Raw genomic sequence first — 51,251 nt, 5'->3', positions numbered from 1 at the left:
GGATTAAATAAATTTTTAATATTCTGAAAAATAATATTTAAGAATTAATAAAAATGATTAAAATGTTTTTGTTTAAATTTTTTTAATTAAATTATAAAATAAAATTTGAATTTAAATTTAAAAATTAAAACATAATCATAATAATTACCGTAATATAATAATCCTAAAATAACCTTTATCATATACATCAATATATAATAGAAAGTAATTTACCTTCTAATTTTTTTGTGGATATCGGAGTAGTGGCCATAAAATTATTATTATAAATCATTTAGGATCACAAAATTATTTTACCAATATTGGTCAGCTATTAAAATCTGTAAAATAAAAAACATGAGACTATGACCAAAGAAAAATACGGACGCTAAAAAGTAAAAAATTCTAATAAATGGTGAATAATATAGAAGTAAAAATTAATTTTTTTTTAATACAAAAAGACAGAACCAATAGCTTCGTCAGGAAGATAAATAAAATTTAAACATATACATAGTCACATAGATGAAGTAAAAGATAAGAGAAATTTATAGAGGCTAGTAATTTTTAGTACTTTTTATTATTATGTGACTAACATAAATATTAAATTTTTTTAATAAATAAATTTTATTAATTTATGTGTATATATTCTAAAAAATGTGGATGCAAAATATATTAATTCACATATAAAATTTCGATAAATGTAAATTCATATAAAACTCTGGTAAATATAAGTGTAAATTATATGTATTTTGTGTACAAAATATTTATAAATATGGGTGCAAATTTTTGTTAGTCAAGTGCTGACAAAAAAATATAGGTTTAATTATTCTTTTGGTCCCTATAGTTTTGCGATATTTTTAATTAGGTTTCTATACTTTTTTCCTTTAGTTCGAGTCCTTGCATCAATTTTTTTAATTGGATTTTCTATACTTTTTTTCTTTTTATTTGGGTCCTTGCACAAATTTTTTTAGTTGGGTCTCTATACAATTAAAAAAATAGAAAAATACAAATACATATCTCTTTTTACGTGTACTTGATTTGCTGCTCTTGCTTTTTAGAATTATATTATTTTGATTTCACCTCAAAAATTCTTTTTTCGTTTGTCCAAGAACGCAGCGCAGGGGAAGGACTCTTTTAAGGTAAAGTTGAGAAATTAACATACTGCTTGTCTTATTCCTTCCCTTTTTAGCACAATGCCACCCTTTTTATTATTATTAGGAAATCCTTTTAGAAAGTGTTTATTTATTAAAATAAAACAACTAGAGATTTTGCAATTGAAAAAAAAAAAACTAGCTAAAAAATATGATTTTTATGGGAAATTTTGTAATCCAATTGATCGACCACTAACACTAATATATAAATATTATTAAAAAAATTCTAAATAAAACAAATTCGGAATCATAGAAAGAAAATTAGTCTATCCATAATAGAAGAGGAGATGAGATCATATGAAAAATGTAACCGATTCTTTCCTTTGTTTGAGTTACTGGCCATCCGCCGGAAGTTTCGGGTTTAATACCGATATTTTAGCAACAAATCCAATAAATCTAAGTGTAGTGCTCGGTGTATTGGTTTTTTTTGGAAAGGGAGTGTGTGTGAGTTGTTTATTTCAAGAATAGGTTGGATCGAACCAACTGCACTTTTTTTCTTTATATATATAAATAGGAAAAAGTGCATGATCCCACGAATTACTTCTGAAAAAAATTCTAGTTTTAATAAATTAAGAAAAAAATTTTAAGAATCATAGCATTTCGTGATTCATTGTTAAATCCACTTTGATTCTCTATGAACTAACAATTTTGGACCATTACCATGGTTAAAGCAAAGCTAGGCATAGGCAGTTTTAAATCTAGACGCAGTATAGTATTCTTTCTACCACCATGTTAATATAAAAAAATGGTTTGAAAAAAAAAGATAGTTGGAATCTTTTTCGATTTAAAACACTCATGTCGATAAAATAGCTTGAATTACCTTTACGGCGAAAAATTTGAAAAAATGGGCAAAAAGTGAATCTTTTTCTCACCCCCCTCTTTTTTTTATACAATTTATACAATGCGAAATCGATGACCTACGTATAAAATAATAAGAATTATTGGGATTTGAAGAAAAAAAACAACTTTGCTGACAAATATTTGTTTGATTGGAAGAGTCAGACCTAATTGAAAAAAAATTATGCAGAAACCAAATTAAAAGGAAAAAAAGTATAAGGACCCAATTAAAAATTTTACAAAATTATAGAAACTAACAGAATAATTAAATAAAAAATATAATATTTACTGACTATGTAACATTGTTAAAAAATAAATGTGTGTAACAAATACGACGGAAAAAAGTGTTTAATTAAAAAAAAGATAAATTCATGATAGATCAAAAAGTATTTAATAAAATTAAATATAATTTAATAATTTTATTAATATACTCACTAACGTTTATTTAAGTATGTCGATCGATAAATTAAGAAATTTTTGTAAATACCATATGAAGTTGAGTAAGTCAAATATTAAATAAAAATCAACCTCAAAAAATAAGTTGAGTAATCTAACTATTTCGAAGTTGAGTAGTTATTTCAGAAACAAATTTACACAACTCTGATTACATTAGAAGTCGACTAAACGAGATTATAAATTTTTAGAATACTAAACTACTTTTTCACCTTAATTTATGATAACAGTAAAGAAGTTTTATGATTCATAAATTCAATTTAACAGAATACATAAATTTAGTTATAATTTTTGTTTTTATTATTTTAACTTATCTTATTTTTATCTTATATTTATTTATTTTTATCTTATTTTATTTTTATTTGTTTTTATTTTTTATAGGCCAATGCTCTATATATATTTAATTTTACTTTCATAATTTACAATATAATTACATTCAATTCAATCAATCAATAAATACAAAGTACAATATTCTTTATCTTTTCTTATCTCATTTTTTCATAATTTTATTATGGTATCAGAGTTACTGTCCACAAACAATTTAATTCCACATTTGAAGATGAAGAAGTTCTTCACCAAATTAAAATCGTGCTACTGTTCACGTCTAACTACTAATAAGAAGAAGCGATCGAAGTCTCTGCCATCCAGTGGCCGCATCACGAAGGATTGTCGGGACAGCAGCGTCGACCACAACGAGGTTGTTGTTATCCAACCACAAAAGAAACCCAATGTGGTCTTACCCTTCGAGGATCACAAGAACAACAGGGAGTGGTGAAAGTCAATGCCGATCGTGGCTTTAGGGTTCGCTTTTTCCATGTCTTGAGCTCTAAATTCGTATAATGTTTAAGTGTTGTGATGTGTTTGGATCTGTGTTGATAACTAATAGTTAAATTTTTATGCTACTGGAATTGCAATTGTACATAATGGAACAATTAGTTCGACTTTTATGTTTATACCATTCTATTTCGGGTGGATTTTTTCTTTTAAAAAAATACAATATTTTTCAAAAAAATTAAAATTATAACTAAATTTATGTATTATGTCGGGTTAAATTTATGGGCCACGAGACTTCTGACTTATTTATTGTTGTCAAACGCATCTTCTTCAACAATTTCATCAAAACTTATCCAAGTTGTGGATTACATCTTCATTCACATCTTCCATTCACGGGCGTATTAAACCACTCTTTTACCTTAACCCATGATAACAATAAAATAAATTCAGCCTAACAGAATACGTAAATTTAGTTATAATTTTAGTTTTTATTATTTTATCTTATCTTTATCTTATATTTATTTGTTCTTGTCTTATCTTTATTTGTTTTTATCTTTCATAGCCCAATGCTCTATATATATTTAATTTAATAAAAATTAAAAGTATAACTGAATTTATATATTCTGTCGAGTTAAATTTATGGGTCACGAGACTTATCTATTGTTGTTTTGAACTAAAATGGAAGAGTAGTTTAATATAGAAAGTTCATTGTTCCACTTTTATTTGTGAAACAATTGAAATCGAAAAATTATTAACTCCAAAAAATTTGTGTTTGATTCTAATTTTTAAATTTAAAGCGTACCAAATAAGCAATGTCTTATTGAGACAAGTGAAAAAGCTAAGAAGAGTGCATTTGAGACTCCGAAAGAGATTGCCTTGTATTGGAAGAGGCTTGTGGATGGCAAAAGAGTTGAAGCATGTTAGCCAATAGGCATCTTATAACATTATGTATGTGTGTGCATGTTGCTACGAGGTTGTATGATATCCTTCAGTATGTATATATAATAGCGCTGTAGAGCAATAAGCAATGTCAGTGCACGATGGATCCTAATAACTATTGTTTTCGCCATAATGAATTGATGGAGAGAATATTTGCTTATCAAATATTTGTGAAGCCTTTGTGGCCGAGACTTGTGTACTAGTAGCAAAGTTACTTCCCTTTTAAATAGCTACACCAGGTTTAAACCTCAATAATAGTTGGATTGTGGCTGAAGAGTTTTTCAATGTGTGTGAATGGGTGAATGTGTGTCTATGCCAAAAAAATAAAAATAAAAATTTGTGAAGACTTCAAGGTTAAAACGAGTTAATTTGTAAAAGTGTTTTGACTGTTTCATGGAAGGGGTCTACTCTAGTACAATGAAACTATAAGATAAAGAATATGTGGTTGATTGAAGAATTTTGAAATGTGGATTATATAATTTAAATAACTTTTCTAAACATTCTGAAAAATAATATTTTAGGATTAATAAAAATGATTAAAATATTTTATGTTTAAATTTGTTTAACTATATTATAAATTAAAATTTGAATTTAGTTTTAAAAGGATTAAAATATTTACATAATTTATTTAAAAAACTAAAATATTTTTAGTATTAATATTAAAAAGACTAAAATATTCTTTAAGTAATAATTTTAAAATTATTAAAATATTCTTATAAGATTAATTAAGATTGTTTGCTTGTATTAGCAATTAGAATTTTTAATTTGACGTTAAAAAAACTAAAATATCTATAGTGAATTTTTAAAATATCAAAATATTTTTTTAAGATTAATCTTAAAAAGACTACAATAACCTTTTGGGATAAATGTTGATTAATTATATTAGAAATTGTAAATTTGATCTTTAAAACAACTAAAATACTTTTATAATTAATTTTTAAAAGAATAAAATCTTTTTAGGATGAATATATCTATAGAATTTGTTTGTAGATTGTGTGGATGTGGAATTGTGGATAAAGAAAAAGTTAGACAAAATTTAAGCACCAAATCATAGACACCATAGAATTGGTCTTAATTTAATGGGCTTCAATTATAATTATGAAAAATAGCTGGGCGAAATTGTCTGTACACAACTGCTATGTACGAATAACAGCAGAACCATCAATTTAACATATTCTCCTTGACAAAAAAAAAACATATTCTCCGAAGGTCCTTATAGGACCAAATTTTCTCACTATAGAGGCATAGACAATTCCTCAAAACAGACGCTACTTCATTTTTCTTTAGGCCAATTCTATGGTGCCTATGATTTGGTGTTTAAATTTTGTCTAACATTCTTTTTGTAGTAAGTTTTGAATTTTTAAAAATTATTTATTTTTTATATCTTTTAAATTAAATATTGATTTTTAACTCTTTTTAGTAAATAGGTACCATAACATTTACCTTAGATTAAATAAAACAGTGATGATTTGGCTCTTGTTAGTTGCAAACCGTTGGGATAATAGTATCTTTGTTGGGCTTCCATAAAAATATTGGACTGGGCTGACGGCTAATTTCACAAGTCTTTTTAGTTATTTTTACTTAATTTTCATGTATTTTTTGTACAATAAGTAAGTGATTAGAGTGAAATTTTATATTTATCTTGATTCAATTAAACATTGTTAATTTTATATAAAATCATGAGATTTGTGCAAGAATTAAGTGATTATTATGAAAGATGCAAAACCTTATGATTTTGGTTAGGCTTTGATTGCATGTTTGATTGATGACAAGTGAAAAGATGAGAGGAAGAAACAAAGAAGGAAGAAGTGCAGGAGAACGCTACGTTCATTTAATGAACGCTACGTTCACAAGCGATGCGCACGCGTACAAGATGCTTACGCGTGGGGAAGCATTTTGGGAGATCCACACGTACACATGCATCGCGCGCACGCGTGGAAGGAGGATCAGCGTTCATCAGCAATGAACGCTACGTTCACTTCGAATGAGCGCCTGCGATGCTTTTGAAAATTTGATTTGAAATTTAGCCATCGACGCGTACGCGTGCATGACGCGTACGCGATGATGTGATTTTTGGGAACAAGCACGCACACGCATGGGTTGAGCAACAGCGTGGATTTGACATTTTGCAATTCACGTGTACGCGTGGGTGACGCGTACGCGTGGAAGGAGTGTTCATTTCGCGAACGCTACGCTCTCAAAGCGAATGCTGAAAGGGACGTGTACGCGTCGATGAGCCAAAACACCAGGGACGCGCAAGCGTATAGCACGCATACGCGTGGGTGCCCGAACGCTCCGTTCTCTAAGGCTGCGTTTGGTTTATGTGTAGTTTGAGACATAGACATAAATACATAGACATTGAAGACATAGACACAGTGATACACGTATTTTTTTAATTTGTTTGATAAGTAAGCACAAGACACAACAATAAATTAACTCTTTATAAAATGTCAATATTGACCTTACCACAAAATATCACTACCACCATCACCATTTTTTCTCTGCTACTGTCTAAACAACCACTTCCATTTTTTACTACCATTAACAACTCTTGAACTAATAAAAGAAATTAATCAAATAAAATAACTTAAGATATTTAACAAATGGTCCTAACCAGCCTCCAATAAAATATAATTTATTTTTAAAAAAGCAAAGAACACTCCATTAACAAACAATCTTAACCATTTGCCTCCAACAACACCAAGGTCTATCTTCCATCTTCAGTTTAAAGATCTACCAGCAAAGTCAGTAGCCATTGTTGTAACCTTGATTTCAAAAATGATGAAAATGATGAAACTCTTGAATAAGAGAGAGAAAGGCAGAAACAAATTGAGAAAAGGAGAAGAAGAATGGCAGATCTGGAAGTTAACAACATTAAAGATGATTATAGACGCGATATAGAACAGTAACAATGGTGGATTTAGGCATAAACAAAGGTAAATACAACAAGAAGTAGAAGAGACAGAGGAATAAGTGAAGAAGAAGAATAATAATAAAAAGAGATTAGGGGAATAGACAAAAATGAAAAGGAGGAAGAGAAAAATATGTAGCTATCTTGGAAGAGAAATAGACTATGATGAAGAAAAAAGAGAAAGATGGAAGTGAGGAGATGGAGGAGTTCAGGTTCACTGAAAAAGATGAAGTGGGAGGAGATGAAGTAGGAAGGAGGGTAGTGTTAAGAATTTTATAAAATTAGTAAGGGTGAAATTGTCCAAAAAAATGATATAATTTGTGTCCACCCTTAAAAATTCGTGTCTCACCATTTGGAAGAGACACAAAATACACGTATTCCATGTACTCTTGTGTGTAACCGTGTCTCTCACTTTTTTGTGTCTCATACAACTAACACTGGACGTGTGTCGCCGTGTCCATGTCTCTGATGGACATGGACATCAACCAAACGGGCCGTAAATGAACGCTACGCTCACCTGGAAGTGTATTTCTGCTCAAATTAGCTTCATTCCAAGCCCATTTGAACTACAAGCAAGCAAGCCCACTCTGATCACTCAATGAAGACCACAAGGATTATCTAGAATAGGAATTTTATTTAATTGTAATTTGTTTTGAATTTCATTTCAATTTGTAGTTTAGGAAAGCCTATATACAGGCATCAGTCTCAGTAGGTCCCGGGAGCTCTGACAGACAGTAGGAGTAGTAGTAGTAGGAGTAGGAGTAGGAGTAGAATAGAAGACTCTTGTAAACACTTTTACCTTTCTGCACTTTTACATTTCAGTATTGAATTCAATTTAGCTTATGTACTTTCAATCTCTGCAATTTCCCTTTCTGAAATTTTACTTTCATGCAATTTAATTTTCCTGCAATTGTTCTGAGAGATATGATCCATTGAACCCCAATCATTAGGGGGAGGAGCTTTGTTATGATTCACATGATTTAGTGAATTTCTTCTTCTTCTCAATTCAATTGAATAGCTACTGAATATCCTCTGTTTTGATTGATGATTCATTCACTTCGGAAGGGGATTGAATCTGTGAAAGCTTGTGTGAGCCTCGGAAGGAGAATCATGAGTATTAGAACTGATGATCTATCCTTCACCACTCTCTTGATCAATACCATTCGGGAGGAATTCAGATCCTGAGAGTTAGTGTGGCTTATGTATGAGAGACATGCACTTAACCTCTTCTCATGACAATTAGATCAATGAATTGGCAAGATTGATTGTGATTAGAGAGATTGGATTGCCAAGGAATTGGGATCCAATCAATTTCAATCCACCATATATCTACTCATATGATTGAGAAAGGAGTTGGGACCCATTTGATTCATTGTGGATTATGATATCTCCAATCCCTGATGAGTCTTCTTTTCTGTTAATTGTACTTTGATTCACTGCTTCCTTTAATTTTCCAGCACCCAATCCCTTTACATTTGATGCGATTTACATTCTGCACTTTACATTTCTTGCAATTTACATTCTGGTAGTTCAATCTCACTCAATTCACCACTGTTAGTTTAACTAAATTTATCACCTAACTAAAGTTGCTTGATCCATCAATCCTCATGAGATCGACCTCACTCACGTGAGTTTTACTAATTGATGCGACCCGGTACACTTACCGGTGAGTTTGTGTGGAATTATTTTTCCATCATCACCATGTAGCAGCCCCATGAGGTCGGTAGAATGAGGTTGCCCATCTTTCCCGGGTCGATAAACCTTAGAAGAGATTTTCTTTGTTCCCTGGGTATTCGAGGGGCCTTCTCCATGCAGTTTTCCGCTTCTTGTAGGGATATTATCGCTTGGTCATTATTGACCACGTCCTGATGCTCTTGTTCGGACTCAGATGAAGTGTCTCCATCTTCATACTGGTCGTCTGCCATTATGCGATGATCTCCGAGTCCCCGGTAACAGCGTCAATGTTCCGGGGCTTACCTAGAACCAGATGATTGGGCTCGAATGGAAGGCCCAAACATTGAAGGAAGGTGATCTCCGACTTGTTCCTGCCTGGGAGCCGTCGTCTGAGTTGTGTATTTTGAAGAATGGGGGGGTACCTGCGAAGACACTATGATGCTTAAGTTAGCAAGGGGTTAAGCAGGTTTAGAGTATTGGAACTTAAGTTTACCTAAGGGTGTCAGTGTATTTATAGGGAAGGAACCAATAACTACCGCAGAAGTAGTTCCACTTCTGATGGTGGATAACCGTCGCTTTATCTTAGAGTTGTTGGGATCTCTCTTCTAGAAGAGGGTGAGAGATTTAAGGAGGCAGTTATTCACTTGGATGAGTGCTGACTGCTCTTTGGTGTCAACCCTGACTTCTTAGAAGATGTCGGATAGTTGGTGAAAGCCAATCTTTTTGGATTGGGCCTCTTAGCCTGATTGGACCTGACTTATGGTTTGGGCCAGAGTATAAATAGTTATTATTGTTGATATCATATTATTAATTAAGAATTTGGTAATCAAAGAGCTTGCAGATTGAAATAGTTTTGGTCAAATTTACAAGAATGTTAATTTAAAGAAAAGGATGACAAAAAAACAGAGAGATTTTGATCCTTTTATATCTTGTCAAGGTTCTGCGGACAATGTATCAGGATTGACAACATCAACATATCACACAAGAATTACATAGGGAGCCTCGAACCCGTTGGCATATATTGGAGTATTATCATACATAATGAAGTGTGAAATATTATCAATTATAATGTCTTATTATAATAGAGTATGAAATATTTAATATTATCTGGTCCGGCCACTACAAATCCTATGTCATAAATTGGCTTTATCACTCATAACTCGCTATTATTCACATCTATTACCCAGATATTTGGCGTTATAAGTCGGCATTTTAGTCATTACTCGGCAATTTACGTTATTAATCAGCGTTGCAGTTACAAATCAACAATCAATGTCATTTATCAAAAACTAACGTTACAAATCAGCTTAACGGACTGCTTCACAAAAGTAAAACGTCCAAACCCTTATTATTGCTCTTTAATACAGGCAATAAAGCAAGAACATAACCGATTTACACACTATCACCTATAAAAGGTATGATCTTCTATCCTGAAGACAGACTGAATTCTCAATACTAACTTAAACTTCGGAGTGCCTTTGCAGGTACACTCCCCCCTGTTTCTTGCTCAAAGCTCTACGCAATTGGACACTCTCTTAGAGTAAAGCTCGGGTTATCATAAGACTTGAAGGTCGGCCCCGAAAGCAATAACTCGGCATCGACTCCCAGAGACTGAGCTCTCCCTCCAGGTATCCATACAAGAACAATTGGCACCCACCGTGGGGCCGAAAATATAAACTCATTTCTCTCTATATTATCGGCCTCGAGGTTCCCGTTTTGAAGTCATGGCTGAACAACCTCCACCCTCGCCATCCGAATTGCTCCGGATGGTGACCGAGTTGCGGCAAGTCGTGGCTGAGGATAACCAAAGAATGGCAAATCAAATCGCCAACTTGAATAACACTCGAACCGAAAACAATGATCGACAAGAATGGACAGAAGAAGCCGAGCAGCAGTCAGGGCCAACACATGTCTCAGACACTACTCGACAAGACGGGGAGCAGCCCGAACATAATGAGGACACTCAGAAAAACATCGAAAATGATGATCAGGAAAGCTCCCCTGGACCATTCACGGCAGAGGTCATGAACTTCGTGCTGCCTCGAAGATTTACTCCGCCGACTACCCTAACTCCCTATGATGGGTTAGGTGATCCAAAGAAATACATCAAAAAGTTCACCTCCATAATGATAGTAAACGGTGCATCTGATAAAGTTTTATGTCGTTGTTTTCCATCTTATTTAGACGGTCCTGCACTTGATTGATTTTGTTCTTTGCCTGCAGGTTCCATTTCTCGATTCCGAGACATATCAAAACCCTTTGAGGAGCACTTTGCTGGATCCGCCATCTACCTCCACGACTCTGATTACCTGAACACAGTCAAGCAAGGCCAGCATGAAAGCCTCAAGGACTATATGACACGCTTCACAAAGATAGCCATAAGCATACCCGACCTCCACCCCGAGGTAGAACTACACGCCATAAAAAGTGGATTAAGACCAGGAAAGTTCCAGGAAACTATTGTTGTAGCCAAACCAAAAACTATGGCCGAATTCCGTGAAAAAGCTAAAGGATAGATTGACATCGAAGAGATCCAACAAGCTCGGAAAATAGAAAAGCCTCACTATAAAGACGACGACAACTCACGGGACAGCAAGAAGAATTTCAAACTAATCCCACGATATGAGACCTACACCAAATTCAACACCAAGCGCGATGACATCATCAAGGAAATCTTGAATTCGAAGTTAATCAAGCCACGACGGAAAGCTGGTAATTACCCAGATTCAAAGGGCACTGACCGATCAAAATACTGCTCTTTCCACCAGAAGTACGGACACAATACCGACGACTGCGTCATCGCCAAAGACTTGTTGGAGTGATTAGCTCGGCAAGGTCATCTGGACAAATTCATCAGCGGCCACATGCAGCGGCGAGCACCTCCTCCAGGAGAACAAAGCTCGGCTACACAACATAACCGAGATAGAGACCTACCGAACAATAACCATCCTGAACTACCATCACGTACAATTAACTGCAGTTCCGGAGATTTTGCAGGGGGAGGAGCCACAAGTTCGGCAAGGAAAAGATCTTACCGAGCTATCCTTTCCATCAACGCCGATCAAAGTCAACAACAGTCGTCGCCTACATCTCCACAGATAACATTCTAGACAGCCGATCATGACGACAGCATAGCAAATCTGGGTGATCCCGTCGTAATCTCCCTACAACTTGGAGATCTCCAAATTAAAAGGGTGTTGTTTGACCCAGGCAACAGCGCCGACGTTCTCTTTTACTCAACTTTCCAGAAAATGAAACTGAGCGATAACATCATCCGACCTTCCACTGGTGACTTGGTAGGATTCTCAGGTGAGCGAGTCCCGGTTATGGGCTCTGTGTGGTTACAAACCACACTTGGTAAGTTTTCTTCGTCAAAAACTTCAGACATTCAATACTTAGTTGTTGATTGCTTCAGTCCCTATAATATTATACTTGGCCGACCTTTCTTAAATAGGTTCGGCACTATAGTATCTACAATTCATCTTTGTGTTAGGTTCCCCTTGCAGGACAACACAATTGCAACCATTCATAGTGATGCTCGAGAGGCCAGGGAGTGCTACAACAATAGTCTCAAAAGACCTCACTGTAACACAAAAGCCCAGGTCCACAGTATCAGCAACACGAACAACCAACACATGCTGGCCGACCTTGATCCTAGAGCAGGAACACTGGAAAGGCCGACTCCAACAGAAAACCTAGATAAAATCTACTTCACAGAAAACACGGATAAGTTCACATACGTCAGCTCAACATTATCTTCAGAAGAAAAATCTTCATTCCGAACATTCTTACAACAAAATGCTGACCTATTTGCGTGGAGCCCAGCTAATATGCCAGGCATCGATCCATCCATCATATCACACAAGTTAGCATTAGATCCATCTATCCGACCTGTAGCACAGAAAAAGAGAAATCTCGGACACGACCGAAAACAAGCTTCCCTAGAAGAAACCCAGAAACTCATCAACGCGGGCTTTATCCGAGAAATCAGATTCACAACATGGCTGGCGAACGTCGTCATGGTTAAAAAACATAACGGTAAATGGCGCATGTGTGTTGATTTCACCGATCTCAACAAAGTATGCCCCAAAGATTCATACCCTTTACCCTCTATTGATTGTTTAGTTGATAATGCCTCTGGTTTTGAAAAACTCAGCTTCATGGATGCCTATTCTGATTATAACAAGATCCAAATGCACCCATCTGACCAAAATAAGACAGCCTTTATCACTGAATATGGACACTATTGTTATAAAGTCATGCCATTTGGCCTTAAGAATGCAGGTGCCATATATCAGTGTCTGATGGACAAAGTCTTCACCAAACAACTCGGCAGGAACATCAAAGTCTACGTAGACGATATGGTCACCAAAACAAAGATCGGCAATAACCATCTTGACGACCTCACAGAAATCTTTGGACAGCTAAGAAAATACAACATGCGGCTAAATCCCGAAAAGTGCGCATTTGGGGTTCAAAGTGGTAAATTTCTCGACTTCATGCTCACTAGCCGAGGTATTGAGGCTAATCCTGAGAAATGCCGAGCTATTTTAGAGATGACAAGCCCACAAACCATCAAGGAAGTCCAGCGGTTAACAGGGAGACTTGCTGCACTTTCTCGCTTCTTACCTTGCCTAGCTTCTAAATCTTCCTGTTTTTTCCAAACTTTAAAAACAAAAAAAGCTTTCCAATGGACTGATGAATGTGAACAAGCATTTACAACTTTAAAAGAAACTCTTTCAAAACCACCAATTTTACACACACCCCTACAAGGGGAGCCACTATTCTTATATTTGTCTGTCACTAACTGGGCTATAAGCTCTGCTCTTGTTGCAGAAAGGGAGAAGAAACAGTTCTCATTCTATTTCACCAGCAAGACCTTACAGAACGCCGAGCTTCGTTACCCGAGCATTAAGAAGCTGGCACTCGCGCTTGTCTTCTCAGCCAGAAGACTCCGACCATACTTTCAGAGCCATGAAATCCATGTTAGAACATATCAACCTTTGCGACAAGTGCTGTAGAAGCCTGAACTGGCTGGCCGACTAGTCAAATGGTCGGTGGAACTTTCGGAATTCGATATCAAGTACGAAGGCCGAGCATCCATCAAATCACAGTTTTTGGCCGACTTTATCGCCGAGTTCTCAGTACCAAATATAACTGAAAATTACATCGAATGGTCTTTATACGTTGACGGATCCTCCAACCCACACGGGTGTGGCTCAGGTATTATACTTGATAATGGCCACAACAACCTCATCGAACATTCCCTCAACTTCTCATTTAAAGCAAGCAACAATCAAAGTGAGTATGAAGCATTAATTGCCGGCCTTAGACTCGCGGCCGACCTTAACATCGCCGAACTTAAGGTATATTGCGACTCCTTACTTGTCGTCCAACATGTAAACGACCTATACCAAGTAAAAGACCCCTTGCTCTCTAAATACCTGGATGTCGTACACAATTTACTTTCAAAATTTACCAAATATGAAATACAGCACATACCAAGGGAGAGCAACGGTCGAGCTGACATTCTGTCTAAGCTCGCCAGCACTCAACCAAATAGGTCATCGCTTTATCAGTCAACACTACTCAATCCAAGCATTGAACTAACACATGTCTTAAGTGTAACACAGGAAGCAGATTGGAGATCCCCATACATACAGTATCTCCAGACAGGGGTCTTGCCAGGCGACGTCGAAAATACTCGTCATTTCCGCCGACAAGCCTCCTTTTTTACAATATATAATAATTGCCTATATCGACGGGGATTCTCCCGTCCATTACTAAAATGTCTTAGCAGAATAGAGGCCGAGCTTGCACTTACTGAGGCACATGAAGGGATCTGTGGTACACACCTTGGAGCCCGAAGTCTGTATTCAAAAATCCTCAGAGCTGGATTATATTGGCCGACAATACAACAAGATTGTCAGGCAAAAGTCAAAAGCTGTAACAACTGCCAAAAACACAGTCCGATTACACATCTCCCAGCCGAACTTCTACACTGTTCCGAGGTTAGTTGGCCATTCAACCAATGGGGTATAGATATCCTCGGACCTTTTCCAACAGCAGCAAGTCAGGTAAAATTCCTTGTGGTAGCAATTGATTATTTCTCCAAATGGATAGAGGCACAGCCTCTAGCCAAGATTACATCACAACAAATGCTTTCCTTTGTTTGGAAATATATTATTTGTCGATTCGGCATTCCTCGGCACATTATCACAGATAATGGTCGCCAGTTTGCCGATCAAAAATTTACATCTTTCTTGCATAACTTGAAAATCAAACACCACTTCTCATCAGTCGAGCACCCACAAACAAATGGGTTAGCTGAAGTCGCAGATAAAGTAATATTACATGCTCTAAGAAAGAAACTAGATAATGCAAAAGGCCTCTGGGCCGAGCTTATCCCAGAGATCATATGGGGATACAATACAACAATTCACTCAACCACAAAGGAAACACCTTTCCGCTTGGTCTACGGCTCAGATGCAATGATACCAGTCGAGATCTCCCAATCCTCACTACGCACAGACCTGGCCGACCTAACTACACAAGACATAGCTCGGCAAACTGAACTTGATCTCATTGAAGAACTCCGATCATCCGCAACAATCAAACATTTAGCAATACAACAGCACATTGCCCGTAGATATAACCAAAGACTTCAACCAATATCTTTCCAAGTCCACGACCTTGTACTCAGAAAAACAGAACAAGCTAGGAAACCACCAGCACATGGCAAACTAGCAGCTAATTGGGAAGGCCCTTACAGAGTCACAGAAGTAATCGGCAATGGAGCCTATCGCCTACAAACACTAGAGGGTAAAGATCTCCCTAGCACTTAGAACGTATCTTCCTTAAAGTTATATTACAGCTAATACCAGGGACAGGCGGGTACTCTTTTTCCTACTGCCAAGATTTTTCCCACAAGGCTTTTTGCTTGGAGAGGTTTTAACGAGGCTAGCCTACCTGGGCCCTAGACATCAAGGGTTCTTTAATAAGTAGATCCTCTACTTTATCACATCAATATTTTTTCCATTCCATAGTTTCCATTTCATTTAATATACATATCATTTCCACTTATACTATCAGTCCGACCAATCAGATACTATTAACACTGATCAAATAATAAAATAGGTCATTCGGAACCTATCAGTCAAACCGACTGCCGACCTTAACACGAAATCCGATTAACTCGGAAGCAAACAGTCAATACGACTGCCGACCTTAAAACGGTGTCCGATTAACTCGGAAGCAAACAGTCAATCCGACTACCGACCTTAAAACGGAATCCGATTAGCTCGGAAGCAATCAGTCAAATCTGAACGGAACCTATCACTCAGTCAAAACGACTGCCGACTTTAAATCTGAATCCGCCAACACAGTATACCCGATCTACATAGGAATACGATCATTCAGACAAAACTCCAATCCAAATTGGAAACCGATATTTCAAACTTTCCCAAAAATTTACCAATTCTGCTTAACACGCAATCATTCAAAATTTACCTACCATACAAAACATTCGATACTAATCGAAAGCCATATCATTCGGAATAAACACCAATCAGAAATTACGCAACATCCACCTATCAATATATATGTTTTCATAAAAGTTAACATAACCAAAAACAAAATAAAACTGTTTCATAGACAGCACAGTCAAAAGCTCACTCCAGGTGCAAAGCAACCCAACAAAATACATGTTTTAACCAAACATACACACTAAATAAACTATTTTTATCTGCCTCCTCTTCAGCACCATCATCTTCAACCATAACCCCGTCACGAACAATCTTACCAGGGTCCATCTGATCAAGATCAACATTAGGACCCATGAACCTGGCTTGCAGAGAAGCTCTTTTGAACCCCTCAATGAAGGAGTCCAGGATCGCTGTTTTCTTGCTCTTTTCTAAGCTTTTCAATTCTGCAGTCAACTCCACTACCCGAGTACTCATACTAGACAAATCCGCTTCCTTCTTTTTAACATCTTCCACCTCTTTGGCATAATTCTCTTTCATCAATTTTAAATCTTTCTCAACTCGATCTAGCTTACTCTCCAATTCTGAAACCTTGGCAGCCTTCAGCCTCAATTGTTCCTCCAAGTCCGGCTTTTGCTCGGCTACTTGACGATGTTTCTTCTCTCGGCTCTGCCCTAAACTGGCAAGCCTCAGACCCACAACCTTCAACTAACAAACACAGAATTAAACGTGATCACCCACAAGATTATCAAACAAAAGGGTAAAAGATTACCTGCATATACTGATCAACTACCACATCCCCCACCTCTTCAGCCAAATTAACATCGGCAGGGGTTTGGCAAACTTCATCAGCAGTAATCATAAAAGGATAATCCTTTCCCCAGAGCGACGACCCCTCACTCCGCTCAACAAAACCATGCAACTTCTTCTGGTTATCACAAAACTTATGAACCTCCTCCATTGGAACATCATCTTTCTCATCATCAGAAACATCGGACAAATCAACCAGATCACCTTTTCTCTTCTTAGCAATAACTTTCCTCCTCCCTGGCCTTGGCTGATCAACCTCGCCAACGCCGACCTTGTCTGCCTTTGATGAAGATACTTCTTTCTCCAAACCCTTACTCTTCACCCGAGACCTCAAACTCGCCGCAGATACACCAGGGTATTTACCACCTGAAAAACAAAGAAAATATAAACCTACTCAAAAAACCTCAAATATGACACAACATCCACAATTCAAAATCTTACCCAGATAATCTATCACAGCAACCTTATTCTCCTCCCACTGCAGCAGATCATAAACAGAAATCAACTCCTTTCGATCAACCACTTCAGTTAAAAACTCAATTATGCACTCATCTTTTGGACTTATAATCTGAGGCCCTAAAATATTTTGAGGCTCTGAACACCACCAGAGAGGAAATTTTTCCCCCAGATGCTCGTCCACATAGAACAGAAAATCATCCTCACAGCTACTGACCTTAAGGTACATTTCCTTAAAATTCTTAAAAGACGATTTGTACAACTTGAACAAAGCAAACCCCGGAGAACTGTTCAAATTCACCCAGCCACCCTTCCAAACACCCTTCGCCTGAAACAGTGAGAAAAACAACTCCACTGACGGTTTCTGTTCCAAATATTCCATAAGAATCTCAAACGCCCGCAGGAAGGCCCAACCATTGGGATGAAGATGTGAGGGCGCACAGTTCAACTGCTTCAAAACTATACACTCAAAATCACTGAAAGGAACTCTCACCCTTAGCTCCTCCAAAACACAACTATACATAAAGAAATGCTCAAAACCCCCCCCTCTATGAAAAACCCTATCATCAACCGTATAAGGGAGTAAATCCAATCGAACCCCAGAACTAACCCTAACAACCTTAGACTTATCTATTTCATTTACAGCACCAACATCCAAAAATAGAGAAAGATGATCCCTTACATCATCATTCACCCACTCATAGGACCAGTCTACCTCCCCTTTCGTTTCTTTCTCATAACCCATTTGAAAAAACAGAAGCAGAGAAGAAGAAGAAGAAAACACGATTAGACAGAAAAACCAAGTAGAACTAAAAACACTCACCTCTTTTACTCATTTTTTGCTGAAAACGCTTGAGAAAACACAAAACAGCAAACATGCAAACCTTCAGAATTTCTAACCTTTAATTCCATCACTTTAACCCAAAAATCTCGCTTCCACTTCCCATCAAATCAGTCACATCAAACCCAATAAAGCCCACATTGGAAACACGCAAACTCATTAATGCCATCACTTAGTTATTTTCTCTATCCTAATCATGAAAGCCTACAGTCTTAGTAACTGTTCAATAAAGCACCTTGACCTGGGGGCTACAAGGTAGAAGCACACGCCGAACTGTTCAGTAGCCGACTCATATGCAATTAAAATCTCAACCTACTTCATTAAACATTTTCCCAGACTAAGCTTGGGGGCTGTGGTCCGGCCACTACAAATCCTATGTCATAAATCGGTTTTATCACTCATAACTCGCCATTATTCACATCTATTACCCAGATATTTGGCGTTATAAGTCGGCATTTTAGTCATTACTCGGCAATTTACGTTATTAATCATCGTTGCAGTTACAAATCAACAATCAATGTCATTTATCAAAAATTAACGTTACAAATCAGCTTAACGGACTGCTTCACAAAAGTGAAACGTCCAAACCCTTATTATTGCTCTTTAATACAGGCAATAAAGCAGGAACATAACCGATTTACACACTATCACCTATAAAAGGTATGATCTTCTATCCTGAAGACAGACTGAATTCTCAATACTAACTTAAGATTCGGAGTGCCTTTGCAGGTACACTCTCCCTGTTTCTTGCTCAAAGCTCTACGCAATTGGACACTCTTTTAGAGTAAAGCTCGGGTTATCATAAGACTTGAAGGTCGGCCCCAAAAACAATAACTTGGCGTCGACTCCCAGAGGCTGAGCTCTCCTTCCAGGTATCTATACAAAAATATTATTAATTAATAAGACATGAATTTTCATAATGTGATTCCACTCATTAGTAAGTGAATTAAGTAAATAATATCTCATTATAACAAGTTTACATTATCTTAACTCTTGTGTATCGTTTTTCTGTAAGAGAAAATCTATTTTCATAAATTATCAAGTGTTATATTGTATGATATCGTCAAGATATAATTCTTTTATATTCTCATATATATATATATATCCTATTATCTATTTTTGTCGTAGTCGTAAAAATTGAATTGGACCTACCGGTTCAATAAAAAACTAGTGATATTTTTTGAATTAAATAAATAATATCTTACTATTATTTGTTTTAAAACATTCATCTATAAATATATCTTAAAGAAAAAATTTCAATACACTTCAAATTTACATTATCTTAACTCTTGTGTTTCGTTTTTTTTAAAAGAAAATCTATTCTCATACATTACTAAGTGTTATATTATGAGAATATCATCAAGATATAACTTTTTTATATTCTCATATATATTCTTATTTATCTACTTTCATCGTTGTTATAAAAATCAAATTAGACCGGCCATTACAACTGAAAAACCGGTGATATTTTCCAAATAATGCAACAGCAAAAATTCAAACCTTGAACATGAGCCTTATTAGGCATGCCACTCTAGCACTAAGCCACTTGTTATTTTAATAATAATATTATTTTTTTAATTTTATTATTAGCATTTTTATTGTATTATAATTTTATATGTTTATTTTATTAAAAATGTTAAGTATGATTTTTGGTCTTTAAGGTATAGACAAAAAAATTTTTTTCGTCTCTAACCTTTTTTTTACATAGAAAATCGTCTATAAAGTTTAATTTAGTTTTAAAATATCTTCAGCAACAACAATGAAGCATAAAATAATGTAATAAACAAAAAAATAAAAACAAAAACAGAAATAGAAACAGAAACATAAATAGGATTGGAAACAAAAATAGAAGCAAAAATATAAATAAAATCAGAAGTATAAAAAACATAAGCAGAAGAAACAGAAGCAGAAGAACAATAGGTTAACAAAATAAGATATAGAATTAGAATTGAAAACAATGTGATTAACAATGGATTAACAAAATCAGAATCAGAATTGGTGGGTTTAACAATAATCTTATTAACAAAATTGGAAATAGAAGCGAAATTGGAACCCTAAGGAGGATAGATTTTCCAATCTGATTAACCAAGTTCCATTGTAGCTTCAGCAGGGTCCTTCAGCAATTGGAGGGAGAGAGAGGTTGGTACCTTTGCAATCAAAGATGCTGAGGATCTAGAGCAAGTCCCCTTTAGACGACTCTAGAAGGTTCCAAAACTTGCGAAAATCATCAGTGGTGGTAATGGAAAAGACTTGGCAGAAGACGCCGTCATTACGGCAGCAACAACATAGGAGGGCGAAAAGCGGTCGAGGGTGACTTCGGCGACAACGCGAATGACGGAGCGGAGGTTGTTGCAGAGGAGCTGAGTTTGGTGCACTCGCAGCGGCTCTTTCTCCCTCTGGTCCTGATTTCCGACGGCGACAGTGGCTCCAAACTTCGTCGGCGTCGTCCCCCATTTTCCCCCTCTTCCTTTCTTTCCCTTCTTCCCTTCCCCTTCTTCTTCTTTCCTCCCCCCTCGCGTGATTCCCTTTCTCTTTCATCCGTTTTCTTTATTTTTTTTGTTTTATAAAATTTTTGAATAGGAGTAATTTGGTAATAAAATTTAAAATTTAAGTAAAAATAACAATTTTAAAACTAAGTTAAACTTTAGAGACGATTTTTTATGTAAAAAAAAGTTGGAGACGAAAAAAATTTCGACCAATACCTTAAGGACTAAGATCGTACTTAACCCTTATTAGAATTTATACCATTACTAAAATAAATATTAAATATTTTAAATATTTACATAATAAAATATTAGTGAACATACATATGTATTTCAAATTTTAGTTTTAAATTTTTTACTTTTTTTTTATTTTTTATTTATGTAGGATCGATTTTATTGGTTCAACCAATAATTCATTGATTGAACTAATTAACTAATAGACCAGTAACTTGACTAGTTCAACTATCAATTCGGTTCTCACAATTTTCATTATATTTTCACAAAAAAAGTTACTTTTATCCTTTTTTTCGTTCAAGTTAATTAAAAGGAGTGATTTGTTTTTCTTTTAGAAAAAGGGAGAAGGCTCATTGCTTTGTTTTTTCCTTATGTCATAGTTGAAAAAATCGGACCGATTTGGACAGTGAGACTGAAAAATGGGTGACCCGATTTTCTGGTTTGTTTGGACTGAATTTTAAACCATACAGGCATACAAGAAATGAAACTGATGAGAATCAGTATGAATTTGTTGAAATGGAGACTTTAATTTGTTGAATGGGAAGCTTGCTAATTGACTAAATCCCCATTTTAGTTCTTGAGATTCACGCGATTACTCATTTTGGTCCATGAAATTCAAAATTACCTATATTGGTCCTCCAGATTTAAGTTCGGGCACCAATGTGGTCCCTTGACTATTTTCGACGATGATAAGGCAAACAAAGTGCTAAGATGACACTCTTCCTATCATGCTGGTCGCTGCAATGGCTAGTTGACGTGGCGAGAGTTGTATTTGTATCCAATTTAGTTCCTAAAATCCTAATTATCTTATTATTTATCTGAGTTATAATGACAAAGTTTTAACAAGGGAGGACTAAATTGGATACAAATACAACTCTCGCCACATCAACTAGCCGTTACAACGTCCAACGTGACAGGAACGGTGTCATCTCAGCACTCCATTTGCCTAATCATCACCAGAAAGTGTCGAGGGACCATATTGGTGCCCAAACTTGAATCTGAAGGACCAGTATAGGTAATTTTGAAATTTGGAGACCAAAGTGAGTAATCGCGTGAATCTCAGGGACCAAAATGAGGATTTAGTCCTTGCTAATTACTGTAAGGTTTTGGAAATCAGACCGGATTGACCGGTTCAACCCGATTAACCGAAAATCGATCATATAGGCGGTCCGATTGACCTTCAGAACCAAGTTCTAAAAACCGGACTGGACCGACCAGTCAGATCGATTTAACCACGAACCGGCAGCATTAACGGTCCGGTCAGACATAATAAACCGCTAATCAGAAAACCGGCAAAAAAAGTTGAACCGGACAAGAACCGGTCGGTCAGACCGAACCGGAGCCCGGTCGGTTTACACAAAAGAGGGTAGCCGTAGCTCCTTCGTTTCTTTCTCCCGTTCTCCCTTTCTTTCTTTCAGTCAGAGAAATCACACAAACGCAACCACAAAACCCTAGCACTGTAAGCCTACACCACCGCCACAAGGAGTGGCATACTGCCGCCGTCCGTCGCACTCAAAGTTCGCCATCCGTCATCTAGCTTCCCTCGTGCTCCAAGTCTTCAACCCCTGTTCGCTGTCACCGATCGCGGTTGCTTCCTCGAGCTCGGCGTCCATCGTCTTTGTCTGCTCACCCGCGCTTCCGTCGCCGTTTGTTTTCCGTTCACGTTCGCGTTCGCTCCGCGTTCACCGTTCGCGTTCACTCGCTGTTCACCGTTCGAGTTCGCGTTCGTCTGGAAGCCACGTTGCTCTGCTTCAAACTCTGCGACCAACCCGCGCCTCCACTCAGCCGTCGAACTGCTCTCTGTTGTCCCCGCCGTGAGTTTCCTAACCCGCCACCAGACAATACACTCACATAACACCAATACTCTTCTTCAAACTCTGCAACTTCTGATTTCTATTACAATAAGTAATTATTTGATTTGGTAGTGGTTTGGATTTTTTCATAGACTAAATTAAAGTTACAATAGTTATGTTCTCTTCTCTATTACATTGAAATTAAGCATTGAATTCTCTTATTTGGTTTTAATTTTACCGCACTCAACATGTTTGATGAAATGCTTTAACCATATTTCTGGTTGGTTTTATAATTTCTAGCTTTTAAAAACTTACTAAGTTGATTGCATGTGAAATTAGAATAATTGGATCATAGTAATTAGGAAATTTTAGCTGTACAAATAGCATCTTTGCAGAAAACATATTAGCATGATGATTCTACTTGCATTAGTGTTCTGGTAAATTTTTTAACTATTATTGTGAACTTGTTAATTTGCTAATTGTTCTTGTGTTCTTCTGTTACTTTTACTTTTTTGTTTTGTTGTGATTTTCTGTTCTTGAATTTGTTAAGTTGATAATTTGGTAAATTGTTGGGCTGCTGTTGTTTTAATTTGTCAAATTGTTAGGTTGCTGCGACTTAATTTGTTGGATTTTCTATTTAGGTCCTATTCTTGTTTATTTGCTAAATTGTTGTTGTGTATTTATTGTTTATTTGCTGGATATTGGTGATCATTGTCTTTGAGATTATTTACTATGCAGGTTTAGTGTCATCACTGTTTTGGAATGTTTTATAATGTACTCATGTTTGTTGGTGTTTTGTAATTGCTGGTTGCAGGTTTAGTGTGATTATTGGTTAATGTTTTGTAATGTTTAGTGCTGAATGCTGATTGTTGAGTTCAGATATGGTTGTTTATTTTGACTTAGGTAAAGGGACTTATGGTCATTTTTTCCTGCCTTATACCGATTCAGATGATTATTTTCAGAGGATGAGCACTTATTTATATATCTTGAGAAACTGTCTTTCTGTGTGTTATGAGCATTTGGTGAAGCCTGTATTGTACCTATTCAAAGCTTAGTTTTACCAAATGGTCTTCAAAACAACTCATCCAAAATGCTACTGCACAAATCCAAGTCTATTGTCTCTAAAAGCCTGTATGCACCTTCACTTGGTGAAACCTTTCTAGCACTTGTCCACTACCAACTTTGTTATTAATAATGTTATCAAATTTATTTATCCGAGTACTATGTTTATTTTTTAGTTGGATTTATGATAATTCATTTGATATTCTTCCTATTCTTGTCAGATATTTCTTTTAACATTTTGTGTACTGATGAGGAATTGTACTTGCTTGGTATCATGCTTTCATCTGGCAATTTTGCATTTAATATAGAAAAAGGAAAATCCTAAGAGTAATTCACCACTCCATTAGAAAAACTTCATACTACCTTATACCCTCAACTTAATACTTGCATATTTATAATTTATTTATTATTCTATTTTAAAACGGTTTTTTCGGTTGAACCACTGGTTAGACCGGTAAACCAGTGAACCAGTAACTAAAGCGGTTTGATTACCGGTCCGGTTCTCAGAACCTTGTTCAGAACCATCCTGAAAAAATTGGCCGAACCGGGTGGGTTTTCTAAAGGTCCGGTTTTGTCATATACCCCCAGAAACGGCGTCGTTTCGATGCCCAGGAAAAAAAAAAAACACCACTAACCTAAGCTAACCCACCCCCCTCNCCCCCCCCCCTCCCCTCTCCCTTCTCTCTCACAAAAATGAAAAATCCAACCCTAAGATTGTAACCCTATCAGAGCGCAGAGCACAGCCACGTCTCCACCCGTTAGCCTCCACCACTATTAGCGCCGGTGGTGACAACCAGCGGTGGACATTCTCGCCACTCGAAGATCTGCTCTTTTCCTCGCGTCGCAGAAGGTTGGTTCGGAGCAGCTGTTGTCGTCAAGCTCGCCTCTGCCCTTGTCGTCGTCGTCAACCGCAGATTAAAATAATTGATACAAGTCCGTGCACTGCACGCATAAAAATTCAAGGACAAACTCAAATAACCGTTCAGCAACAGCACCGATGGTTGGAAGAACTGAATGAGGTGGTGTAATTGGTATTCCCCAAAAAATGTCTGCTTCACATTAGCACTGCCTATATCCTGACCAGTCGATGCAAAGTGGTTCTTCAGGTATGGATTCCCCACAGAAAACTGAAATTGCTTGATTGGAAACTGAAAACATTTTCACATCATGAGGACGATTCACAGAATTCACATCATATTGTATAGGATACGAAGTCATGGAAAAATGAAAGCCACCCTGTGATTTTTGCTTATGTGATTCTTGTGTGAGGAAAACTTGTTGAATATTGCTTCTGTGATGGGTTCCTAAGAGTACCCCTGTTCGTTGTTGCTTTAGGGATTCTTGATGTTTTGATTTCTGAACATTTTTGGTGGTGTTGCTTTTTTGTAATTCTGGAGTTTTGTTTTCGAAGGAATTTTTTTTTTCAAAATTTTTGGGGGTGTTGCTCTCTTGGTGTTGAAGTCTTCTTGTTCCTAAGTTCTTTCTTCACCATTTTGTCTGATTTTTAGAGTATATAGAACATAATTGTTTTTAGAATTGTGACGTGGATGTAATTGATTTATAAGTTGGGTCAAGAAGTGGGAGAATTATTTTTTATTTGTTCAATTTGCATGAATTATCTTGAGTCATTGAAGATAAAATCAGATTTTATATCTCTTTGAATGGAGAATTGTTGCTCTGGTTGGTGCATTTGCTGTGTTGTTTTCATTATCTGCTGCATTGTTCAAGGTTTTTTGTTTGGTGGTAGAACATTGTGCTGTGTTTGTCATTGAGGTAGAATTTTTTTTATAATTTTATTGTATATTTAATTAAACCGGTTCAGCCACGGTTTAACCACGGTTGGACCATTGAACCACTGAACCTGTCACCGGACCGGTTCAATAACCGGTTCGGTTCTCGCAACTATTACTAATTTAGTTATCCTGCTGATTTTGTGTTGGTTTGCTAATTTTGAATTTCGAAAGAAAATGCGTTGGTATTTAGTTATTAGTTTTACTTCGTGGTTTATGATATTATTTTCAATTTTAATTTTGAGGGCCCTGAAATTACCATGGTTAGAATTGATTGTTAATTGCCTAATTGATTATTAATCGTTAATAGGCTTCGTTGCTACAATGTGATTGTTAATTGCCTAATTGGAATCGATTGCTAATTGCCTAATTGATTGTTAATGTGATAGTGTGATTATAATTAGATAATAGGGTATGTTAGAATTGATTGTTAATTGCCTAATTGATTAATTGTTAATAGGCTCTGTTGCTGCAGTGTGATTGTTAATTTCTTAATTGGAATTGGTAGCTAATTGCCTAATTGATTCTCACTATTATTGCGTCAAGTTAAGACATTATTGTAGTGTTGACTAATATGTCTATTTTCGTATTAGCTATTTTAAAAATTGAGACTTGATTGTTGTTAAAGTGTAGGTGAAGATATATATATATTTCAAATTTAATTTTAAGTTTTTGACTATTTCATATTTTTATTTAAGTTGGATCGGGTCAGTCGGTTCAACCTGTAATCCACCGGTTGAATTAGTGACCTGATAGTCTCGATCATCGGTTTGGTTCTGACAACTATGCCTTATGCTACTCTTTGGCCCCCTCCGGTCTTCCCTCTCAAAAACGACGCCGAATTTGGAATGGAGCTGCATCATCAGTCACTGTAAGGTCTTCCCTCCCATTCCTCTGTTTCTAAGTACTTCGCATAAAACCTACACATACCCACAATCCAAATTTGTATTGCTATAATCTATTTCATCAATGCCTTCGATTTCAAGAAGCAAAACGATGGTGGGTATGTTTCATAGGTACCTAAACTATCTGAAAAGTCCTTCCTTTTCTCCATTAACCCTTCAAGCTCCACCTCAAACTGAAACCACACTTCAATTGCCAGTTTTTTCTTCTTTTCAGCACTCCCCTTGCCATATTTCAAGATCACATGCTTCTTGTGTTTACTTAATTCAGTCTTCATCACTGCATATTCACTCTTTTGGTAAACATGTTCCAATGCGGAATTATTGTTCAGAAACTGTCTCAGTGATCCAAAATTCTAGCTTTAGTGTGAATGTTGAAGAAGTTAATGGTTTAGAGAGTTATGTTGATGAGGTTTACAACTCTGTGATGGATAGTTCACTAGGTTTTAACAATTTGGAAAATGCCCTTGATCAATTGGGTGTTCCATTGTCTACCCCATTGGTTACTGGGGTGTTGCATAGGCTTCGTTATGACGAAAAGATTGCATTTCGGTTCTTCACTTGGGCTGGCTGTCAACAGAATTATTCACATGAGCCTTGTGCTTATAATGATATGATGGACATCTTATCTTGTACTAAGTACAAGACTAAGCAGTTCCGGATAGTTTGCGACATGCTGGAGTATATGAAGAGGCATAACAAGAACACGGTGCCAGTTGAAGTCCTCTTGACGATTTTGAGGAGGTATACAGAGAAGTATCTGACTCGTGTGCAGAAGTTTGCGAAGAAGAAGAGGATAAGAGTGAAGACGCAGCCAGAAATAAATGCATTTAACTTGCTCTTGGATGCCCTGTGCAAGTGTTGCTTAGTTGAGGATGCTGAAGGTCTGTATAAGAAAGTTAGGAAAAAGATCAAGCCGAATGCAGATACACACAATATATTGGTTTTTGGCTGGTGTAGGGTTAGAAACCCGACTAGGGCAATGAAATTCCTGGAAGAGATGATTGAATTGGGTCATAAGCCTGACAATTTCACTTACAACACCGCCCTTGATACCTTTTTCAAGGCAGGGATGATAACCGAGGCACTAAATCTTTTCGAATTTATGAGAACGAAAGGTTCAACCATATCTTCTCCCACTGCAAAGACTTATGCAATTGTAATTGTGGCGCTTGTGCAAAATGATAGAATGGAGGAGTGTTTTGAACTTATGGGGCATATGATTAGCAATGGTTGCCTTCCTGATGTTTCAACATACAAGGATATAATTGAAGGGATGTGTTTGAATGGAAAGATAGATGAAGCTTACAAGTTCTTGGATGAGATGGGAAATAAAGGTTACCCTCCAGATATTGTTACTTATAATTGTTTCCTCAAGGTCCTTTGTGACAATAAGAAGTCTGAGGAAGCCCTTAAACTATATGGAAGAATGATTGAATTCGGTTGCCTTCCTAGTGTTCAGACTTATAATATGCTGATTTCAATGTTTTTTGATATGGATGATCCTGATGGGGCATTTGAGACTTGGCACGAAATGGAGGAGCGAGGTTGCAGACCGGACACACACACTTACTGTGTGATGGTTGAGGGGCTATTTCACTGCAATAGAATTGACGACGCTTTTATTCTTTTGGAAGAAGTGATAAACAAGGGAATAAAGTTGCCATATAGGAAGTTCGATTCCTTTTTGATGCAACTCTCGACAATTGGTGATCTCCATGCCATTCACAAGCTTTCAGATCACATGAGGAAGTTCTATAATCATGCTATGGCAAGACGTTATGCACTAAGCCAGAAGCGTAAGAGCATGAGTTTGAGAGGAAAGTAATAAGTTCTTGATTGGTTTGTGCTACTAGTTGTCATCGGACCCTGGAGGAGGCGAAGACACAAAGTTAGGACAGCTCTTTTGATGATAGGTTCAATGAATATTACCTGCAACCATGGCAGGTTTTTCATGATTTCATACACCTTAAAGTTCATCACTGCACCATTTATCGGACTATTTCATGACAACAACTAGGTGCGCATCTAATGTGCTTGACTTGTTATGCTATAAAGTGCGAAAATTTTCATCACTGGATCTTATTTTTGCTCACTTTTAGCTCGTCCATTGAAATTCTGGAAGCTTCGATGATGCAGTTTGATTGTGCATTGCTGCTTAGTTGATGCATCCTGCTGATCTAGAGATTTGAAGATCCATGCCTGGATTTTATGGCCTCATGCATTGTGGTTGTGAACTTTTAATAGTTCCATTTGTGAGATTCTGTTTGGCATTTTGATGAGGCTACAGTATGCTGTGCCTTCCTTCGGAATTATCTCATTGTATAACAATAATAACAAGTGGGCCTTCATTTCAATAAGATCATTATACTTTTCCTTTCTAAACTTTTGGTCACATTGTATTTTCCTATTTCCATTTCCTCATTTCTTCATTCACTTTGTTAAAGAGGGTAGTTTGTTTTGCTGGAGAGTTTAGATCAGGTAACTAGGCAAGTGACTTAATGCGAGATCTTTACTTTGATTGCTTTCTGTATCTATCTATTAATATATGATAAGAATGTAGTAGGTGGTTGGTTGCTCAACAAGTGGAGCTTCAAATGGTCGACAAGAGTGTGAGTGTGTGTGTGTTTGTGTGTGTGCGTTCGACAACACCTATCACAGATCCATTTCAACTCTTCAATGTCAGTATTTGATTTGATCGCTTCCTGTTCAATGCGTTGATTTCCTGATTAATCAAATCATATATTAGATTTAGTTATTTTTCTCCCTCTTCTTTGAGTAGCAGTAATAAACCCTAAATGAATTCATTTTTGGGAGATTTCTGTGATTATTTGTTTCTGGCTTTTTGTATTTTGTACAATTGGAAGCTTTGAGATTTGGGTATGGAGGGTGTTGGTTCAGAAGAAGATAAGAGGAAGGAGAAGCCAGTGGAGGATGAGAACAAGATCAGGTGCAAAATGAAGACTGTGAATTAAGTGAGTTCTGGAGAAAACTTATGCTGGTAAGTGAAAGCTTTCTAGCCATTTTTGAACAATTTTGCAGTATCCCTTTTGTTTTTTGGTTTTTCCCACGGTTTAGGCGGATTGTGAAGTGAATTTTGTGTTGAAAATTGATATGTGAAACTTTGTGTCATGGTGTTGTGCACTTCTTTGGTTCAAGGGAGGCTTACCCCTCAGAAGCAGTGCAAGGGAGTTATTCTGAGCATACTTGAGTATTGGTAAGTTGTAACTAAGAGCTTTATTCCTATCTTCTACTTTAGTAACAAAAAATTAAAGAGAAAAAAAAACAGAGAAGGCTCTATTTTGAGCATTCTTTCTTGATTTACTACCATACCTATTATTCATTTGTTCACTTTCAAGTCTTTCATGTTTGATAAATATGTGATGCAATGATTTAGGACTTATTCTTATGGGAAAAAGGAGAAGTGAATGGACCATGAAAAAAGCGGCTGAACATTTCATTGAAACAGCCAAATTAAACCCTAAGAATGGAGAAACTTTAAAATATCTGGGTCATTATTATGGCTGCATTTCCATTGATACTAACAGCGCCCTTAAGTGTTATCAATGAGCTGTTGCTCTCAATCACGGTCATTCTGGGGTGAGGTTAGTTGTTTCACATTTGTTCCTTTTTAGTGATACAAAAAGTAATAATTTAGCTTTTGAATTGCATAACAATGACGGCATTTTGTAATTTTGTTTATGCTTTAGGAAGCTCTTTGTAATTTTGTTTATGGTTTAGGAAGTACAGAGACATTTTGGACAGTTCTAAGAAAGTTTGGACATGATAATGATTTTAAACTCTGAGATGACTTCCTTCCAGTTCCACCTTAGAAGGCTCTTGATCAGGTCATAATTCAATTTTTTTTTTTTTTTACTATCTTGAAGTTCTAATTTTTCTTCTATGTGGTATTTTCATTTAATGATTTAATTGTTATTTGGTTCATACAATTCCATAACAAAAAATGTGTCTAATTGCTAAAGTAGAATAGTAAACGTTAGACATATAAATTGTACTAACAAATTCAGCTGTAAACTACCAATTTGAGCTACAGACATTACATGTAGTGGAGTTTTGTTGGCAATGCACGATGAAGTAGCTTTGACAAATAGGTAGTCTTGCTTTCCATTAATTTTTTGTGATAGTGTGATATTATTGTTATTTTAATTTCTTTTGTCCTCTGTTAGCAAAATCAAAATTTATCTTCTATTCTAATATAATTTCTTCTTATGGAGGCAATATGTCATCACTTTATGGTTAGTTGGTTGTTCTATTTCAATTTGTGCCGAACTAATAATCATAGACCTATAAATATATTTAAACTCATCTTTTTGTTTTTTTCTTTGTTTTGTTTTGAGTTATTAACCCTTCATTCAGTTGACATTTTGTGGTCACAATATTATGATGATCATTTTTCTCATAAGCTTTATATGTCATTGAGAATGTGATATGTAGGTCTTCAACATTTTTTTCTTTTTTCTTTTGAAATTTAGCTGAAATGTAGACTATTGCTGTATAATTTACATGTCCACTATGTATTCTATTCACATGATGTTTCCAATTATCCATGCAATTGAGTTTGTGGCAGTCAAATATGGTGGCTGCCCCAACTGAATATTGCTTTTGTCAAGCATTTGGACTTTTGTTAACTTTTTCTTTTCTCAAGTCCTCTAAGTTTTGTCATGCTTTTATATATGGAGTTCTTTTGACATTTGATTGGTTAATTTTTACTGTAGAAATCCAGTGACAATCTTGATAGTGTTCCCATGCCAATAGTACTGATAGATCAAGACTCGGATACTGAAGCAACAATTCTGCAGCTTAGCTTTGGTGGTCGCCACGGAGCTCTTATTGACATGGTGACATGGCTCTTTGAACTTTATTTGTGGTCAAACTCTCAAACTTTTCAATCCATTTGAATGTATTTGTGTATTCTTAGTTAGATATTGTTGAAGTATGATAGCGTTGCTTTTTAGAGTTAGAGAAGATTTATTACTCCTCTTACCTCTGCTTTGTTGTCGGTCTTTACATATCCCTCATGCCATGTCACTGTAAGTGAGAAGGTTGTGTTAAACGTAATTTTTTCTCCTCCAAATCTTTATAAGTCAGTGATATTGCAATGTTTGATGGTTGAAATGAACTTGTCTGAGAAGTGATATTGTACACTCATATAAGAATAATACAAGTTTCCTTTAGTTTTTCTTGTAATTTCTGATCAGTTCTAACTTCTAACCTTTAGTTTTTAAAGGTTCATTTAGTTCCGAAGAACTTAATTGAAAATTAAATGAAACTATATGAGTGAGAGTAATTTAACCTTTTTTTAAAGTAGCATTTGGTGCAGATATGTTTAAATTGTATTCAGAATCCTAATTATTACAGTTGGCGACTCTGACTCATGTATAATGGTGTTTTGTTGGTCATGAACTGATAAAGAAAAATACTCGCCTTTAATGTTTTATGTATTCAATATACAGATACAATTTACAAAAGCCATTTGGGGCAGTTGTTAACCATAATATGACGGTGTTGTAATGTTTTTCTTTTTTTTTATATTATTTGTCAGAATTAGTAGTGATAACTTTCTCAAGAGTCCTAATTTTGTCACTTTTACAAACTACTAGACAATCAGCCTTTTTGTTGGGATTTTACTATTAGAATGATTTATGATTTACAAATATCATTAACTTTTGGATAAAAAAAAATGGTTATCACCACTAATAAGATGTTGAACTCTGTTCTATCTATTTCCCCCCTACAAAAGCTGTTGATCTTGCCTAGTTTAAACTTAGTTGCATACTAGTATCGTTGGGCTAATCAAGTACTTGTCATTGTCAAGCAGACTTTAATTGAGCTTACATAACCTTGTTCAACTTTAAAAATAGTTAGGAAAACAAATCAAAATTTAGTTCACCAATCACCAAACATCTTTTGTAGTAGTTATTTAGTTACCAATTTCCTTAATTATCACATATAATCAAAATATCTTTCTTCACCACTCATCTCCTAAATCACCATATGCAAAAGAATAAGTTGTTTAATGAAACAAGCGGATTTTTATTAAATAAACAAATTAAATTAATATTTACCATTATATGTAATTTAAATATTATTTATATTTTTACGTTGTATTACATATCTTGTTATTATTATAAAAGTAATAGGTATATACATATTTTGTTTACATTACAAACAAAATAAATTTATAAAAAAAAATTTGCACGTATTTGATTTGTCAACAAAATAAATAATGCAATATTGTGTTATTATTTTTAATTAAGAATCTATGTGTAATGCATTTAGGTTATTTTTTGGGAGGTGTGAGAGCAATAACCAGATGGGCCCAGGCCCAGGCCCAGGTCATTACTAGGGTTATGGGCAGTTCTACTCAATTACAGTACAGTTCCTATTATGGGCATTCTAGTAATTCTACTCACTCACAATTTTCCCGCCGTTTCTCCCAAATAATCAGAGGTTTTTCCCGCCGACCCGTCCCTACCAGCTACCAACAACACTCAGACTGTGTGACTGTGAGTGAGAAAGAAATCCAGAGACAGAAACCTTGAGAGAGAGAGAGAGAGCGAGATGAGTGCTTCGACGAGGAAGAAGGTGCAGAGGAAGTGCAAGATCAGAGGGCGCGTCCTCAAAGTCGAAGCTCTTGACGAGATCCTCTCCTTCGTCTCTCGATTCGAAGGCTCCGATGAGGACGAAGCCATCGATCTCCTCCTCGACGAACTCGAACTCGAACTCGAATCTCGTAACCTCATTTCCTCACTCTCCTTTCATTTAACATTTCTTCCAATTTCAATTGGAATATAGTTTTCTGAATTCTGATGAAAAAAAAAAAATTGCAGAGAAATCCACTATAATCGAGAAAGAGCCGGTGCACCGTGTGGTGAGCCGGCTGTTGGAAGCTGATGCGGCTGTCGAGGAGAGCTCCGATCCATGCTCTGCCGGCGGTTCTGCCATTCGCGTCGTCGATGCGTTCCTGGTCCCCAAGTTCAGATACGACCCTATTAGAAAGCAGTTCTACGAGTAGGTTACTTTTTCTTCCTTTTATTTTGCCCTCTTTTCTTTATCCCTCAAAGTTTTCCCTTGTTTAATTTTCATTCTGGTGGTAAAGACTGAACAATGACTGAGGTTCTGGCAAATGAAACAAAAGAATGTGTTTAATTGATGAAAAAAATAAATACAATTTTGGGTAAATTACCAAAATTGGAACTTCTGATAAAATATTTACAATGAACAAAAAAGGTCTCATTTTGTTTGCTATGTGTTTGTGCAATGAGTAAATTTTATCTGTCTTGCCTGGTTGTAGGCTTCATAGCGATGTTATTAAAAATAAGACGGAGCTCTATTAACATAGGAAGTTTCAGTGCACAAAAGCTGAGGAACTTTGCTATATTAGTGGAAATCTGTTGATGAGTTATAGTTTGAATATATATATTTTTTTAATGTTTGTTGTCCTGCACTTGGATTTGTTTATCATATGGTGCAAAAATAGGTTTGTGTTTTTCATTTCAGGCACACAGGCAGCTTGCCTATTCACGGTGACGCATCAGCAAAAGCGGCCTTGTATAGGGATAGGTTTTTGTTGTTGTTCCAGAGGCTCTCTCGAGATCAGAATTTTTCGAAACCTGCTTTTGAATCAGAATTTTCACATTTTGGGAGCTGTGAGGTATTGGCGGATGCTGCAACAAGCCTATGAACTTTTAATCTATTAGTTTGTTTGATATAATGCGGAGAATCCGAAGAAAATAATCGTGTAGTATGCTATGTTGTCTTTGTCAGATATCTCCTATCCAATCTCTGGTTGGACAAACGGGTAGAAAATGGGTAATGGGAGTAATATCTCAGCTGGAGGATGGACATTTTTATTTAGAAGATCTTACCGCTTCAGTTGAAATTAATTTGTCTAATGCTATATCCTTTTGACAATCATTACTTATTATTGTTGCTATTGTGACTTTTGTTGATGGTGGTGGTGGTGATATATATTATAAAATGTGCAAGCCACAACATGTATTTCTTATAGGCACGCATGTAATATTATCAGTTTCTTTGACTATCAATACAAGATAACTACAGGATTCTTTTCTGAGAACACCATAGTTGTTGCTGAAGGCGAGATGCTGGCATCGGGAATATTTCAGGTTCTTCTTAGCATACTCTGCTCTATCTCAAAATCCATTATCTTATGCACTTTTTTACACCTAAATGAACACAGTTTTTCTTAGGTGTAAATTGAATCATATAAAAGTTCTTTGTTCCTTCTATTAAGGATTTATCTTATAAAGAAATTTAGCATGAAGAAATATTAAGGTTAACTGTGTCTTGCTTTTAAGTTTTAATCTTGCTGTTTAATCTGTTTTTATTTTTAGTTGAGATGGTTTGATAATTGATGCATCTGTCTTCAGGTGTTAACGTGTGGATTTCCCCCACTGGAGGATAGGGATAAGTCACTTAGACAAATTGCAGGGCATGATTTTTTCGGTAGTGGTACTTTAACGAAAGAGGAAACTGTATCCTTACTATCTCCTTTTTATTCGGTAGCATGTTAATTTTTATGAAATTTAAGTGTGTCTAGGAATGTACTCAAGTGAGATTTATTATCCTTTACTATTACAATAGATCAGACTGGCAGACATGGAGAAAAAAGCAGTCAATGATATGTTTGTTATTCTGTCTGATATTTGGCTAGACAATGAAGAGGTATTTTGAGTTGTCATTTTCTTTATTTTTTCTTCTCTTTTCTCTAGCTCCTTTATTTTCAAGCTAGATTGTTATAATCTTGATGCTGTTTCTCCGTAGAGAAGGCTATGGGAAAGCTGGAGACTGTGCTTGATGGTTTTGAGAGTGTGGAAGTTGTTCCTTCCTTATTTGTCTTCATGGGGAACTTCTCTTCTCATCCATGTAACCTTGCGTTTCATGCTTATTCAACCCTCAGGTGAGTTTCACTTAAGATGTTATTACTTCTCTCATGGATTCTGAAGTGATTTGTCGTTATCATTATAACAGCACTAATAAACACCATTGTTATTACTTATTGCTTTGAAAAGGACAATAATTGGAAAGCCTCTTTATGCAGGTCACAGTTTGGAAAGCTAGGGCAACTAATTGCTGCCCATCCACGGCTAACAGAGCACAGTAAATTCCTGTTTATTCCAGGTCCTGATGATGCAGGTAGTTGATTCTTGATAATCACTTACAATTTCTATTTTTATTTTCTGCAATATTTGTGACAACACTTTCGGAAATTTTTTTTCCCAGGCCCTTCAACAGTTCTGCCTAGACGTGCTCTACCGAAATATTTGACAGAGGAGCTCCAAAATCACATACCAAATGCCATATTCTCAAGCAATCCCTGCAGGTTAATGGTCAATTTGAATAGGATTGCATGGGACATCTTCAGTTGTATATTTATGTGCTTCCTAGTTGCTGTGACAGCTGATGTCTTTCTGATTGTTCTTACAACAAATAACTTTTTGGTTGCAGGGTCAAGTTCTATACTCAAGAAATTGTATTTTTCCGCCAGGATATGCTGTATAGAATGCGTCGATCATGTTTAATGCCACCTTCTATGGAAGAAACTGATGATCCTTTTCAGCATGTAATATTTCCTTTTTCCGCGCGATTTCTTTTATTAACATGTCAATTTTGGTTTTAAAAATCTGAGAAAATTCTAATGGAAATGGTTTAAATTTCAGCTTGTGGCTACCATGACCCATCAGTCTCATCTCTGTCCACTCCCTCTAACTGTACAACCGATCATCTGGAACTATGACCACTGCCTTTATCTTTATCCAACTCCGCACATGGTACTGCTTATATTTTAATCATGTTATTATCCTCAACGTGAATAATGGGAACGTAAATGAGAATTAAGCAATGGCAATGTTAAATGCCCTGGGCTAACCATGGCGGAGTGCAAGTAATCTGATGCTGGTTTTCATGCTGTGATCTATCTATCGTTGCAGATTGTCTTGGGAGACAGAAGTCAGCAGAAGGCATTCAAGTACACAGGAATCACTTGTTTCAACACTGGTTCCTTCTCAATTGACAGCACTTTTGTGGCATACCGGCCTTGCTCTCAGGAAGTTGAATTGTCAGCCTTGTAACAGGATAGTTCCTCTTGGTTTTGTCATTCTCTAACCATTCTTTAATCAGATATCCAGGAGAGATGAGTCTGGTATCGGTGCATCGCTGTTCTTTCGTGCCACAGCTGTTAATGTATAATATAGCTTAATTACCTTGGCCAACCAGAGAAAATTGTTGTATAGTAGGAATGTTAGCCTAGTTGAGACAGTTTAATTTTATTTGGATAATTATTTTTAGTGCATACTACAGGAAATTTGCTCTTTAAATAGTTCTATAACAATAAATAATTGAGATATCAACCAAGGCTTTAAGATTCATCAAGGAGGAAACTTACTGGGGATAGGGATGACCACCTTGACACATTCAACATGTTCAGCCCTGTTAATTGAGGTTTTGCTAGATAATGTAAGAATTCGTAATTGTCTAGCCTGAGGCTGCCTGAAGCCTTATTTGTACCTTTTGATCCTAACCATCAAAGGGTTTAACTACAGATAATCTAAACCTCAATTACTGTTTTTCACCCTTCTCTCCAAATAAGTATGCAACCAATAGGATGGTTTTCGCCTTGGATTTTAAAAATGGATTTGTAATGAACCTATATTTCTTTGTTCGTAAGAAAATATGTATGGTTTCTATGTACTTTTTTATTGCGTTTCCCTCGTATGGTTTGTACGTATTTATTTAAGAAATAATTCACAACTTTTTTTTTAGGAAATAAGAATGTTTTAAGAAACGTGCAGTTGCTCTCGATAACCTTAAGCATGTTCATTGAGTTTTGATGGGAATATTAAGTTTACAGTTTAAGTCTAAGTGAGGAATAAAATTCGACCATCTTTATATTTTAGCATTGTTCACACAAACTACAATGTTGTGACGTAATTTCTCTGATTTGTAAGCATTTTCCTTCAAGTTACAAATGAAAGTTTACATAAGTGCTAGGTTGAATCCAACTACATTGCCAATGGCAGAAACTTGTACACGAAAACGAAGATCCTAGTTAAATAGTAGCTAAATTTTATTGGTTTGAACATGCCTGAGCAATTGAGCATTATTTAATGCACCCGAGGAATGTGTCCACTGGCAAAATTTGTAGGCTTGCTAGATGCCCATCGATCTCTGATCTAGACCATGAAACTAATCTTGGTCACCTAAGCCAACCTTATTTTCAGATGTTCCATACAAGCACAGCTGCATACAATGAAGGCATAGCCAATTAGACGTGTTGAAAACAATATGAAGCATGGCTCAAATCTTCTCAATAGAAACAATTCAAACATTCTTGATTAGCATGGATCACTGTGAAGATATAGTTCAGCTCATCAAATTGGCTAGTCTTTTCAATTAATAAAGGGAACCCCAGACCCCACTTTTTTGGCATATTCCTTGTAGTCACGTCCGAAAAACCGCCTCAGGAAATACTCTTCATAGGGTATTCGCTTAGCGAAAAAGCGCCAGACAACAACTGCAAATGCAACAACTGATATGGGGTTGCAAAGCATTATTTGAGTACCAACAGACCAAATGAAGAAACCAGAGTACCCTGGATGGCGCATAAATCCATATATACCGTGAGTAACCAGGCGGTGATCATCATGACGGTGAGTCCTTATAAGATGAGTAAAGGCGTGCCCTGCTGTTAAAATAGCCAACTTCCTTATAACTTCCCCAATCACAACTATTGCCAGGCCCACATTACTAATAACCCAATATTCCTTTAACTCTGGAAAGAAAACAATCTCAAAAATGTATTCTGCCAATGAAAAGATCATTGCCAAAATATAGTGTGCACTAATTAGAAGGGAACTCAGGGTTACATTTGATCTCCCATGAATAACGATTGCTAGAATGAATTCAGAAGTGTGAAAGAAAAGTATTGCAAGGAACATCTGAGATAACTGTCTGCAAGCTGTGTAGCTGAAGATTTCTGTCATTTTTGCCAAATAAAGTGAATAAGTTTCTGCTGTTTTGCAGTGTGATTAGTTCTAATGTAATTTGCTATGCCACAGAAAGACTTTGCTGGTGAAAAATATCTGAGGTACAATTTGAACCTGAAAAAGATGCCGAGTAATGTAAAATTAGAGCTCGATATTGTATTATGTCACCAAGAATAAGCTTCAAGTAGTAGGACATCTGCAAAAGTATGGATACGGGGTATATCAAAAACAATTGAGCTTATTTCTCAAGCAAGCAAAAACTACACGGCTTGTTCATGCTAAGATAATCGGTTCCGATAAGTTGTTCAATGCAAAAATAAAACAAGGCTCAAGGATCGGAAGTCCAACATGCCATTAACTTTGTGGAGGGAAAAATACTTCAATTATCCATAGGTAGACAAGATAGATAAATTATAACTTTGTAAACAATTGAATAGTTGGTTTCCCATTGGATTGAAACGAAAACCAAAATTTCAACAAACCAATTTACAACAAAGAATCCATTTAATAAGCTAAATAAATTTAAACTCTATTTCAAATTCTAGTGTTCTGGTCCATGAATTCAATATCCGTCCAAATTATATGATCAAACATATACTTTCAAAGTTTTATATACATATTGATATGCAAAAATAGAAGTGTTAGAAGTTACCAATTAAATGGGACATGAACGGAACAAGATAATCACCACAAAAATGAACAGAAGCAAACGATGCCTTTTCATTTCAACCCTTCACAAAATTTTATCAGTTCCATTACAAAAAGATAGATCCCAACCCAAAGTAATAATAATAATAAAAAAAACTCTAGGAAAATAATAAATACGCAAACTTATCTAGCATCGTAAAACAAAAGCATAAAAAAGACTTTTGAAATGGTAAATGAACCATGCGGTAGAAAACAAAGAAGCGAAGATCACTGTCCAGAAATGAATTAACCTTGAAACGCAAATTCTTAGCGTCCAGCTCTCCACTTTCTCGAATTTTTGTCAACCCAAGCGCGCCGTGGATTCCTATCTGGTAACAGAAAAGAATCGAAAGGATGAGGGCATCGAAATGAGAAAGGTGCGATTCGTTGTGAGAGGATTTGATTTGAAGAAAGACGCACAAAATAAGATTGAGATTGTGCGTCAAAAGAGGGATCAGAGTTGCAGTGTGACAACGAGAAGAATGAAAATGTGAAACCTATGTTTTTTTGGTTTGAATATTTGTTGAGAAAATTTTTGGATCATGAAGAGTTTCCCAAAAGTCTTAGGCCCAATATGCTGCAGCTCTCGGCCCAAATATTTTCTTTGAAAAATAAATCCGATGGCTACCAAAAATAATGGGAAACAAATAAACCGTTTGAGTTCGTCTAAGGTCACCAATCCGCTTAAATGTTGGAATTTAAATTTTACCTTATACATACATTATTGATTAGTGGTAAATTTTTAATAAAATTTCAATCCACGACTAATTATAAAAAATATTAGTTAATGACTATAGAAAACCGCATTGAAGATTCTAGTTAGACAAATTAGACCAAATTTGCATCACTTTATTATTGTTGTTGTTAGTGTTATTATTGTTGTTAGTGTTATCGTTTTAGGTCATTTGTAATTTAGTTCACTTTGTCTTGGTAAATTTATGAGTTAGAATATTGAAATTAAAAAATATAAAATCTCTATATCTTATACATATTTTTTGAATAAAATTTTCTTTGAATTTTTGAAAAAGTTGGGTGTAAAGAAAAAAAGATACAGTAATTTATTTAACTATTATATCAGAAAATTAAATTGAAACAGAATGATTTTTGTTTGATTTTTATCTTATTTTGGTTTTATTTTGTATCGTGTCATCTTTTTTTTTTAAGTGGCTCGAATATAAATATAGGTCCCTTAATAGTTACCACTTACAGCTACAGGACATAGAATGGAAATACAAATAACAAACACACAAAGGTTCCTTGGCTCCTTAGTAGTTAATACAAACACGTTTAATTTTATTGGATGGTAATAGATAACAATAAATAGGGCCATTAAACAGCATTATTATCAGTTTTTAGTCAAAGATAGAGTTATTAATTTGGTGTTTGTGTGGGTCACAATGTGACAGGAATTAGGAAAAGGTCCCATTTGAAAAAAAAAAAGTAACTATATATAATATTTCTATTACTGCTGTACACTCTCATTTGTATTTTTAGCATAATTAAAAATTTGACGGCTACAACCATATGAGCCACAATAATAAGAAAATGCCACATCAAAAATTCAAAATAATGGTGAACTCATGAGTAACATTCCTTCATTTGCGCTTTGCGCTCCAACGCGGCATTTACACATAAGAGTTCAATTCCAAATTCCTAACTTGGAAAATTATATGTTTGTAGAATTGAGTGGAATAATAATATCTTTGTGATTATTGTACCACTAGTATCACAAATACTAGTCAACTAGTCATTGAGTGATGTAGAAGATTGTATAATCTTTTTTCAGAATGGTCATCTTAGATGGAGTTGTTACAAAGGAATATAAGGCTTTCATGTGTCCAAATCAATATATATGTGACAAAAATGTTGCAATTGCAATCATCCTAGGGAGACTAATTAATCATCTAGGGGATCATTACATCGCTACAACACTTAAGTCGAAAATTATGGGTCATATTGGAAGTTTATTAATTATGATCCACATGCTATTGACAAATAAATTATTTCACTACTTTTATAACATAAAAAGATTTTTTGTTAAGTGCATTATCCATTATCCATATGGAAGCTTGTGATCAAGAAGATATTAAAAAAATTAAAAATGCTATTCGTACACCAAAATCAGCATCAATATATTTGGGTATAAATATATATATAATTTAATTTATTTTCAATGTGTATTTATATTTTAATATATATTTTATCTTGATGGTTGACTTTAGTGACTAATTTTGATATAAATATAATATAATCGTTAAAATATATACTTCTTGGTGATGCTTGCAATTCTCTCACTAAATTTAGATTTTTTATATTATTAATTTAAGAGTTTAATTTTGATATATTAATAATATAAAATGTTTTATATATTTGTTGTATAATTATATTTATTTTTTTAATGAACATTCACGTATTAATATAAAAAATATTATTTTTATTGTTGTAATATTATATAATTAAATACACATATAAAAATATTTTTTACTGACATTATATCAAAATTAAATTCTTATTCTAAAACTCACTTTATATAGAAATTTTATCTCAATGGTTTGAGGATGAAGAAAGAGCAAAAAATAAAAAAATAAAAAATAAAAACTAAAAAAACAAAAAACAAGAACAGAATGACAGTAATAATAACTTGTAATTTAAGTAATGATGAACAAGAGTTCTTTCTAACTCTGTGATTGAATGTGAATGATCTTATTAGCTATTGATCACTCATCTAACACTAAGGTATAGCTGCTTTATGTAATACCTTACCACATATAGCTTTATGCTTAAGTTTGTAAATCTGAGGTGGTGAAAGGTGGTGAGGTATTACGACCTCTAATAGTAAAAATACGTACATAGACATATATGAAAAGAAATTTAACTAAGAATCTTAGAAAAAAAGTTAAGCAAAACAGAACTCAAAAGATGCATCACACTCGAAACGGTTAAGCATAGAAAGAGTAGATAACAGTGCACAGAAAAGATAATATACATGTGAATATAGAGTTCTAAAAAAACATATAGGTAGCTCCAGACACGACCTACGAAACAAACATATAGATCTTGATTTTCCAAAGTCAATCTCTAAGAGGGCCAAAATACAAATTTATATAAAGGTGGAAAGTCCTACATATATAAATATATATACAAGATACAAAACATAATGTCCAAAGTAGATATTCGCTTCAATAGAGCCTTCAGCACGCTCAACGAGATATTTTATGTCCTGCATCTAAAAAATAACAGAATATGTATGGAATAAGAACTGAGGGTTCTCAATATGGTAAAGGTGTTTGTATAGATAATAAATAATATCTCGAAAAGCAGAGGTATTCTAAAACTCCAATAATCCATACTCATATCCTAAAGTTTCCACTAAAGCAGAAATATGGTGACTTTGTTGATGATTCCTAATCTAACTCTTCGTTCTTGATTCTCTGCAAATTTCTAATTCACCAACTGAAACAACCCCCCAGCGCCCTCGCCAAAGGAATCTCTCAAAAACAAACACAAGCAAGACAGACAAGAAAATCACAAATATGGAGACAGATACAACAATTAGGTCAAGAAGCAGTTAATTACAGTTAAGCAAATAGGCAATCCAAAATAAATGCATACTCAAACAAAACATACAAGTGCATATGATGCATTTTTGTCCTATGGCCGATGAGCCTCATCTGTTGGTTATACAGCCAAGTCCGATATTTCCGATAGCAAACCCTGGACAAGAACACCACAATATGGAGTAAATGGGACGAAACTGTAACCCTTGCATCTTACCTGCATAACCCAGAGCAAGGGGAATAACCTCACCCTTACCTCTTACCCAGGCGGTGTTATAATTCTCAATCCGGAGATAGAGTGACAAAATTCAACCCTTGCATCTTACTCGGTGTCTCAAATCTTTACCCGAAGGAAGTGGACAATGCCACTGCATCTTATCCAGTGATATATCTCAAGCAGATTCAATTTCAATATCAAGTTCATCCTCAATCTTACTCCACTTCATTGATAGTATTAATTATCATTAATCATTATCTTCTCTCAATATCATAATCATACCTATCATCCCTCAATTCATCGTCAATCATCATCATTCCTCTTATTATCCTTAATACATCTCTCTTCAACTTCAAACTAACTTCCTCAATAGATTTGTTCTCATTCCAAAACCAAAAAATAGCTATCGGACCTTAAACAAAAATTTCAGAGGTTTAAAAAGTTAGAGGAATTATCAAAAACACAAATTTCATTTCAGGCAAAACAGGGTGTCACATATGCGAGCTACTTTCGCGTACACGAGTATGTCAAAAAGTCCAAAGACATATGCATAGAACCTTCCACGTGCGCATGCATGACAAAACTTTAAAAAGCTGATAAGTCCAAAAATTAATATTTCACACCAAACTTTAAATGCACATAACTTGTCCGTTAAAAATAATTTTTAGTTCATTCTTTGGACGTTATAAACTTCACGGACCCAACTTTTATTCAAAATAAGTTTTACAAGATTTTGAGATCCGGAGACCAAGTTATGACATGTCGAAATTGGTCAAAAATTCAATTTTTACCAAAAGTTCTAATCTTCTAGTTTTTCAAAATTCTCAATCCAAAACCAACCAAATCACAACCAAATCAATACCAAATACTCCTACACACTATCAAATATTCTTTATTCACTTGACAATCACTTCAACACCTAAATTTATCAATTCATTCAAACAATTTTTACACATAATTCTACCAATTTCACCAATCAATATCAACATCACATTTATACATATTTAATCCACAACCAAATAAACCAAATTCCACTTCATTCTTCATATTCATTATCAATATTCAATATCCAATATATCATCAACTTAATTTCACAATTTTACCACTGCTTAAATCATACATTCATATGCATATATTCACTTACTAACCACATCAATCAACCAATTTACATGATTCAAACTTATCCTAATTAAGGCAACTAGCCTAAATTTTTACACAATATTGTATATTACTATAAGAAACCAAAATTATACATTGGCCAATTTTTTCAAGATTAAAACATCTCAAAACCTCCTCTTCACAAGCTTCCAAGCCAACCCAACAAGTTTTTCGCCACCAAAGTTCTAATTCAAGCACTCCACTTCACCAATTTGACATCAATTAACATAAATTCAACCTAATTCCATACAATTTCATTTATAACTATAATTTCAATACCTAAACTTCACAAAATTGAAGAGTTCATTGGAAATAAGAGTTTTTCACCTTTACCCATTGAGTAATTAGATGAAACCCAGCTATATCTCACATTAGAGTACCCATATACCATCAAAACTAAACAATTCCTCAATTCTCAAAACCAAAATCACAAAAATGAAGAGAGGTAAGGGTTGGGTAAGAAATTTTGTATTTTTTACCACTTTGTTTGGATGAATTTGAAGAGTTTGACAAGACGATCGCGTGGCTGTAAACGATACGGCGATCGGAGTTCCGAATTGAGAGATATGAGTGATTGAAGAATGAATGGGACTGGGAGTTAGGTTTTGTTCCCCTTTCCTTTTTTCAGCGTGAATGGCACAATTGAAGGGAAGGTGTGGCTGAGTTAATGTTATATATGTTAGGTCATATATAACATTAATCTGTAACTACTTTATCTCCCTTTGAGTTATCCTCTGTTTTAATATCTCTCTCAAGCTCAAGTTGGATTTAAGAACAATTTTGAGCTTGAGTTTGAGACTTAAAAGTTGCTGATAAAAAGGCTTTAGTTAAGATATCAGTCATTTGTTCTACTCCAGGAATATGAATTACATGAATAGTCTTGTTCCGAACCTTCTCCCTCACTACTTTAATGTCCAATTGGAAGTGCTTGATTTTATTAGGGGTAAGTATTGTTTTGGTCCCTAACATTTAAGGTTGGAATCAAATTCATCTTCAACGTTATTTTGGATTTAAAATCGTCCATAACGTTTTAAAACAGTATTAAAATCGCCCTTTTTAATAAAAAAATTTTCTAAATGACAAAAATGCCCATTTTCCACCAGTTCACTAATCCTTCTCCTCTTGTTCTTGTTCTTGTTCTTGTTCTTCTTCTTCTTTAACAAAATTCAAACTACAAAACCTTCTTCTTCCATTAACAAAATTTAAAATTACAAATCCTTAAATACATTTAACAAAACTCAAGATTGTAATGAACAAAAACAAGAACAAAATTTAGGAAATTAGAGATTGTGATGAAAAACATCAAATTCTCAAATCCAACAACAATAGATTCAGATTAAAAAAAAAGAATTAAAAACACAACAGCATCCAAAAGCAATTCAAAAACAACATAATAAAAACAAGAACAAAAATTATTCTTCAAATCCAACAACAACAACAACAGATTCAGATTAAAAAAAAATAAAAAAATAGAAAATTAAAAAAGCAACAGCAATCCAAAAACAAGAATATAACAAAAACAAGAAGAAATATTAGAGAAGGTGGTTGCAGTAACAGCAATGACGTATGGAGGGGAGCAGCTCAGGATGACCTCCTTCAGCCTCAACGAAAATCACTGCACAATTTGTGGTGAATTTGAAAATTAGAGATTGTGATGAATAAGAACAGGAATTAGGAACTTGAATCTTAACTTACCTGTGATGGCAGTGACGGTGGAGCTGCGTGGTGGTGGTGGCAGTGAATCTGGATAGCAGAGAGTAGGGAGGGAAGGGGAAGAGAGGTGCCGCAGTGATGCTGAAAATGCGAGGAACACGACGACCACCACCACCACCACCTCCATGTTAACGACGAGGAACAAGAGGTAAGGGCGAGGGCTAGGTGCGGTGAGGCAAGGCAAGGCGAGGGCGAGGCATGGTGAAGCAAGGGCGAGGGGGAAGGCAAGGCGCAGTGAGGCGAGGTTGAGGGGGAGGGTGTTGGCGACCCCAACGGCGACAGCGAGAATTTCTTCTCTCCTTCTCTCTCTGAGTCTCTGCTATGAGTTTTTGCTTCTCTCTTCTCTGGATGTGAGTGAAAAGAAGTGAAGAACGAAGAAGAGCCTTGCTTCTTTCTCTCTGTCTTGTGATACACCCAAGGGTAAAATCGTCCAAAAGGAGGATTTTAATACCAAATAAAATGTTGTGGATGATTTTAAATCCAAAATAACGATGAGGAAGAATTTGATTTTGACCCTAAACATTAGGGACCTAAATAATGCTTATCCTATTTTATCATGAAGAATTGGATTTGTAGTTAATAGAACTGTGCTCATATTATCCCAAAAAATGGTAGGAGTAGTTGTGGCCAAATCAGTCTTCAACTCATTCAACAGATTCTTCACCCAAGTAATTTATATTTTACATGCAGCTAAATTATGAAATTCTGCTTTTGTAGATGACCTGGAGATGGTTGCTTGCTTCCTGCAAGACCAAGAGATTAAGTTAATTCTTAGGAAGACACAATATCTAAAAACTGACATTCGATCCTCCAAAGTCTGTAATCCAGTTCGAATATGCAAAACCATACAATCTTGTGTCTAAGCATCTATGCATAACCAATCCATGATCTTTTGTTCCTTGTAAATATCCAAGATTCTTTTTACAAATTTTTAGTGAGGCAGCAAAGAATTACGTATAAACTGGCTCACCTTTTGAACTACAAAACTCAAATCTAGTCTAGTGATTATTACATATCGAAGTGTATCAACCATTAAACTAAACAACTTTACATTTTCAATTTTTTTTGAACCAGAAGATAAAAATTGTAGAGAAGATATATCATGGGAGTAGGCATTGTACTTGTTTTTGTCATACCTAACTTAGAAAGATCTTTTATGTATTTTGTCTGAGAAATGTGTAATTGGCCAATTTTAGACTTGTGAACTTCAATTCCAAGAAAATTTGATAATGTTCCAAGGTCTTTTAGAATTAAAATTCTATGCAATTTTTGAATCATGATGTTAATTTCATGAGAAAGTATAAGAGACCAATTAGACCATCATCCAACTTGAACAACTTATTAAAAAATAAAATTTTGAATTATTAAAAAATAAAATTTTAAATAATTAGGATTAGCGTCACCAAATTAGGGTTAGTGAAACATAACCCTCCACTGACTGTCATCGCATAACCGCTTCGTCAACATAAAGCCCCCTCTGATCAAGTAGCTGGTACCTTGTCTTCAACCATCCATTGCGTTACTGCGCCTTCCGCCACTACTCTTTTGTGCGTCACGCTAGGCCCACATGCATCGAACAAAAGAAATATCACAAGTTTAACAAAAAACACCCCATGTTTAACAAAAAAATATTCCAATTTTAACAAAAGAAACATCCCACAGTTAAACATCCCAAGTCTAATAAAAGAAACATCCCACAGTTAAACATCCCAAGTCTAATAAAAGAAACATCCGAATTTAACAAAAAATCACACACTTATCTTCTTTGGACATCCATTGCAATCGGCGGCGAGAGAATTTTTTGTCTACCTTTCATGGAAAACAAAATGCGTGGGTAGGGCTGGGTGTGGGATGGACGACAGCGTGATTGGGTGTGGCACAGTGAGTGCTATACGGAGATTCCTTCGTGGCATTGTAGACATCGTCTTCAGCGGCTCTTTGCTGAGATGGACGACGCCGGTTCGACGGCGGAGTTGGGCGTCGCAATGGCGCGAAGGAGGATTGGTTGGTTCTCTTTGTGGGGTGGCATCGTGGTCAGCACGAGAAGACTGGGGTCGTTGCTGCAGGGAGAGGAAGATGGCAAGATGAATGATATGAGTGGGAGGAAAAGGTGGAGTGTGCAGTTGGTTTTTTTATTTTTACAGTGAATAATAGTAAAAAATTAAGATAGGATTAAAATTAGATAATGTTGTGGAATACTTTTTTTTTTGTGTTATTAGACTTTTTTATTAGAGTCTACATTGTAATTGACAGAGTTAACTGGTAGCCTAGTTAATTATTTAACAAAATTGTAATTTCATTGAGATCATTACTTGTCATAATAATATTATCAACACAACAAAGAATATACAACACATAATTGGGATCATGTTTAACAAAAAGGAAAGTATCTGAGTTGGTGTTATTAAAATCAAAAGCATGTAAAGTACTATTTAATTAGTTTCAAGAATCACTCTCTAGGGTCCAGTTTGAGGCCATAAAGGAATTTATTTAATTTGCAAACAAGAGTTTCAGGTTCTTTAACAAAACTAACAGGTTGATTCATGTAAATGATTTTATATAAGTTCTCATTTAAAAAGACATTATTAAAATCTAGTTGCCTTATGACCCAATTTTAGATAAAGTTATATTAAGAATGATTCGAGTGGTTGTAAATTTAATCACAGGTAAAAACACTTGTTCAAAATTAAAACTCTCAGATTGGTGGAAGTTTTGTGCCATCAATCTAACTTTATATTTTTGAATGTGATCATCAAATAATCTTTTGATAGTAAAAATTCATTTGCACCTTATAATTTTTGCATTTTGAGGCTTTGTTACAAGAGTAGGTCTTAGTTCTAGTTAGAACATTGAATTCTTCTGACATGATATCTTTCCAATGAGAAAGGACTAAGGCAACGTCAACAGTTTTGGAAATGGAGTCAAATACTTAAAATATCTTTTTTTAAAGATATTTTTAATAATTAAAATTTAACACATATAATAGATTAGACGATGCTATTTTTGTTATAATTAGGCTAAAAAAATTAATTTAACTAAAAAATAATGAATCAAATCTTAAATTGGTCTAAATTAATATTATTTTTCATAAAAAATGACTACAATATCTTTTTTTAAAATTAATATATATAATAGGAGTATTTTAATCATTTTCTATAATAAGAATATTGTAGTCATTTTTTATAAAAAATTATATTAATTTTATACCGTTCAAAATTTGATTCACTATTTTTTCGGTCAAATTAATTTATTTGGGCTAATTTTGACAAAAATATGTGTTAAATTTTAATTACTAGAAAACATCTTTAAAAAACGTTTGAGACGTTTTTATCTGAATAGCACCTTTTGAAAATTTGTTCTTCTTCTTATTGGTTAACAACGTTAGTAGTAAAAATTTGTAAGAAAAATGTTATAGTTAACATTTTTTATTAATATTAGCCAATACTTTAGAGTAATACTTTATTATTAAATTATTAAATTATTAAAATAGGATCTATAATTTAGAATTAAAATTTAGAATATTGACCAAATATTATATAAAATTGATCATTTTATTAGTTATGTAATATTGTTCATTGAATAATTGGTCATATCTTGAATAATATACCAAATTTTTATTTTCTAAAATTACATGCAAAAAGTTGCTTAGCTTCAGTATCTTCACAAGTAACTTTGAGTAATAATTCTTGTGATGTATGAGAAATTTATTGAAGGTGTAATATTCCATCAAGTGTCAAGTGACCTAATGAACATGTAAACCTGATGCCCTATAAGTACAATTACATCTATGTCCTGTACCTAATGCCCATAAGCTTATGATGAGTTGCACTTGCACTCAAAGTAGTAAAGCATACAATATCAATTGTATATTTGTATTCACCTACGCATATAGTGATTAATTAATAAGTCTGAATATATATATATATATATATATATAGGCCAATCACTTCTCATTATGTTAATGTCAGCACGTATAGGCCATCAGACATTGCAGGATCAAGTAACCTCAAAATTGGAATAATTTGAAACCAAGGAGGGGTTTAAAGTAAGATAAGAGGGTGTACCATTATTATTTTGGGGTGGAGGGGTCATGATCATAAAATAGTGATTTCCATGGAACATTAATTTTTGGTGTTGGGGGGAGTTAGTTTTCAACAGATTATACATAAGTTGACTGGTGGATATTATTACTTACCAAAAATGAAACCCTTCCAATTACTGGTGCGTGGTGACTGTATCAATCATACATAACATCTGAATCAAGCTCAGGAAAACATTAACTTAGAAAGTTAGTGCTTTTTTTTTTCCCTTCACTTAACTTAATCCGGTAAAAAAAAAACTTATTTAACTTGTATTAGACTAGAGATATTATATCAAACATTTAAGAAGAGTAAAAATAATAAATTTCTACATCTGTACGATAATTTAAATGTTAAAATTATTTAATTTCTACTGATAAAAACTTTTAATTATTCAAAACTAATAAGAACTATCTCCAAGCTAAGTGTATATATAATATTATTGTGTCAAATTCTTAAGTAGTTGAAGTAGTCCTTAAAATTCTTTCCTAAAGAATTCACCAAACGGTCATTAAAGAGTACTTAGTTGATCAACTATATATATATATTTCAGTTGAAGCTTCAACTCTCAAGCATAACCATCTAATTTAATTTTGACCATGATTTGCAATTTGTTAGTTAATTATTAGTTGGAATAGAAATAAAGGGGTATGTAACCATATAATTAAGGATGAAGGGTGTGCTATCCCATTTGGTAGTTATGTTAAATTGTTGATGAGTTATCTGCCTTATTATGTTAGGAGAGACTAACACAATTGAAATAATTATTAATTCCCATATACTAATAATTAAAAAATATAATAATGTTTTGCAAGCATATGCAAGTACATGAATATTCTATGGTACTACCAAAACTCTCTCTCTCTCTCTCTCTCTCTCTCTCTCGGTATATATATAGGTATAACAGTATATAAGATTAATAATTGCTAATATTGTTTGTAATTAATTAGAAAATTAGAAGCTAGCTAGCTTACCTGAAAAGACTATTATCTTCCGCTATAATATTATTATATCGTTACTATATTACTATTACTATTATTGGATTACCATTCTCTCAACTTAATTATATATATGTTAATACACTTTTTACTAATTACTAATTGGATTAGCCTCTATGTGAGGAATCTAATCAATTACTTTATACAGTTCAATAACGAAAGGGGAAACAATAAAATTAAAAGGACATATATATGTATATGTATGTTGCTTCACAGTTCATAAAACCAAAAGTTTGATCATATAAG

At 34.9% G+C, this 51,251-nt stretch overlaps 3 protein-coding genes across 11 annotated transcripts; 2 read left to right on the top strand and 1 right to left on the bottom strand.

The window, feature by feature from the left end:
- The first annotated feature begins 22,427 nt into the window (after positions 1–22,427).
- On the top strand, positions 22,428–31,727 carry LOC110281348 (pentatricopeptide repeat-containing protein At1g73400, mitochondrial-like). 8 transcript variants are annotated; one of them, XR_008009492.1, is made up of 8 exons: positions 24,567–24,981; positions 26,364–26,536; positions 29,435–29,568; positions 29,727–29,784; positions 29,965–30,172; positions 30,309–30,415; positions 30,622–30,679; positions 31,304–31,727. XR_008009492.1 is itself a non-coding variant. In XM_052262038.1 (2 exons), the coding sequence occupies exon 2, from the start codon at positions 26,635–26,637 to the stop codon at positions 28,393–28,395; it is 1,761 nt and encodes a 586-aa protein (XP_052117998.1). In that variant the 5' UTR covers positions 22,428–22,834; positions 26,364–26,634; the 3' UTR covers positions 28,396–29,420. The 8 variants fall into 8 exon arrangements, 2 of the variants coding, with proteins under 2 accessions (XP_052117998.1, XP_052117997.1); XR_008009490.1 differs by lacking the exon at positions 30,622–30,679; XR_008009489.1 differs by having other exon boundaries at positions 29,965–30,415.
- A 1,332-nt stretch (positions 31,728–33,059) lies between these two features.
- On the top strand, positions 33,060–36,915 carry LOC107490571 (DNA polymerase epsilon subunit B). The gene is made up of 13 exons (XM_052261478.1): positions 33,060–33,321; positions 33,419–33,599; positions 34,089–34,242; positions 34,356–34,488; positions 34,641–34,717; positions 34,982–35,086; positions 35,196–35,276; positions 35,381–35,511; positions 35,653–35,747; positions 35,835–35,934; positions 36,060–36,174; positions 36,272–36,382; positions 36,542–36,915. Exons 1-13 carry the CDS (start codon positions 33,150–33,152, stop codon positions 36,680–36,682), a joined length of 1,596 nt encoding a protein of 531 aa, XP_052117438.1. The 5' UTR covers positions 33,060–33,149; the 3' UTR covers positions 36,683–36,915.
- A 615-nt stretch (positions 36,916–37,530) lies between these two features.
- LOC107490573 (protein-S-isoprenylcysteine O-methyltransferase B) lies at positions 37,531–39,769 on the bottom strand. 2 transcript variants are annotated; one of them, XM_052261271.1, is made up of 3 exons: positions 39,535–39,769; positions 38,711–38,792; positions 37,531–38,586 (listed from the first exon to the last, which is right to left on the bottom strand). In XM_052261271.1, the coding sequence occupies exons 2-3, from the start codon at positions 38,790–38,792 to the stop codon at positions 38,000–38,002; spliced, it is 669 nt and encodes a 222-aa protein (XP_052117231.1). In that variant the 5' UTR covers positions 39,535–39,769; the 3' UTR covers positions 37,531–37,999. The 2 variants fall into 2 exon arrangements, with proteins under 2 accessions (XP_052117231.1, XP_015966833.1); XM_016111347.3 differs by lacking the exon at positions 38,711–38,792 and having other exon boundaries at positions 37,531–38,710.
- Positions 39,770–51,251: the final 11,482 nt, after the last annotated feature.

Source organism: Arachis duranensis, chromosome 5 (assembly GCF_000817695.3).
Source record: "Arachis duranensis cultivar V14167 chromosome 5, aradu.V14167.gnm2.J7QH, whole genome shotgun sequence".
Classification (NCBI taxonomy): domain Eukaryota; kingdom Viridiplantae; phylum Streptophyta; class Magnoliopsida; order Fabales; family Fabaceae; genus Arachis; species Arachis duranensis.
This window is presented reverse-complemented; position numbering and strand designations above follow the sequence as displayed.

Excerpts from the sequence above, each read along its gene's own strand:
- LOC110281348 (XM_052262038.1), top strand. The coding sequence starts at position 26,635 with ATGCCTTCGATTTCAAGAAGCAAAACGATGGTGGGTATGTTTCATAGG.
- LOC107490571 (XM_052261478.1), top strand. The coding sequence starts at position 33,150 with ATGAGTGCTTCGACGAGGAAGAAGGTGCAGAGGAAGTGCAAGATCAGA. Across the intron at positions 34,243-34,355 it reads CACATTTTGGGAGCTGTGAG|ATATCTCCTATCCAATCTCT; the intron begins GTATTGGCGGAT and ends TGTCTTTGTCAG. Across the intron at positions 35,277-35,380 it reads TTTGGCTAGACAATGAAGAG|GCTATGGGAAAGCTGGAGAC; the intron begins GTATTTTGAGTT and ends TCCGTAGAGAAG.
- LOC107490573 (XM_052261271.1), bottom strand. The coding sequence starts at position 38,792 with ATGTCCTACTACTTGAAGCTTATTCTTGGTGACATAATACAATATCGA. Across the intron at positions 38,587-38,710 it reads TTACTCGGCATCTTTTTCAG|AAATCTTCAGCTACACAGCT; the intron begins GTTCAAATTGTA and ends CAAAAATGACAG.